This window comes from Phallusia mammillata, chromosome 2, assembly GCF_965637545.1.
Source record: "Phallusia mammillata chromosome 2, kaPhaMamm4.hap1.1, whole genome shotgun sequence".
NCBI lineage: Eukaryota > Metazoa > Chordata > Ascidiacea > Phlebobranchia > Ascidiidae > Phallusia > Phallusia mammillata.
This window is the reverse complement of record NC_137253.1, coordinates 5,804,496-5,876,584: the sequence shown is the minus strand read 5'-3', so window position 1 is coordinate 5,876,584 and position 72,089 is coordinate 5,804,496. Positions and strand designations below refer to the sequence as shown.

Here is a 72,089-nt window from a genome sequence, read left to right as displayed (position 1 = left end):
CGTTTGAGCTGATGGTTGGTAGGTTAAGACATGGGGTGTCTGGAAAAAAAAATCATGATTGACTACTTAAATTTCCCCCCTAAATTTTGTCTTATGATATTTGTAAAAAAATTTCGTCATATGAAATTTAGGCACAGTATTACATGTATGTAAAAAAGTTTTAGGCGCATGGAGAAGATCTACTGAATAAGATTTGATATTGCTGTTTCGTGCAACAATTAATACACTCAAAAGAAGACGGACACAGCATATTTAGCACAATTGATTTGCATCATAATTTGTTGAAGGGTATTATAGACCACTTTTAAAATTATTTTCATTTTTTTGGATTGTTCAAATGCCGTTTGTGATAGAATGATTCTAACAAGGTATCTTAAAAAGCTGCAGACAGTTTAAACCTATAAGATCTAATCTGGTGACAAGAGATTGGTCGTATATGTGCTAATTAAGCCATATTATAGCTCGATATTTTTGTATCTTAATAATTATAAAAGAATAAGGACAACAATCATTCAAAACAACTTATTTAAATGTAAATTTGAACTTAGTTTTTACCGTCACATTCTACAGGGTTGCAGGTCTTATAGCATAAGTTTTCAACGCCTTCGTAAGTACAATATCCCAGTGATTTGTATGCGTTACATGAAGCATCGCCAATCACGTTCTCGCAACCTGTAAAAGAAGCATTAGTAAATTACTGCTTAATGAAATGGTCGAACGAACGCCCCCAAAACACAGGTTTTTAATTTTAATTTAAGTTATAAAAAGGATTTTAAAAACAAACCAAGAAAATACCAGCAAAGAGTTCTAAACGGACCCGAAACTAGAGCCCAAAACCGGTGCAAATCCGAATTGTTTTTGAAAGCCCGTTTAGGCATGAAAGTTTAATTGACAGGCCTCGAAATTAAACCCCGCAAAAGACCAACACAACAAACACAATGGACAATTGCTCTTGAACAAGGCGTTTTATGGTTGTTTGAAATTAGGTCAGGTCCAGCAACTAGCTACTTAGTTAGTAAAATTTATTAAAAAATGCTGATATTGAGTGAAAAGTCAAGCCCAAATCAGGCCCGAAACCTAAGCCGAATTTGGCCCGAACTCGACACTAAAAGCCCGGCCAGCTCTACAACTTTGTGCTAGGGAACTTGTTTGCTATACAAAAGATTTTGCAAATGAAACCCCAAAAATGTCAGCGAATTATTTTTCAGAGAATGTATCTAAAACGTTTCAACGATCACTGTGTAAAAATTACAAAACCGAAAATTACAAAATCGATTTTGACAGCATATGCAAAAACAAACAAACCAGTATTCGGAAATGCGAAGGCCTGTTATTAAAATAGTTTTTTTTCCAACAGGCGTTGAGGTTAAGTGATTAAATATTGCAATATTACTTAATCAGACGTTTACCTTGACCTTGGCACAAACTCGCGCCACACAGCGTGAGAAAGATAAAGACAATTTGGGACTTCATGTTAACAACCGTATTTTCTATCTGCAACAATAAATACAATGAAAGGTTAGCAATTCAAACGCCTTTTCAAAAACCTGCTTTTAACTTCTATACACAAAACTATAAGAGCAAAGCGCAAATAGCCTATAGGCAGTAATGGGGTTTGAAACCACGAGCTCAGAACTAAATGCTCTGCCGCCAAGAAAATAATACCGGTATAGTAACTGAATTTCTGCGTTTTTTATTTGTAACTTGAGTTAATAGAAAATACTAGGTAACAGTTTAGATACGAATGTTTAAAATTGAAATCAGTGCGAAAAAAAACTACTAGCAATTGCGTACGGTTCTGATCATGGGCGAAAAATTTTAGCAAAAAAAAAATTCGTCTATTTTCTTCATGACAATAGCAACTCCAATACAACAGACCATTTTTCACTAAATAGCGCACAGAGCACAACTCCGATGATCTAAAGTTCTCATGCGTAACAGTTTTCCGCACACAAATGACAAGCCTTAATCTGCCGTTTATGCAGACATGTTACATGCTGCTTCAAGGCGCAAAACTTCATTTATAATACTGTGACAGAGATACCGTTATATATACACCGAATCGCACTGCTCTGTGATTGGTTAAAATGTTTTGAAATAACGATTAGGTGTACGTGTTTCCTCTTAGAGTAAGATGACAATTAAACGACACACTAACATAGATAAGATTTCCGTTTCGTTATATCGTGTATATAGAGCGCTATTGTGTGTCCGTGAGGTGTGTATAAAGTACTAGCGCGTACAAGGAACAGTAATGCCAGGTGTTTTCATCACACAAAAGCACTGATTTTAAACTGAAGGTTTGTTAAAATCTAAACAATGAATACCAACTACTTTTAAAAGCACTACTGTAGAGCAATTTATATATATTTGGGTACGCTATTCACGGTTTAAAATGCCTTTTTGATGACCTGATGATGACAATAGCACTTGTCGAAACGTAGTCATGTTTTACACCTAAATACTGGCTATAATTTTTTTGCTTAATTCAGATATAGATTTTCTCATTGTAAACTAATGCTGCCCCCCGTAAAGATTTGCTTATATGGTAAACAGAATGCGTTTTCAAGCGACCTGATTTTGTTTTTCTTAAGAAATACTTAATTCCAATGGTATTAAAGTTTTAAAATTTAAACGAAAGAATTTTTTTTCGTGTTACTCACGAGGTTTGAACCCTGGACGCGTCTGTGGGGACGAACCCCGATGAAGGTTTATGTCGGCATATGGGTCAAGTGCCCGGTTAAATTACGGCGCACAACAAAATATTTGAATATCTTGCTCCACCCAGCGGCGAATGTATAAGCGTTTCGATCGCGATGTCAGACTAAGTCAGTGAGGCCAACTATTATTGTTCAGTTTGTCAAGCTAAAGGAAAATGCCACGGCGTTTACTGCATCAGCTTTTATGCTTTATAATTCAATTCAAAAATGTTAAATAAACATGCACAGAATGCGGAATTCATAAAATGTACTAGCGCCTATACAGGGCCTGGAACTCATATTTCAACGAGTTTAATTCATGATGCCTCCTGACAAAGGGATTAGAGTTGTTTTGACTGTGTTGGAGTGTTGCAATTCAAAAGAAAAAGCCTTCAGCAAAGGCTTAGTAAAGATGTTGCAACTTTTTGTCACTATTTTTCCCATCAAGAGATTGCCATTAAGGAGAAAATTGTTGGTTTCTTTGACACATTAATCATGTATAAATGACAATTTGATGTCGGTATTTGCCACAAATAATTCCAATTAAACCTTTATGCGTGAAACATAGTTCCCCAATGCCAATCTACGGGTGGAAATATGATTTGGCATGTCAACATAAAACAACGTCCTAGCTTCGACCCTGTTTCCGTTCTTATTACGAAATAATCCATTTTAGTGATGTCATCATTTATTCTTTAAATCGCCGAGTGCGTTTCCGGCCTTTGTTCAGTACCAATCACGTGACATACTGTGACATTATAGCTTCCTACCGCATTTATAGACTATACCTATGATTCATGATTTGGTAAACACCTGATTCGTTATATAACGACGTATGTTTTAGGAATTTCGTGCCACGTTTAACAGGCTGAAAACCTTTTAGATGTATAAAATATCTGGGTGGTCGGCAATAGGCGAGCTTACAAAAAAGATAATGAAAACTGCAACGTATTTAATGCTATCACAAGCGTCAACTCTTGTTTGAGCCAATATGGGTTTTAATATCAAAAAGTCATGCCAGTTGAAAAACATAAGTTGTGAGCAAGATCAAGTCACACTTGATTGCCCCTCAATCCCTCTTAAACATTAAATTGTCTCATGAGAAGTGTATGCTTTAGGTTTCAAACCACTGGTTTCACAAATCGCCCCTTTTCCCTAAAACAGGATTTACATAACACACATTAAAAGTACTAATTACACAAACTTGAAAATCAAGTGTACCCTGCTAAAAACACATTAAACTGTAGCAAGGAAAGGTGAAACAGCACATACAAAAATAATGCTTACCTTAAGAGATGGTTGTCAAGCTTCACATGATATTTTGATTGTTTGCCATGATCACACAATTGAAATAAGTAAGTTTGCAAGGAGTGTAAATGCATGATTTGTTGAAATATTCATCTTGTGGTCCCAAGGTTGTCATGTTTAACTTTGTACAGGCATATTTTGGTTACTTGTGAAAACATCATAAACACTGTTGCTCTAACCCAGTGAAACCTGATGGATTAAAATCGCAAACTTGAATACATAAACACAATAAACTAAATTAAAATCACAATATTTTAAAACAAAAAAACTTATACAAATTACAAAGTAGAAAGTTTTAAGAAAAATGATTCAAAACATTCAACAACATACTCACAAAAAGGTTGCGGATTAATATTTCCTTTGCTGCAACCCATTTCCATCAAAAACCTAAGCAAATGAAGTTTAGAAGATACAAATTGCCACAACATTGTTAGTGTGATATTCAGGGTACATGCCGAATTCCTAAACAAATTAAGATAAAGTAGCTATTTACACTTTGGCACATTTTACATTTATTGCCATTTCATTTGTCAAACAAGTTCTTAACTCTTGAACAGAGTAAGCAGATAATATACCTTGTTCGGCAATATAATCAGTTTCAGCATGTTTGAGGCAACATTATAGAGGCCGCTGAAATTGAGTTAACGTTGATTAAAAATGTCCTAAGATCAAGTTACTATAAAAGGAATTGTGACAAAAAGCAAAATAGGAGAAACAGAACACAGGTTTTTTGATCAGGCAATTTTTCAAGGTTCTGGAAAACTAATTTCAACACAACAATTTCTTCAACTTAATGAAATTATGTTGAAGAACAAGCCTGTCAGCAATATACCCAGAATATTTCGATAAATAACAAAAATGTACATGACATGAACCAAATTACATACCACAAGTCAGAAAGTAAGTAATGCAGCTGAAGAAAAAAGAAAGTCACTTATCCTCTGGTATTTAAATTTGACCCATAGGCTGTTGAAGAAAAAAAGTAAGCCTGATTATTGTCATCCCTGTAAAGTCCTACATTTCATTTTTTATTAAAAGTGCCTGTGCATTGTCTATGGTTAATTATGTAAACAAGGTTAAAAGTTGAATTCCACACACTAATTTATTTTATATTTGCATTTTATTATTTGTTTACATGGAATAAATGATCATCAACAAAACAGTATACGAAATCAAGCTAAATTACTTGTGCTACGCTAGGGTTCAGAAAAACACATAAAATGCATGTTACATTTTATATTAATCAAACAAAATATCATACCTATTAAATCTGGTACTACTTCTTAAGTCATGGTGTAAAATAGAACAATCAATACCAGACTTCATGACCTAAATTGTTGCCTTTGTTGATTAATTATGATACTTCTGGTTTTAAAAGGATTTAATAAATTGTTTTGCTTATTAACGTTAGATACTGCAAAACAAAGATGGTGAAAAAAGTTTAGTTTTTGCAGTGTTTTTAAATTTGCCATTTACAATGTACAAATACACTGCTACCAGGCATAATGCATAAACGAGTACTGCATACCTAACGACGATTATTTGTTACAAAAACTGCTAGACGAGCGTTACTTGTTTTGATTATGGTTGTTTAAAATTGAAAATTAGCAAGTCCAAGTAATGTCAATAAACTTAACCTCAACTTCGTTCGTAGAGCTACTAACGTAAGAACTCACAGTAGCCAGATTTGGGAATTTCCGATAGGTGACGCAACAGAGCATAGGCATTTATGGTGAAACTAATTGCTCAGTCTACAAGTTGCAAAAAATGTCATGTACATGCACCGATCTCTATAAACAGAGATCAGTGTATACATGTTGTATGGCGGTTACCCTCGCATTATTTTTTTCTTTAGGGAAAAATATTACAAAACAAATGTACACACTGCTGTGGTCAAGTAGGCTACAGGTCAGGCGAATATTTCTACAGGTTAAAACGAAATTTTTTAGTGATAGTCAGTGCAATACTTCGGATCCTGGTAAGCTTTTTCAAAAACAAGCTTAAAATAATTTGGGTCGATCGACAACTGTCCGATTTCAAGCAATGTTACCTCGATAAATTAAAAAAATGTTTCGGTTTTAGAAATTAAATTTAGTTTCTTTCTTAGACCTAATATTTAGCTGTATGCCCCAAATTACAAAAGACTCTGTCGGCGAATATTCGCACTATAAGTTAAGTTCTAGAACAGCTCTTCCCAACCGGTGGGCTGCATGGCTCGTCCTAAGGGGCAGAAAAGCATTTGAAAATATTCTCATATTTATGGGACTACAAACCGGGTGTTCACGTCGAGTGTAGACGTGCCGTTTAAGTATATAGGTTACTTAACGGTCAAAGCCATAAGCTGAAGATAAAATGTTGTGTGGTCCTTATAAACAAAAAAGTTACTGAATGTAGACAAAAGAGGGTAAGGCGAGTTTTACAAAGTCATACTGTATTATATTATAAGTCTCTCACTTTTCGTATGAAATACCTTCATATCTTCAAAAATAAATAATCTAAATTTGCTTAAATTCTTTTTTAATTCATTTGAACAAACGTACTTGCATGACTTAGGCTACATTGAAAATAACAGGTGTTTTCCCTGGTTTTTGTCGCTTTACCGACCGATCAAACAGCTGAAGTAAATCACATGACGCTAATACCTATGACCTTTCAAAACCGGATCAAACTGGTTTTTAGTTTACCTCGCAACAGTAAAAAAAATTCTCTTCAAAAAAAAAACGGGTATCCCCCAACCGGTACACTTGGGTTAATAATTAAACCTAACTTATTTTGACACATGTGGCAATCAGGCAAACTTTTGTGTCCAGCACACATGCAGGCAGTATTCTAAGTTCCCTATCGATTACTACGAAAAGTCACAATCTTTACAAACTGCAAAACTTTTTGATCATAAAAAGTGAGGCTTAAAAAATGTACTGCAAAACAAAGATTCGGTTGTTGTTGTTTTTAGTATGTATTTGGTATACAAACAAGTCCTAATAACACAGAAAGTCGTTTAACTGGCAGCAATCCATGTAGAGCTCAGCGGCGTACGATTCCACTCGAAACAAAATTTTGATGGCGTAATTTCCGAAAAACAGAACAATAACAAAAAGTGATAATGTGGAGCATTGTACCTAGGTCACAGTAATGGTAATACTTTTTAAAATAATAATACTTTTTAAGTGGATGGAAGGATAAAGTGCTCTATACGGGTCTGTAAACTACACTTAAACTTCAAGCATGCGTACAGTGATAATACACTGAATCTTCATGCATACCGTAATAATTTACCAATACAAAATTTAAAAATGTAAACAAATACAACATAAGCAAATTACAAAGTAGTTTGTGACGAGCACAAATTACAAAGTAGTTTGTGACGAAGTGAAAAAAGTTGGACTGCAGACTAGATCAAAAGCAACAGATGCGCATCACGTACTGTTCTCTATCATCTGCGTATCTGAGCAGTCTGCCAAAACAAACATTCGACTTGGTTGGTTTTAATACAACCTGTTTCTAATAAGGTATACCGTGCAATAGCGTCAAGCTTATACACATCATGCTTAAATAAAATGAACTGCAACTCAATATCAAAACCAGTCATTACTAAAAGTTGTGTTTGGCCGCCTAGGTAAGGCCCGACTATTAACAAATAATTTGACGCGTTGAACAAATTTAGAACCTCTCACTCGGGTTTTGTTTGGGGTTAAAAAGACAATTTGGCAATTCCACTTAAAACAAGAAAAGGCTGCCAATAATAAATTGAACGACCCAGTTTAACCCCTATCATCGATGATAACATGAAAGAACTATACGTAGCATATAAAATATGTACTACACGTTTATATAAAAAACAACAACATTAAACATAATCTTACTTGTTTCAGATAGAGGACTTTCTTGTTCGTTTATCTCGTGTCGCCCGTTTTCTGCATGAAAAACATCACTATGTAAGATCATTTACCAAATGTCTTCATACAAAACAAACGAAACTATATGGTGACAAGTGCGCGTAAAACTCACTTTCTGCAAGTATTATTACTACTATTACAAAATAGTAGTATACCTGCCATTTGCTTTCAAAAGACCCAAAAGCCACCATAAAGTCGCATCGACTAAGCGCGCTCTTAGGAGCGCTTGATGACCAACGAACGTGCGATAGGTGCATTAAGGAGTATTTACCGGTACATTTTACACGTTATTCAAAAATAATTTTATACTTACTTTGAAAACGTTTTTTGATTTCTTTAGATGCAAGTAAGATCAGCAGTCCTACAGCGAGAGTTGATGTAGCAACGATTCCAGCAACATAACCCATGGAAACACTACAGGAACCTACAGTGAAAAGTAGAATTGTAGTGATGTAAAAACAATTCAGATTTCTCAAAAAAAAACTAGGAAAGTGAGTTTTTCTTATCCCTATAGAGTTTGTTAATTTGTTCTTGTCTATAAACTTTGTGTAGCATAATAATATGAATTGGAAAGAATTTTGCCAAGTCACTAAACGGTCATGGATTAACCGTTAAGATTTTAATACACATGTCAACATTTCGACGGCATAAAACCAGTCATTTAGGCCCAAGCAGTTTTTAAAAATAACGACAAGTCAACGTCTACTTGACCCAAAGGATGTGCACTTAAACGTATGATAGTTATAAGTTACATTTGCATATTCTAATAGTCTGCACATCGAAGCTAGATAAAGGTGAATGACTAACTAGAGGACAGGAGTTTGCCACAAGGCTTGTAATAATTCTTACAGAGAAGACACAAAAACCTAAATGGCCTGGAAAACGTTTCTTTCGTGTATCGGCGTCGTTGCTTTGCATACACTTCAAACAGGTAAGCAATTTGCACACTTGAAAATACTAGCATAATGATGTGACTTGTAGCTGAGATTTTTTTTTCTTATATTCGGGTCATTAGTCAATAAGTTTAATTCAGTTCATTTTGTTTTTTTCCCAGAAAAGAGCTTCAATTTAACTACAGAGCTGATGTTTTGTGACTAAACGAACCATTTGGTTAGAGAAAACAAATAGTTGAAATATCCAAACCATACCAATGTAAAATCGACCAAGCATTCACTAAATAAATGCAAAATAAAGTTGTAGGAGACTTGTACCCTAAATGAACACCGTTTACGCCAATAAGAATCAAATTTGGCACGTTCAGTTAATGGTAATGTCACGTTTATATTACAAAAGTTAGTTGAATCTAACCTAATGAAAAGACGGCCAATTTTGTTCTCCCAATTATGTCCACGTTTGTTGTTTTTATCTGTGTAATGGTCGCAAATGTTTTATTCCTTTAAGCTGCAGGCTAATATAAAGTGAAAGTGTGGCTGTGTTTGTGAAGTTTCTTCAGTTGGCTTTTGAAAAATGCATGCCACTCAAAAGTGTTTTTATTTAGGAACAAACACAATTGAAATCTTGGATGGACTCAAAAATGGTGGAAATGTGTCCATTAACTATTGTCCCGTGATAAAGTTCTCAACCGCCAATTACATCATCAATTGCTGGTGGAGTGTTAACAGTAAACAGATCCCCTTCTTCAAGAACTATCGTTGTGAAAAAACAAAACAAAAACATTCCTTCTCAATTCCTCCCCAAGCCATTATTCTCGTAAAATTGAGTGTAGTGACGAAAGTAAATTCTTAAATAAAGCTTTCTATTTGGTTGGTCTGTGGCCCAATCAAAATGCTTCCATGGCCCACCAGTGGGAACCACTGTTCTAATAAGTGTTCTTCTTATAAAAATGATTGAATATGCCTCATTTAAGACACATCTAGCATTAATTTTTGGGACATTGATTCAAACAACAAAAATTGTACCATCACATAATCTTAATTGGGAATAAAACTATTATTTATGATTAATGGGGCAGTATCTCCGTTTAGATCGTGAAAGGTGTTTCGTACTGTTATGGGTTTGTGCGCAGTTAAAATTATTTAAACTCCAATCCTTGCTTGTAGTGTGTCAAAACCATGATCGTTTCAACATAATTCCAATAGAAAATGATGGAAAATTTGGTACGTATAATTCCAAAGGATGGTTTCAATGTCCAAACAATGGTACTCCCGAGTATGAATCTGATATAAAAGGAACACAATCAACAGTTTGTTTGCCAAATGCTACATGGGAAGGAGAAAATGGTCTTCAATGTGTCAAAGGTAGATTCCTGTGAAAAATGCTTTCATTAACATGCTTTGATTTATCATTTAATAACGAAACAGTTACAACGTAGTATAGCCTGTAAACTCTTACCCAAGCAAAAATTTATGACCGGGCCGTGTCCAAATACGTATGGCTTACTGGTGCAACCAAGTCTGGGTCGGACATAACAACCGTGTCTCAACCTTATATGAATGTATGGCTAAGGGTTGACATTGAAACACCCCCATGCATGGGGCGTACGTCAGGATTATGTTTGGTCAATGTACGTCCCGTGCCAACGGCCATACAACGGTACCCTCGCCTGGTCCATGGCTGATAGTCCCTGGCTTATTGCGTCGTCACGCCACACTTTGCCTAACATGCCCCGGACACCCACCTTGCTAGTTTTTCTATCGGCTTTCCGGATGAGTACGGACTATGACTCACATATCGCTTTTATCTTAATTTTATTACCACAAATACGAACGGACAAGGGAAAATCATCAACATTAAACGTACGAAATACTGTTACTCAAAGTCGACGCACAATATTCGATTTTGCAGCGCTGCAGTCGTCAAATTGTCTAAAGACGAGCGGTTGCACCTTGTTGTTAATGAAGGTTTTAGGAAAATGTCAATCGTTCACATCTTTACTTTCCCCGCTGAACTGAGTTTGACGTGCGCCCCATGAAGATATCTAAACAAAAAATAAAATAGATATAATCGATTTTACAAAACATGAAATGCGCAGTAGTTTTTCAAAACTGTTTACGGTTTGAATACTTTTCGCCTTAAAAAAATGATGGCTATTGGCTAACATGCAAACATAGAAAATTTTATGGTACAAATAAAGATACAACGAAATCTATAGGACAACAAGTGCTTACCTTTTCATGCATAAATAAGTTGACGTCCAGCAACATGTTGCAGTTCGATTAGGCAAAATAAAGTATATTCCTGAAGTGCATTCCGAAAAATAGACTTAACTGAAAAGCTGCATGCTGCCTTAACAACTTAACTTTCACTTAAACACAATGTGTTCACAGAGCTAAGTCATTCCACTGAACTAAGTCCTTTTTTCGTCGATTGGCCAATAGCACTGCTTGAGCTTAAACGCGCCTTTGTTCGAAAGTTGCACTGTGGCACGAAAAGGGAGAGCAAAACTTCAAAGGCGTGATTGATCGACGTCTCAAAACTGTGCGATGGTCGGCCTTTGTAGCTACCAGCGGGGTGCGTCACTTACGGCCAAAACATAACGCCATTAGCTGAACAATTGGTTGATAAATAAATCTTTAAAAATTACATTAACAGTTCGGCACTGTTCACGCGATTTCGTAATAAGTGTCGACGGAACGTCAAAACAAAAACTTTTTTACGTTTATGCAACCCATCCATTCAATTCAACACCTAGCTTTATGTAATATGAAATTCATTCTTTAAGCAATTATTTAATTACAAACTAGCCTATATGTTATGTTATTCCAATAGAGATTAGTACTTTTTTTTCCTAATAGTCAAACTTCTGTCTTTATGTGACGTGCATCGAATCAATGAAAACTGTAGTGTTTACAAGCAACATCTACGACGCCGTACAAAATTGTGACATGGCCATGCTTGTCTTTTCGTACCATAATCCTTTGCACCAAACCGCCATTAATAATCAGACGAGGGCAGTGTATGATTATGCCAAGTCAGGACCAGGTATGGAAATGCCATCGAAAAACTTGACTTATATGAATGGGAAAAGTTTGGGGCTGCCGTTCATTGGCCGTTTGGTACATACGCAACAGATAATCGTGCGCAAGAGGCCAACGGCCGAGCGTAAAGGGTAGATAATTTTTGCCTGGGTAGCAGCTATGGCTAAACATTCGTATTTTAATGCCGATTCGCAGTAAAATTTCTGTATCAAAGCGGTTCGCAGTGCAAAATTTATTGCCTACAACTGATGTTTAAAACTAGTGATGTACCGAATATTCGGTTTGCCAAATTTATTCGGCCGAATCGGCCATTTTTACCGAATCTTTTATGAACACAAATATAAAGCGTAAAACGTGTCTTTTCTGCTCAATGAGGTGTCACACCATTCCAACTACGCCATAACTAAAATCACGACAACTGTTATGATTTTTGTGTATTATCGTTTAACCACCTTGGACAAGAAGTCAGAAATTCATTGGCAGGCTGGCAACCATGGCTGAGGCAACCTTAAACCCCAACAACAACTATAGTGTTGTGTAGCTCCACTGTTTGCCTGGTAGAAAAACTTTCGGTTGATTTGGCCGAATTTATTCGGCAAAACTGCCGAATATTCGGTTTCGGCCGAACCCAAATTTTGCCGATTCGGTACATCTCTATTTAAAACCAAAATAATCACCAACCGAAGTTAATTATGATAATTTTTGGAAAAACAGCTTGGGTAAATGTGAAAATATTTTTTTTGAAATGCAGCTCTGCTTTTTGGGAGCTCTGTGTTCATCTTAACCACCAAATCCACCAAGCAGGCTAACTTTACATGCCAGCTGAAGGGAAATAAGAGTTCTATTTCTGGCAGTCACCATAACTTGCAGCTTGGTTCAAATGTAAGCATTCATCATGTCTGCGTTGTTAGTTTAATAGGTGCAGTAGTTTTTCCCATTTTGACATAAAAAACTTTATGAAAAATAACACAAACACTAATTGTTTATTATCAACGCTTTGCCTAGTGGTTTGCAAAACCATTTTAGAGTATGTATTAGAACTTTAGGTACTGAACTGAGAGTATTTCAACTGAACAGTATCTGACCCTTCAACAGGCAACATGGTCATCGACGATCACCGTTTATTTATTTGTATAACTAAGAATGGAAAGCATTTTCCATGTAACGAAATCAGTCGATAAAATCTTAAAACGTTGCTTGACAAACCAATTCGAAAGCGGCAGTGTCAGCTATGTCTGTGGTGCTCTGTTTTCAGTTTAGTGCTTTTGTCTCACTTTGTTTTGTTGTGTTTTTACTTTTTTTCCCCTTTTATTGATGTATTATCTTGTGGTTTTTATAGGAACTGAAGATGCCATGAGGCAAAATTTATATATTCTAAGATTTGATCGACTGATTTCGTTACATGGAAAATGCTTTCCATTCTTAGTTAACTTTAGGTACTGTGACGAATTTATTTGCAACCCCGCTAAGAGACCGTTTCAATCTCAGCCGTAACCTTTTGATCCCGTTACTGGTATTGTTGCAAGTTCACTTATTTGCATCAATCTACATGACGTATAAACTCTTTTTGGAACTTGCAAAGATGTTTATGCAATGCTTAGTTGTAGTGTTCATTACAGGTCATCCAAGGCAACTTCACGGTAAAACCTCATCACAATGGAGAAACAATAAAGTGCGTAATAATTTAAAAAGATGAAACTGTTTTGGTATCTGTGAAAAAAATCAAAGTTTATTGTAAGTATAATTACGTATGACTTAATGTTATCTCGTTTGTTTGCAACCAAATTAGCTTTGAAGGAAACGTGAACGTGTTTTTTTGCCTTTTTTCAATCCTATGAACTGTCGCTAAGCTTTTTTGTATTTGTGAAGAAATACAGACGTAAAAATAACAGTTAACCTACCGGTTGTCTTTTAGATCCATAATATTTAACTAATAGTTTTTTAAATTATAGAGAAAAAATATTCTTATTGTCAATTGTATTTAGATGGACCAACAATCCTTAACCTTGCTGTAGTTGGTTTGTTCCACAAAATTGGGAACAGTTACACCATTACATCACTAAAAAGAAATGTTACCATTTATTGCATCGTTGATTCAAACCCACCATCCAAATGCACTTGGTACAATTCAGACACCAAATTGTGTAAGTATGTAAAAACAAACCAATGCTATTCGCCTGTCTAATAGTTACAAACATGTACAGTTTTATTTTATATTATTCACTATGTCACCAAAACTATTTTGGAAACTCTGAAGTTTTAAAAAACGGCTTTTTGCTGCACGGTTTATTTTTAGCTTATTTTGAATTTTTTTGAATGCAGATTTGCCGTTTTCAACAGTTCCCGTCCAATACAACTCAACAAATCAGCAAAATAAAATGTTAATACAATTACAAATCCCTACGACAAAAACTACAGGTAGAACTGTCGTAACAAAACAAAAATCAGCGTTTACGAAACTCTCCCAAAATCATTTTCAGGTTTTGTGTAACAATCACTTCTTGTAAAAATTGATTTTAAAAGCAACGAACGATAGCATGGACCAGATGTGCAACCTGTGGACCATTGAAAATAATTTTGCAGCTCGCAGAGACGATTGGATTTAATACCCTGATAAACGATCATCGTTCGATTTATTTATTTTTTAGGTTTCTAAACAGTTCGACAAAGTAATTGGCTGGAATCACCTGTGAATTTTACTGATAACTCCTAACGTTTATAAGCGTATTTATCACAGTCAATTTAACCTCTACCTGTTATAGGTGTGGCCATGTATTTATGGTTCATTAATATCAGAGGTAAATTTACACCCTGGAATAGACCAATCAAAAATCCGTATCACCACTCAGCCACATGTGTAACAAACCATATAAACCTAATTGTATATTTCTATAGAAACACAAGAGGAAAAAGGCGACACTTCGAACGGCCTGATGAACGCATTGCTTATTGTCTTTATTGTCCTAATATCGATAGTCATTGTAGTGTTAGTGGTGTGTTGTATAATTAAATAATTAATATTGCTTTAGCTCATGTAGTACACATCATGTACAAAATATATTTTTCGTCGTTTTTTAGCAGAAAATTAGTGTGTGTTTTCGTAGCTTATTTTCTGCCACAAACACACAACTCCTTCACTCACAACACCCTTGCAATAACTGACCTCTGAGTGCTCAGCTAATAGCAACTCTATGAAATAACCCACTTCATTCCACATCAGTATACCGGTTCATGCACAGAAAGATAATACGCTACAATAACAAATATGTTGTAAGACATGTGTACGCTTGTCTTAAAACAAAAACGTGCTTAATTCACAAAGAAAATTTACCTAAATATGCTTAAAGAAGGATTTACCATGTGTTGGCAAATATACGTTTGGCTTTTGTTTAAACATACAGGCTACAGACTACATATAGCATAATCAGGTATGCCCACACAAAAATAAAATAAAAACTGTATGAAGGAATTGTTTTCAGGGCAGCACATGATTATAACCAAAGACGAACTGCGAGAGTAAGAATATAACATAACTGTTCTTTACGAAGCTATGGAGATTTGTAAAATACATTGCCTCGCTAGAGGTCGACAAAGAACAAAAAATATTGAAAATGTTGCTAATACGCAACTAATCCCAAAAAAAGAAAGTAACGTCTCATAAACTTTTATAAATTTGTTGGGCTAAAACACAAAGCCATGTTTTACTCGAGAATTTAATCTTGAAGAAAGATTTGCCAGATTGTAAGGGAATTACATGGCGTTTGTTAACATTAAACAGGTGTTGTTGTATTTTGTTTTGTTTCAATACAAGTTTCATGTATATGTCTACAAGTTGCAACAGTGCACACGTTGGTATTGCTTCACAAAAACGATAAACGGATATTCCTTTAGCAAATGCCGCGTATCCTTTTCCACCAGCTAAATGGCCTTCTACTAAAGCATCCATTTACAGACTTGGCGAATCTGCAAATATTTGTTCAACACACAAAGAAAGTCACGTATACCATGGGGGCGTAACGGGAGCGGAACAAACTACTAAACCCAGTTACTCATTGCCTATGCTCTTCAGTTTGATATCAGCCCAAATTGCAAAACAACTGGTACATAATAATCTTGTATTAGAAACGACAAGTTATCGTGAAGCAACGACAATGCTAGAACCGACAGACACTAAGATGTCACACAAAAACTATTTAAGCGCCACAACGCATAAAAACACTTATTTTTTAACCAGTTGGGATTTGGCGCTATCAAACACAAAACTCGATCTGTTCGTCGTTTACATTATAGTTTGAATTTAGTTAATGTTAAAAAAAACTTAATTTGTCTTGTCAATGATTTTTTGTTTTACAATTGTGGATGTAAATTGATTTGTTTAAAATTTCAACCCCGAGACTCAAAATATTTTGTTAGCCAACTTTTAAAATGTTAAAAAAGGCAAATGGTTTGAAAACATTGGGGTGAACGCAATAAGAGTAATCCTTGCAGTTGATGTAAATCGCTTTTAAAGTTTGTTGTAAACAAAACAACGAACGTAACGTAATAATAAAAATTAAACAAAAACACAAGATATTATTATAACTCTGGAAGTGATTAATCGCACTAAATACAGTTTAAAAACCTTCGTAAAAATGGAATAACTAGCAGTAGTGTCCCGGAAAGAGCTTCACATGACTCTAATATGTAATATAACCTCTGCAAATGTTGGTTTGACAAAGCCACGCCACATTTGTTTCACAAAGCCTCGTTCTGTTTTACGGCCAGGAGGTAAATTGGAAGTAGATCGTTAACTTTTAATCCAATGTGCTGAATCATCGAGATCCGTATACCAGTATACAAAAACACAAAAACGATTGTAAATAAATTGGGATATATACGTTACCCAATGCCAACGAAAGTCAAAACAAAACGCGGACTAAATTCGTCTTTACCTTTAATGGGAAACAAACATTTGCAAAAGAAAAAAAATTAAACGAGTAAGGGTAGGTTCAATGTGAAGCCACGATACAAACACTTCATACTGTCACACTAAAAACATGGGTGTGATAAACAGCAAAATAAAATATACTCCAATTAAAAATGATGGAAAATTTGGTACGTATAATTCCAAGGGACGGTTTAATTGTCCAAACAATGGCACTCCTGTGTATGAATCTGGTATAATGAGAATACAAGCAACAGTTTGTTTGCCAAATGCCACGTGGAAAGGATAAAATGGTCTTCAATGTGTCACAGGTATTATATTTGAAAACCAATGCTTTCATTAATATGCTTCGATTTATTTTTTGATAACGAAACAGTTTACAACGTAGTATAGCCTGTAAACTAACAACCCTTAGCAGCTATGGCTTGTATTTTTAATACCGGTTGGCGGTAAAATTTCTTTAGCAAACGGTTCGCAGTGCAAAATGTATTGCCGACAACTATTGTTTAAAACCAAAATAATCATCAACCAAAGTCAGTTATGATAATTTTGGAAAAAATAGCTTGGGTAAATTGTGGAAGTATTTTTTTTTTAATTGCAGCTCTGATTTTTGGGAGCTCTGTGTTCATCTTAACCACCAAATCCACCAAGCAGGCTGACTTTACATGCAGCTTCAGGGAAATAGGAGTTCTATTTCTGGCAGTCACCATAACTTGCAGCTTGGTTCAAATGTGAGCATTCATCATATCTGCGTTGTTAGTTTAATAGGTGCAGTAGTTTTTCCCATTTTTGACATAAAAAACTTTGTGAAAAATAACATAAACACGTGACATACAACTACTTTTATTTTATTTGTCATTTCGATGTTTATGTAACGATAAAATGTTTTATGTGTACGTTTTCCTTTACGTTGGCGCTACCTTCAAGTGTGCAGCCACTCGTGACGGTGGTGGATTTTCTGGTCATTCTATTGTTGGTGTTGGCGAGTGGTGTACGTTAATTGTGATGGAATAAAATGCAGAAACAACTCTACATTTATTAACTGTATTTCAGTTATTCATTCAGTATCAATAATTGTTTATTATCAACGCTTTGCCTAGTGGTTTGCAAAACCATTTCAGAATATGTATTAGAACTTTAGGTACTGTGACGAATTTATTTGCAACCCCCCTAAGAGACCGTTTCAATCTCAGTCGTAACCTTTTAAACCCGTTACTGGTATTGTTGCAAGTTCACTTATTTGCATAAATCTACGTGACGTATAAAATCTTTTTGGAACTCCCTTGCAAAGATATTTATGCCATGCTTAGTTGTGGTGTTAATTACAGGTCATCCAAGGCAACTTTACGGTAAAACCTCATCACAATGGAGAAACAATAAAGTGTGTAATAATTTTAAAAGATGAAACTGTTTTGGTATATGTGAAAAAAATCGAAGTTTATTGTAAGTATAAAAAAGCATGACTTAAGAATTTCTCACGTTTGTTTACAGCCAAATTAGCTTGTAGGAAAAAAGTGAAGGTGTTTTTCGCTTTTTTTGATCTTATGAACAAAAATCCTGCGACTGTCGCTAAGCTTTTGTTTCTAAACTTATTTGTGAAAAAACAGATGTAAAAAAGTAATGGTTAACTAATCGGTTGTGTTTTAAATACAAAATTGTTTATCTGACAGGTTTCCAAATTATAGAGAAAAATTTTTCTTATCGTCAATTGTATTTAGATGGACCAACAATTCTTAACCTTGCTGTTGTGAGTTTGTTCCTCAAAATTGGAAACAGTTGCATCATTACATCACTAAAAAGAAATGTTACTATTTATTGCATCGTTGGTTCAAATCCACCACCCAAATGCACATGGTACAATTCGGAGACCAAATTGGTTCAGGCTTCACCGAAATGTGTTGTAATGACAAACTTGAATTTAACATCCAACATAAGCTTTCATGCTTTTAATGGATTTGGATCTACAGCAGTTGAAACAATCAAATCCCGATTTAAGTGTGTAAAAGCAAACCAAACTATTTTGTAACCTTAAACCTTGGAACAAACATATACAGTCTTTTTTGTTTTATTTAATATGTCACCAAAAGATGCACGGTTTATTTCACCACAAACCATAGCGTCGATCAAATATCGGTTTACCACTAACCGGTTGTTGTCCACTTGTTTTCAAATTTTCCCTGCAACATGCAATAAACGTTTTTATTTGAAACAACGTAACACAGGTTAAGGCCATTAGTTCATTTTAAATTTGTTTCAATCCAGGTGTGCCGATTTCAATAGTTCCCGCCCAATACAACTCAACAAATAAGCAAAACAAAATGTCAACCCAATTACAAATCCCTACCACAAAACCTACAGGTAATATTGTCGTAACAAAACAAAAATTAACGTTTACGAAACTCTCCTGTTTTCGGTAGTAAAATCATTTTTGGGTTTAGTAACACAATCACTTCTTATAAAACTAGATCATAAAAACACCCAACGATAGTGTGCACCCGGTTTGCAACCTGTGGGCTTAAACATAATTGCGCAGCTCGCGGAGACGATTTGATTAAAAACTAATAGTGCCCTGCTAAACGATCTTTGTCCAATTCAACTCTTTTGGTTTCTGAACAGATAACACTAGGCGACATTTTCAACTTTTTTTATTTTTATTTTTTTAACAGTTAATTGAGTTTACCTAATTGGACTATGCTGATTCCGAATTGGCAGTCAGAATTCACCTATCACGTCACACGTTTGTGCAAAAATTAAATAAAAAGTTTACTCAAAAACGGTTGTATTAAGGGGACTTGTGCCCTATTACAGGTCACGAGCTCCGTACATGAAACGAAACACAGCCTACACTGTAAAAATACTTGGGTACTGGCAACCCAAATTGATTGGGTAGAACGACCTTTTGAGATTGGGCACATTCGTTGAGACACCCAAGAAAGGATATTGGGTACATATTACCCAAAATATTTTGGGTAGTGCACTTTTGGGTAATCACTTATTTTTTTTCTTATTTGGGACAGTACCTGAATTTTTTATTTTGGGTAACAATAGCTATTTACCCAAAATTTTATTTGGGTATCAAAAACCTATTTGCCCAATGTTTTGCATTGGGTATTTTATAAATTTTTGGGTGCTTTGCGACACATAAAATTTCACTCACATTGAGCTCTTTTTTGAATGCCTTTCCAATTCAACAAAAGCATAAACAACGAAGTACAACAAAAGCATAAACAACGAAGTTTAATGACAATACCATTTTCAAGTGCATAGTTGCATTTGCATTGCAAGTTCATGCACTGACTGCTTTACATCCGGTTTTTCTATTTTAAGCCACTGTTTTTGCAAAAATGCCAATGCCAAATGCACATGAGGGCAATATTCATAATTGAATACAAAATAATAGGCAAACATTGCAGTTACAGCATCAACCATGCTTAAAACTTCCATGACTGGCGTTTTCTCACAAAAAACAACAATCTTTTTTATGCTGGTAATGGATCCAAACACAGCTACAAAAGGTTGATGACGGTCAACCACTGCCTCTTTGATGTCGTCCATTGTTGTGTTTTCCTGGATAAAAACCCATATTTACCAAGTGAATATTTATTGTGTATGCCATTCAGGCACCAAAATTATTTTATGAGCTATAAACCCAAAATAGGGCATGCTTTCGACCAGCAGCATCAGTATAATACAACAACTGGGCAAAAAGCATGACATGTTGATTGTTCAGTCAGGTCCAGTACCAGCCATATATTTAACATTTAACAAGAAATCAATCACTTACAGGACAAATATCCACCAAGTAGCGTTCACTGATATGCACTTTCTTTGTGTTTGTTCTCAGCATGTTGCACAACAACCAGCAAGCAATGATAACAGATATATCTAAAGAAAAACATGGTTTAAATATTTCGCGATCACAAAATGACAAAACAGTCTTTCATTGAAGATTAAAGCTTTAAAACAATACAACTGTTGTGTTTTGTCTAGTTTTCATTCAACACATATAGTACACTGAATTTCCAGCAGTATGTGCACACTCTCACCTAATGATAGTGATTCCTCATCAGAATTTTGAATCGGCAAGTGCTGCAGTGTCCTTCTTATCAAAGGAGAATGTGTCTGCAATTGTGCATGTGTGATGATTTTGTGAAAGATAGTGTCACAACTACATATATTTACAATTCTTTTCAATTCTTGAACCAGCTGAAAGAAATAGAAGCATAATTAACAGTTTTGTATCAAACTTAAAGACATGCATTTTTTGCATTTACCTCACTATACATAGAAAGAGCAGGCCACTCCTTCACAACAACAGTAACAGTTGGGTTTGTTGCCATAAAGTTTCGTCGTAGTGGAAATGTTTTTTCCATTAATTCACAAATTAGTCTCTTGTTTCTTTGAGCGCTTGGTTTTTGAAATTCATCGCCCAACAACTAAAAGCAACCGAAATGTAATAATGACATACATACATCTTTTATTGTTACAAATACATGCTTTCCTCAGCTTGCATAATAAGTTACTCCAATCAAACCAATTTGCAAAAGCCTTTAGGGTCTTAACACAAAACACAAGTAAAATAATTGGGCAGTCACTAAACAAAACTTACTTCTTTGCAATGATTCATTTCAACCAGGTCATTGCCTTCCATGTAAGTAGATTTCCTCCGTTTTGCCAATACTGTTGAGGCCGTTCCACTAGAGTTGTTTTTTGCACGTTTTGATTGTGATTTGATGTTGTTTAGGCGACGATGTTGTTTTAATTGAGTATTCAGTTTTTGTGTAACTTTTTGTAACCAAAAAGTCTGAAAAACAGTATTCTTACTTTTTTCAAACAACAGTCAGTGTAAAAACTGCTTACCTTTGCTTGTTCTTCGGACAAACTAAGTGATGCTTTTCCCAATTTGACAAAGGCATTTATTGCTGACCTTCGGGTTGATCTGGTTGGATGACTATTCACAGTAGACATACATAAAAACAAATTAATACATCTATTTCAATTTGGTCAACAGTAAGCAGACTGCACCTAGGATACATTTTTATACCTTTAGTTATTGCAGATGTTACTTCTACATACATATAGACATATAAAGTTTAATACATCTATTTTAACTTGTCAAATGAAAAGCAGACTGTATACCTTTCATACAGTTTCATGACTCTAATTATTTCAGATGTAATTTCTTTTTTTCCTCTAGTGGTTATCTCTCCGGTGCGAATCAAATTCTTTGCATAAAATCCAAATTCACATTTGTCGATGGGAAACTGTTTCGGCAATGGCCTTGTTATGTTAGGAAGATCAACACTACTGTTGAGTGATGAACTTGATAAGCTCTCGCTATCCTCAGAGCTTGACAAAGGTTCGGTATCAGAACCTGAATTTTCTGTCAAAAATGCTGTTGGAACAACTTGGATAGCTTTAAGTGCTTCAAAAACCTTTAAAATGTGTCCTCTCGGGATTCCTGGCAATATTTTGAACATAATGTCCAATTCTAGCACAGAAGAGAGGGCTTTTCCATCAAGTTTGTTTTCTGAACATAAAGCCAAAATTATAACAGGCTTTAAAAAACTGTAATATGGAACTTAAAAATGCAATAAATATGTTGTGATGAAAAATCTCACCAAAAAAGGCCTCACACACTTTCTCCTGGTCTTCACTGTCCTCATTTTTTAGTGCAGACCTAACAATTTCAACCACTTCATTTACTGACAAATCCATAATTCAAACCTATACTGAATAGCTTTATCACGCAACTTCAAAGTTAAAAACAACAAACAAAACATTTATAAAAACAACAAACAAAACATTAATATAAAAATAGAGTTCAAAGTACAAAGATTTATAACGAGAAACTACTTGTTTAAAACCTGCCACTGCAACATCGCTGTCTCGTGTTATCCACAAAGCGCGCCTTTTTGCGGCGATAGGAGGACGACCAGTGTGGTCGCGCGCCAAATTTAAATTCAAAATTTCAAAGCAAATTTTCTCTGAATTTACAAACATCTGTGGAAAATCAGCAGTGTTAGTTTTGCTTCGCATAATTGTACTAAGTGAGAGTTTGTAGCTAAAAAGTATCGTGTGCATAAATAGCCAAAAAATAATTATTAAGTCTTCCCTCTCATCCGATGCGCATGCAAATAGTTGTTGAGCAATAGTTTCAGGCGCGCATGCTCACTCATGTCATGTGTCGCTTGTAAGCGGTTTTCCGAAAGTGGAAAGGTGGGTAAGATTCGAGACAAGTGTTTTGGAGTGTAGGCACTCATTTAGGTTTAAACATTTTACACTTTTCGATTTCAGAGTGAGGTCTGTAGGTGACCAAGGTAATATTGTCACATAATCTGTGTTGAGTTTGTCACATAATCTGTGTCGAGTTTATGCTAGTTTGAAGGATATGGAACTAGAAGTCAAGATTTTGTACATGTGCACTTTCTGCAGAAGGAAATTTCACAGTGAAATGGCAGTAAAAAGGCATATTTTTGGTGCTCATTGTTACGACAGAGGATTTAATCTTGAATGCAATGTTGATGGGTGTTCTGCTCGCTTGAATGACAAAGTTTCTCTGCGTAAGCACATGTATAGAAGACACTATGGAAAGCTCTGGCGAATGCCCAATACATGGTTTGAAATTATATCTACAAATTATGCATTTGGGAATGAATACGAACAGCAAGTTGTGGCCTTGCACGATGACATACTGGAACAAATTGATGATACAATTTGCAATGATCTGACAACACCACAAACCAGCAGTGAGTCTGTTGTAGATATGGATATGGATTCCCATGATGACAGTGAACATGATGATATAAGTAACATGGACTTGGACATTGGTACCTTCAACATGACATTAAAACATGTTCACACCAGAAAACAAGAAATGGCTGTTTCACTGTGCAAACTTAAAAGTGATTGTAATTTAACTGAGTCCTCCTTGCATACTATACAAGTTTGGGTGGAGGCTCTTCTTGAGGAATGTGTTAGAACTGTTATAGGAGGAATTAAACGTTCTTCTAATGCTACCAGTTTTTCAAACTTTGAAGATGTTTTTCAGTTGGGATTGGGTTTGGCAAATCCTTTTCGTGACATACAGATGGAATACCAAAGAAAGGCTCTCCTTCCAAGCTTGGTCGTAAGTGCTATTTGGTATACCACCTTATGTTGGAGCATGTGTGTTTCAAATAGGTATAAAAATTATTAAATTTAGGCTCCAACAAGGCACATACTTTTTGAATGTCCCCGAAATGGATCACAACTGGGCATGAAGCACCATTCACTTGAATACATTTCTTTGATTGATCTTCTGAGAAGTTTGATTGAAAATTCCAGCATTTACCAACAGGTAATTTTGTGTCCAGCTTCAATAAATTGCAACGGTACATGTGACAAATATATAAAATCTTGATGACAGGTGAAACAGTGGGAAAATGAAGACCATTATTTGTATGAAAGCTTTACCAATGCAGACTATGCGAAAAAACATGATCTCTTTTCATCTAACTCTGTAACTCCGGTTTTGCAGCTTTTGTTTTACTACGACGGATTTGAGGTTGTAAATCCGCTAGGATCAAAAACTGGCACCCATCACATAGGTATGATCAAATATGTGCCCCAATTACCTTGTATTTGGTACATACATATTAAAATGTTGTTTCAGGCGGGATATATTTTTCAATCTTAAATGTCCATCCAAAACTGACTTCATCTGTGCATAGAATTTTTTTGAATACATTGTTCCACACAACTGATTTGAAACACCCACAAATTGGTTGGAAGAAGATACTGGAGCCACTCAACAAGGAATTGAAATTGTTGGAAAAGGTAAGATTCCTTTTTGCTTGTGTTGGCACCTTGAAATGCAAATATGTAGCACACCAAAAATTTTTTGCAGGAGGGTATGGAATTAACTATTTCTGGCAAAACTACAAGAGTAAAAGCCACAATAGCACAAATGTCTTTGGATAATTTAGCAGCCCATTCCATTTTTGGATTCACTGAACGGTTTTCAGGTTCAAATACATTTGTCTCCAGATACTGCTTATGTACTGGCAGTGATATACAAACTAAGGTATGCATAAACTAGTTTATTAAGAATTTCAGGCATTTATATTTTAGCAGTAAACATGTTTATCGGAATTGTTTGCTTTCAGAACTCCTACAAACAATGCACATTAAGAACAAAAGAAAATTATGAAAGTTCAGTTCAAGTTGTTGAAGCCAGAGGAAAAAATCATAATGGAATTAAAATGCGCTGTCCAATAAATTCTATTTACTTTCATCCAACTGAGAATTATGCTGCAGACATACATCATGATTTGTTTGAGGGTTCCATCCCATACATTTTGAAGCTGACCTTACAGGTATATATTTTTTTTTAGTTGCATATACTTTGCCTTCTCCACCAATATATATGTTTAACAAATGAGGTTTATTTTGTTAAGAGTTTAATATTTCAAAAAAAATTCTTCACACTTCAAAGTTTGAATGCAAAGATAGACTGTTTTCAATATGGTGTTGATAAAAAAAACAAACCAACAATAATTTCTCACAGTAAATTGTTGGATGATAAAAGCAAACATTTACGACAAAATGGTAAGTTTTGCTATTTTGAGAAATAGCCAATTTCATTTGTGATAGCCAGTATTTTTGCCTTGCAGCCTCCCAATACTGGTGCTTGTTTAGAACTTTGCCTATGCTGGTTGGAAACTATATTCCAGATGGAGATGAAGTTTGGGAATTGTATTTATTGTTTTTGGACATTGTTGACATGTGCTGTTCTCCCAGAATTGCAGATGAAACAGTTCTTGAACTTGAGGTTGATTTAAAATGTTTCATTCAACATTTTCACTACATTTATCCCGAGGCTGTAATAATCCCCAAAATGCATTATCTTTTACACTATCCCAGGCTAATTAAAATGGTCGGACCTTTAACTCAATTTTCATGCATGCGATTTGAATCTAAACACAAAGAGATGAAACAAATAATATCTAGAAGCAACTGCTATAAAAATGTGCCCTACACCATTGCAGTTCAACACCAGCTACAATTGGCATCAACCATGTTGAAAAGGGACATATTTTCTTTTGATTGTGATATCAAGAATTTTACGTTAGTAAGTCCAAGTATAGCATTTCAATTGTTCGATACCACTCCCACTAATGAGCCATACTTGCAAAAAACTGAACATCTAATTTATGAAGGAATTACATATTTTAAATCCTGTATCTTGTGCACCAGTGTCAGTGAAGATGGTGTGCCGAATTTTATGCAAGTTGACAGTATTTATCTGAGTAAGTTGTGTGGTGCTATATTTGTTGGTAACCAACTTGGCATAATGTCATACTCCCAACATTTCCATGGTTGGTCAATTCACAATACATTTGTCAATGAATATGTTGTGCAAAAGAAAATCACTTATCCCCATCCGATGCCATTGCACTCACCATTTGGTTGCTTTAAAAAGTTTGTTTGTCCCAAATTCAGACTAGAGACTTGCTGTTGAAATTGTTAATGTTTGTCAATGTGCATGTTTCATAAAACCACAGTGTTCTTTTGTCACTTGCTGTAAAAAGGGCAATAAATGCTTTCATAGTGTTCATTACAATGCCTTTGTATTTGTCAGCTTCATTTATTGCATTTTGATGTTACCCCAAAAAAGTAATGATTTTACATTTTGGTATGATACCAATGTACACAATTTCTATCAATCACATTTTTGGGTAAAATTTACCCAATGCACCTTGTGATTTGGCAGTTGGTATCATGTCATTTTACCCAATAAATTTTTGGGGAGAACAATGAAGAACCCAAACAGTATTTCATTTTACATTTGGGTACCTCATTATTTACCCCAAAGTAAATTCACATGCATTTTCAGCAACCCTTTTACCAAAATTCGGTTTGGGTCAAATAACAACTTACCCAAAAATTGATAATTATTTAGTTGGGTACAATAACATTTTACCCAATTTCTAAAAATTAAAAAAAATGGGAATTGCTTTACCCAAGTTTATTTTGGGTTAAACAATCCTGTACCCACAAAACAATTATTTTTTAGTTGGGTACCACGAGATTTTACCCAATTTTGATCATCAAAAGTGTTGGGTACTTGCTCTACCCAAGTTCATTTTGGGTAAAACTATCTGGTACCCTAGTATCTACCCAAAAGTATTGGGTAAATGTGGTACAATACCCAAAAGTGCCAAAAATATTACCCAATATTTTTTTCAGTGTACAAGGCGCTTAACTTACTCAATTGGGTTTGAGATTTTGTTAGCTTAAACCTTAACCCTCTAAACCAAAACCGTAGACCCCAAAAGCACATACTTATGTTCATTTCCTCAATAAGCTTTTGATACAAACAAATTTTCTTTCCTATTGGTGTTTGGCATGAATTTTCTTCTTTTAGCTTTTCTTGCAGCCTCACTATTCTCGCAGTCGCGTTTCAGGCGTCCTGGTGAAAACGTTCACCATGCTCCTAACTCATGTCAAAAACGTTTTTGGGAAAATTGGCCAAATGTGCGTGTAGAAAATGAACCGTCGAACTCATTATACATCCAAGTGCTTTAGGGTTTTGAATTTTATGCTTATTTTTGACCATGAATCCAAAAACAACACATGAGCAAAAGTAACATTCTTTTCCATGTCCATTCGGGTCTCTCCAAACCATTGGCACACCAAATGCTAAAGATTTTTGTTTTCCAATGCTCCACTGCCTCAATGATGACACACAAGTACGACACACTTTGTGCGGGGGCCCATGGTTTGTCTTGATCCTAATTTCGCACCGAAATAGGCATAATAGACATTTTTGACAAAAGGTGTTTTATTCTGCCGTATGTATACGCACAAGCTGGCATAATGTACTGTACATTTGCTGGTATTTTGCCAACTTGTGCTTGTATGTAGCCTGGTTTACTCACATTACAATTATTATGATGTCACAATGATGTATAATGGCTATGACAAAAACATACTATGGCCCAATAGCAAGGAATACTTCATGAACAGGATGTTATTAGTAGTGAAATGAAAAATTTTAAATCACAAAAAATAAAAAATCTTGACGTGATAGAAAAAATGCGACTTCATATTCGTAATCAGCGTAAGAAAATTATCTTAGAAGTAACCATTTCCGCCAGAAAATAAAAATCATGTCGGCCAGTGTAATGCATCCATTTTTTTCGAAAAAGAAATACGCTGGAATTGTAAAAATAATACGCAGATTTATGAATCCTGTGAATTTTATTAATAACTCCTAACGAAATATGAGCGTATTTATCAAAGTCAAGTTAACTTCTACCTGTTATAGGTGTGGCCAAGTGTGTTTGGTCCATCAGCATAAGAGGTTAATTTATTACATCCCTTGTATAGATCACTTTTTAATTAGATTATCACCACTCAGTGGCATGCGTAATAAACCATATGAACCTGATATTATATTTCCACAGAAACACAGAACGAAAAAAGCGACATATCGAACGGCCTCATGAACACATTGCTTATTGTCTTTATTGTCTTAATATCAATAGTCATTGTAGTGTTAGTGGTGTGTTGTATAATCAAATAAATACTATTCTTTTAACTTATGTAGTGCACATCTTGGCAAATTGTATTTTTTGTCGGATTTTGGCATAAATGCTAAATCGTCAGCTAAAATGGCATTATTATGATGCGTTTTCGTATATTTTCTGCCACAAACACACAACTTCTTATCTCACAACACCCTTGCATTGAATGACCTCTGATTGATCGGCTAAAATAACTCACTTCACGCCACATCCGTACACCGGTTCATGCACAGAAAGATGATACGCTACAATACAAAAGTAGGGCATTTGTACGGTTTTCTTTGAGCTTATACACGCTTAATTCACAACAAAGCAAATTTACATAAATAGGCTTTGAGGAGAATTTCCCATGTGTTGGCAAAATTGCGTTTGGTTTTTGTTCAAACATTCAGACTATAGATTACATAGAGCATAATCAATTTGCCCATACAGAAATAAAAAACAAACTTTATAAAGAAAATGTTATCCTGTCAGCACTATAAAAAAAGTTGAACTGCAAGAGTAAGATTATAACTTAACTGTTTTTTACCATGCTATGTTTTTACCAAGCTTTTGTAAAATACTTTACCTCGCTAGAGGTCGACAAAGAACAAAAATATTAAAAATTTTGCAGACACGGCACTAATTCTAAAAACAAAAAGTAATGCTCATAGACGTTTCAAAAAAGTGTTGGGCTAAAACACAAATCTATTTTTTGCTCAAAAGTTAAGCCGGTAATCTTGAACAACGGTTTGTCACATTGTAAGAAGGGAATTGCATGGTATTGGTTAACGTTAAACAGGTGTTGTTGTATTTTGCTTTGTTTCAATACAAGTTTCATGTATATGTCCACAAGTTGCAACATTGCACAAATTGGTATTGCTTCACAAAAACAATAAACGGCGATTTCAAAATTTACGTTTAGCATATGCCACATAGCCTCTTTCCACCAGCTAAATGGCCTTTAACTTAAGCATCTATTTATAGACTACGAAACTGCAAATATTTATTAAGCACTTAACGAAAGTCACGTATACCACGCGGGTGTAACAGGGGCGGTGCAAACCACAAAACCCGGTTAATCATTACCTATGCTCTTCAGTTTGAAACCAGCTTTAATTGCGACACAACTGGTAGAAAATAATGTTGTAATAAAAACGGCAAGTAACAATGGCTAGAACCAACGGACGCTAAGGTCACAGCACAACGACGTTTTAAGCGCCACAACGCATCAAAACAATTTTATTTTTAAAACGGCAATAAAGGGTTTAAGCACATAAACAATCGCATAATGGTTTGCCCAGTTGGGACTTGTTCTGCTCATCATATATAGACTTGAGCAGTTCACCGTTTACAATAATTTGAATTGTTTACGTTAATCCTATAAAAAATAACAGTTTAAATTTGGCGCAAATATTTCAATTTTTGTAACTTTATTTATAATTGTCGAAGTAAAGTAATTTGTTAAAATTTCAGTTTCCAGACTATAGTTTCTAGGCTTTTTTGTCTCATGTTTATGAGTTGAAAAGCAAAGAACTTCATGTCTATTGTTGTCTTGTTTTGACCGAACAAACTTACAAACACAGTTGAATACCTAACCTATCCTGCTTGTGTTTTACAACACCACAGGATGCATAGAGTTTCTTAAATGCAATGCAGGTTAGGTTTATTTTTTTTCAAAATTTAAAACCAAACTATTCAACTGTTTTTGGATCGATACGAAATCTGGTGGCGTTAGCAATTATTTTTCACAAGTTTGAAGACTTATCTTCCAGTATACACGACGTTAAGTGAAGCAACCTACCATAAGGTCCACTTGCAGTAAACCAATACTATTCAATTCGAGCCAACTCGAACAACAGCAATTACAGTTTGCAATGTTTACTAAAACAAATTTTGCGCCACAGACACGAACAAAATTTAACGGCATCACAATATGTGACTTTTTGATACTCATGTGCTGAAACGCGTACTAGAATTTAGGTTTGTTTGGTTCAGTCTAAACCAATAAAGGTTTGTACCTCAGTTTGTATGCAAATAAGTTGGCCAAAAACACGTTTTAGCACTTCCTAACACATACAAGGTTGAATGTAATTTGCCACGTGAACCATTGCCTGGCAATAAATGGGCTGAAAGAAAACAAAAATTGCTGTGTTTTTCACAAAATGTAATTTCTGGGGAACATTCTATAATAGAAATTTTTGTTACGTAACAGCATTGTGAATGTTTGGTAATGCGCAAGCATAGTGCGTGTTTTATGTACATGGTGCTATGTAACAGCGCATTTTTTTTAAATCATGGTAAAGTACACTCAAATCACAGTACGCCAGGCCCATTGAAGGCGCTATACCGAATCAGCCGGTCACCAAGCATTCACCACCATATGGCAAGGCGTAGGCTAGAAAAATCTAGCCTGCGGTGGGATTCGAACCCACGACAGGAGTCTTTCCGGGACTCGCGCTCTACCAACTGAGCTACACAGGCTCAGTGGAGAATCCGCCGAAAGTCGAACCACAAGCACCGTTGCCTGCCTCGTATGCTGCACATGTCAGCTTCGTAGTAGGGGATCGCCAGATTGACCAGTATCAGTTAAGATGAACATAAATGCATAACTGGGATCAGCCCTGAAGCGTCTATGCAGACCAGCGATCACGGCACACTCATATGTAAATCACAGTACGCCAGGCCCATTGAAGGCGCTATACCGAATCAGCCGGTCACCAAGCATTCACCACCATATGGCAAGGCGTAGGCTAGAAAAATCTAGCCTGCGGTGGGATTCGAACCCACGACAGGAGTCTTTCCGGGACTCGCGCTCTACCAACTGAGCTACACAGGCTCAGTGGAGAATCCGCCGAAAGTCGAACCACAAGCACCGTTGCCTGCCTCGTATGCTGCACATGTCAGCTTCGTAGTAGGGGTGCAGCATACGAGGCAGGCAACGGTGCTTGTGGTTCGACTTTCGGCGGATTCTCCACTGAGCCTGTGTAGCTCAGTTGGTAGAGCGCGAGTCCCGGAAAGACTCCTGTCGTGGGTTCGAATCCCACCGCAGGCTAGATTTTTCTAAAGTACACTCAATAACTAGAATAACATTTATATTTTCTGAGTGCTGCGTCCTGCTAGATAAGCGATTTGATCGCTAACCCTTTCGATTTATGCATATTTACACATTTAGCAAACGACAGATGTTTTTTTTTTTCAGTACACAACAAAATGTCACGTATAATGGGGCGCAACAGAGTGTAAAGAAACGTTAAGGTCGTCTACTTAAATAAAGGTAAATCAATCAATAAATACGTTTTGCTGCATTTATGAATGATGATATTTCGCCTTATATACGAAGCAAGCACTTAGCACGCACACGCTGGCAACTAATTTTTAAGATTCCAAACGCATTATCGCGAAACCATCTTGTGTAACGTTGAAAAAAGTAAAGGACACAACGCATTTTCATGAAGAATTTTCACAACTAGTCTGTGAACTTTTGTCGAGGGATGAACCTAATTCGTCAGTACGAGGCGCAGGTATTAACTTTAATTTTATCGCATATAACACTAGCAGCACATTATGATTGGAGCAAGTTGTACGTACACACAAAATAACGTCGCAAACAAAGATGAATTAAATTTTAATTCCAAAATAATACTTAAGTTAAAACAGAACAAATTTGTTATTTAGATACATTGGAATCCATTTACATCAATAAACGTATTTTTCAGTTGTAACTAAACAAGAAGTCATGATGTTATTCAATACAGAGATAAGCCAAATTTAAAACACAGGGCTGCAACCCCATGATTTACTCAACAGTTAAGCCTTAAATCTTAAAAAGTGATTTGTCAGATTGTAGGAAAACTGCAGGATATCTGTTAATGTTAACCAGCTATTGTTGTAATTTATGTACACGATGCTTTGTTTTAATACAGTTTCATGTATATGTCCACAAGTTGCAACAGTGCACAAATTGGTATTGTTTCATAAAAACATTCACGTTTAGCCAATGTTGCACCAGCTAAATGTCCTGCTACAGAAGCATATATTAACAGACCCAGCGAAACTGCAAATATTTGTTCAGGACACAACGAAAGTTATACAATGGGGGCGGAACGGGGGCGGAACAAACTACTAAACCCAGTTAATCATTACCTACGCTGTTCAGTTTGAAATTAGCTGAAATTGCGAAACAACTGCGTACAAAATAATATTGTAATAAAAACGACAAGTTACCACGAAGCAACGACAATGCTAGACCTGACAGACACTAAGATGTAACACAAAGACTATTTAAGCGCCACGGCGAATAAAAAACTATTTTTGCGCTATCCAACATACAGACTTGAGCAGTTCATCGTTTACAATAATTTAAATTGTTCACATAAAAAAATCGCTTTGATTTGGCGCAAATATGCCATTTCAATTTTATTTTTAGTTACAATTGTCGATGTAAATTGATTTATTTCAATCTTAATTCCCAGATTTGAAATGCAGAATTTGTTTTGTGAGTGAGGTCTGCTTTATAGTTGTATTTGGTCAGAGTTGTTGATGTTTCGCGATGTGCAGTCCGTAATTACACATATTCAACTGACGCAATACAAATAATTGACAAGTAACAACAGTGAAACCTTTTTACAGGACATGTTTGCCGACCACAACTTGGTTTTAATATCATACACGATAACCACTACTCCTGATCAAAATCGCGGTTTACTGACTTTGTAGGTGACTTTCAAACCCATTCAGAACTGTAACTCGGGCTGGGTTATAGGGTTTGCGTTCGAGTTTCAGGTTAAAGGTTAAAAAATCAGTTTAAAATTTGCTTCCCTTTAGTTTTAAACGAACAAACTTACAAACAAGGTGGTTTGCAAAAAGCACGTGTTTTATAATTGCAAAATGGGCTTTTTTCTAAAATGTCAAACCATAGCACATAGACATAAACTGTTTCTCTAATGCAAAATCAGAATATTTGCACTTATCGCAAATTAATTTACATGCAGAAATCCAAGCAGCTCGCTTGAACTACGAGTATGGTTACAAAACGCACACCTAATAACAATTGCGTTTAACAACACAGTTGCAAGTAAAATATTTTGTTAGTAAACTGTAAAAGGTTAAAAGGCAAATGTATTGAAAACATTGGGGTGAACGTAATAAGAGTAATCCTTGCAGTTGATGTAAATCGCTAACAAACTTTGTTGTAATAAAACAACGACCGTAACGAAATAATAAATATTAACAACAACACAAGATATTGATACATTATTATAAATTTGGAAGTGATTAATCGCACAAAATACAGTTTGAAAACCATGAAAAAATTTGAATAACCAGCAGTAGAGTCCCGGAAAGAGCTTCAGTGAGTGTCGCATGACTCTAATATGTGTCAACAATCGTTACGTAGTAACTGATATTACCTCTGCAAATGTTGATTTAACATTGCCACGTCACGTTTGTTTCACAAAGCCTAGTTAGGTTTTATGTCCATGAGGTAAATTGAAATTAGATCAGTAACTTTTGATCCAATGTGCTGAATCTGCGAGGTCCGTATCCCAATATACAACAAAACACAAGAACGATTGGAAATAACTTGGGAAACATTGCCCAATGGCAACAAAAGTCAAACAAAATCCAGAGTTGATTCATCTTTACCTTCAATGGAAAACAAACTTTACTAAAGAAAAAAAAATTGAACGAGTAAGGGTAGGTTCAATGTGAAGCCACGATACAAACACTTTATACTGTCACACTAAAAACATGGGTGTGATAAACACCAAAACAAATAATATACATTTTGCATTCACAGAATAGATCGAACTACTCATTAAGATCATGTATATTCGCCTATTGCGCTTTAACAAAATGATGATATTTTGCCTTGCATCTGAAAAAAATCTGTTGGTGGTACGGTTAAACGGGTGTTGTCACAGTTCTACACAGGCAGATACGTTTTTGAAAGCAGTTAGCACATTTATATCGTGTTTTTTTTCACAAAGCAGAGCTACACAAGCCAATATCCTTTTTTTCAAAAACGTGCCTATTACGGTAAAACCGTGAACCGTCACTAAAACCAATTATTAAAATTAAAGGCTGGTGTAGCATAAAAGCATTAAAGGCATAAAAACTTGATAGCAAGTAGTTATCAGCTGACTTGGTCGAGAAAGCGAGCAGTTGTCTAACAATATCAAACTTTGTTTTCCATTTCGGCGTGTGGCTTCTAAAATAAATGGCATCAGGGATTTGACCGATGAGGTGCGCGTTGATTAAAATATTGACTTGAACAGCTTCTCATTTCCGATTATTTGAACTGCTTTAGTTAATCTCATACCAAAAAAAGCGTTTTAGTTTTGTCAAAAATTGGTCATGGTAGGTTTTAGTTTTTTTTACTTATAATTCATAATGGTAATTTATTCAGCATTAAGTTGATTTGTAAAAGTTCAAACCCAGGTTTAAAAATGACCTTGCAGTTGTTATTTGTAAACTTTGACGAACTAAGGTAGCATTAAGGGTGGGTTGATGACGTGATCAGCACGAAGGGTGAAATTTGCTAGCTTTTGAAACCAAATAAAAGTAAATCGGGCTGGGATTGTTTTAATGTTTCGGGTTCGGGCTTTGGTTTAAACAAAACAGGCTGGTTATATTTTTATTCTCGAGGATACCTCCCTAATTCCTAAAACGGTCCAAGACCCTGCACTAACAGCTTATCGCTAAAATCATTTACACCGTTGTATTCACTAAGCCAAACAATACGTGTTATAGGCTGATTTTAACAGCTGATGATTTTACATTAATATGAATTCCAGGTATTTATTCGTCACGACACGACAGCACGACAAACAATGCGTCAACACTACGCCCAAGCTAAGAGAGAACACACGAGAATAAACCAACACGTTTTTGGAAAAATAGCGGATCACAGCGAGACACATACAGAGAATTGCCGAGATACGTTTAAATCTCCGGTGTACAAATACAACAATATATCAAGTGAAAAAGGTGGAAGTTATCTTCAGCAAAACAAAAGCTGGAAAATATGAAAGCGTGATAATAAATGTAAATGAAAAGTGCATAGGGTTTCCCAAAACAGCGAACCTTAAACGTCAAAATGTGCATGATGTTAACCGAGTTTAAAAGAATTTGCTGTTTCAAAAATAAAAGCACGTTAAAAACAAAAAAAAAACTTTTTTTCCCGATTTTAATTGGCCGTAATATGCAACATAATAAAACATTTTAGGGCAAAACAGTACAGGCCTGGCATGTTAATTCGCAAACGTTTTTGGTGATTAAACAGAATGTGGCACAATTCAGGTATTTTTTCATAATGTAGGGAAACTTCTTTAATTTTTGTTCTTTTATTTTGTCACCGTCACACCATAGTTTCGTTTGTTTTAGTTCGCTGCTTACCCGTAAGGGTGACCGATTGTTTAGCGTTGATTGCACCTAAACGTGCCTTCAAATTGCCTTAAATAAGGTGTTGCGTGACTTTTTTCTCTGGGCGCCATGGAACAGAAATGTGGTAATGTTGGTGCTGGTGGGCACATTACGTCTAACCAAGCGTTTTCCAAACTTTTTTAAAAAAATTGCCTATAGTGGACCCTTTGCAATTATTTTGATATTTCGCGGCCCTATAAAAATCCAAAAATGCTCCAGGAAAATGCAAAAACCACACCAACGAAAGAAAAAGCAAAAACTATAAAATTCGGTAAGCGTTTGATGGGATAGGTGCACTTGTTTTGCTGCAATTAACTCATCAATGTTTGGTTTTGGTTTAAGATAGCGCAACTCTCATGTCGTGTACTACATCCAGTCGGTTTCGGTATTTCGCTAAAGCCTATTGTTTGAAACCTTTTTTTTTAGTATAGCATAACAGTACAGATATAATGCTGAAAACATTCGCTAACTAAAGACCAATATAAAGCATTACATCCGAGGAAGCTTTATTATTGAATCACAATCATTGCCGTACATTTCATACCCTCTGAAACTAAAGCACAGGTTTGTAGCACGCAGCCTGCGGGTTACAATCCGGCCCGGCAAGCTATTTAGTGTGGTCCTCACCAACGCACTGATTCAGAGAAAAAATCCATTGTTCCGAGTTACCAGCAATTCTTTTTACTAGTTTTTGGCAAATCTCCAAAGTTGCTATACTATTCGTAACTAGTATGAGCTAAACCAGCGTTTTCCAACCAGTTTGCAAGCACTTCGCCGAACGTGACGTAATAATTCCCTTTGTATAGTAAAAGGCATGTAAGGATGCTTTGGAAGAATTTCAAATTTATTGTGCACATGAATAAACTGTATAGCCTTCGCTTGATGTCCAAAATTGGTTATATGGCCCACCGACGAACAACGCTGCACACCCCTGCTTAAAGACTAATTCTCTAACTGTGGTACGGACACCAGTGTGGAAACAGCTGGTCTAACCAGACACGAGGTAACGTCTCCACAACGGGGTGCGGTGAAGTAAACCATAATGGTGTGGTGCAAAGTGGCGATTGGTCGATCACATGTAAGATCTTGGGCAACTCGATAAATACAACTTACATTAAAAATTTTGTGAAAACGCAGAATATGAAATAAAAGTTAAGATATAAAAGGTCTACTGTTAGACTGCACTACCCTTAAAAGGCACAAAGAGATGTGCTAAGCAGGTTAAAATATGAAATGGGAGTCAATATAGGGAAAAAACAAAAACAAAAAGAACACGGGCCTGACCGTATTTATCCATTACTAACATCCACCAATAATGATGACACTGGTAGTGATGACTCAGATGGCAACTTTAATCCTGTATCAAAATATCATATTAAAATCTTTGAAAGAAGAAAACAATTGCGTAAAATTAATCGGTCGGCATTATTACAAATAACTGTGAGATTAATAGGCGTTGTTTCCGTTTCATATTAAAAATGTCTTACTCGAATTTTCTCTTGAGACGACATCACATTCGATCTGCTTACCTGCAAAAAAATGTCGGCATGTAAAATCATTGAATTTGTTCGAGTTAAATAAAAACGACATGTACAATACACCGTTAGAATTAACAACGTCGCTATATATATTGTGACGCTAAAGATGACTGTTTTTGCATTGTTTATCTATAATAAGCCTACAAAGTCTGAAGCATATGGCTTCTGGACTGTTAATAGTTTTTCAAGCCGAACAAAAACTGTTTAAACCAGGTTTGCAATCCAAATATCTAACAAAAAAGGAATTTCCGCCATGACCGCCAGTACATGCTGTAAGTTTAGATCTGTGGTTCCCAACCTTTTTGTAATCACGGACCCTTTTTATAAATTTAACAAGTCTACGGACCCCCAAAGTATTAATTACCGTAAGTCGTTTTGTGTTTCACCGTTTCTTGCGTTATACCAGGTTACGCTTTTGGAGTATTTTAATCCACCTTCACAGTCTATTAATCTCAATAAAGTATCTGTACTGTAACAGTGAATTCGACAAAGAAGATTCATTTCATGATGTACAAAGCTTGACACAATGCCATATCCAGCGGTGGGATTCAACCGGACCGGTTTTATAGAACCGTCTCACGAAATTTTATGACATCAGCGAACCGGTTTAGCACTACTGGTTAATGTCAATGGACAAACGGTTTTAAACCTTGACAATAATTTACTGCTGGTTAATGATACTTAAAATGTTTCTAACGGAGGTTGGGAACCACTGGTTTAGATGTTCACGGTCGCAAGCAAGTAACTATCGCCTGACTATTTTAGTTTCTGTATAAAAATCAAAACATGCCGTGTGTGGCGTATACAAAGTTACTGAAAAATTGTGAAAGGTGTACAGCGCACTGACTAGGTGATAAAATGAGTGTATATTTTGTTACTAATCAGTATAACGATTTACAAAAATCAGAATTAAACAGGAACTTGCCTGCAAAAACCGGCAGCATGTGAGATCGTTTAATTGATTGTTAAAATGATAACGTTAAAATGAATTAAAATGATTGAGATACAAACATACCTAGTAAGAATAACCTATAAGAATAACCTAGTAAAGGGATTCAAGCAGAGAGCTTCTTTGTTACGTGTCTGTGATATGTAGTAAAACGGTCTAGTTCAGTGTGCAGTGTAACCGCGTATACGGTATACCCAAGTGTTTACCTCATCGAAACTATAGTATACGACTGAAAAGGATATACGAAGGGAATACAGCTAAGGTCAGTGTCGCTGAAGTCACTATTGTGTGTTTTATCAAATGCATAACATGTGACCTATGTCACGCTAACCTGCTTGTTTTGAATATATTGTGTCAGTTTAGCATTGTTGCGTCAGTAATGCAAATTGTGAAGCAATAAGCACATTCCATGACTAACTGTTAGAAGTTGGATATTTATTGTTTTGAGATAGGCCTAGTACCGTATAACAGCAATATAATCACTTGACCCAGCAAGTAACTATTAGTTGATTTTTTACTTCCTGCATACAAATAAAAAAACTGCTTTGTGTGGGATATACAAAGTTACACAACGGGAAAAATTGTGAAACATGTTTGAAGAGCACTGACTAGGTGATAAATCATTGTGTATTTTATGAATAAAAAGTTTAACGATTTACCCAAATAAGAATAAACAGACTGATGTGACGTAACAAATCAATAACAACTGAAAATGTCTTACTTGATAATTTCCTTGATACGTCATCACATTCGTCGTGCATCCCTGCAAAAAAATGTCAGCATGTAAGATGGTTCCATTAATTCGAGTTGAAATAAAAACGACAAGTTGCTGTGAAGCATACACCTTTGTTATTAGAGACCATTGTTACGGAAATACGAAGCAACGGCAGAAATTATTATGTCCACAAAAATGCAAGAGTGCAAAAAGTATGCAAACACTTTAAAATGATACAAACAGAACCAACAATGAGTGACAAATATTACTATAAAATAGTAATACTTTTACGCAAAGACGAGTTAGAATAACCTAGTAAAGTTATTATATAGCATGGAGCTTCTGTGTAACGTGTCTGTGATATGTGTATGTATTTTATACGCAGTGCCACGAATGTTAGATGAATGTAATCATGCAATGTTTGTACAGATAATGTGAGTGAGATAAGGGTAAAATAAGGTTTGATGATTAACTTTTGATCCAATGTGCGTTATCTGAGTTGCCATTGATGGTACGTATGCCAGCATTGTATATGAGGGGAAGTAAATTGTGTGAATTTGTTTCATGGCGACCATGGCAAAAACTGTAACAAATAATTAAGTGATTATGCAATACATCTAACCTACATGGTTAGTTCGGAAAAACAGCAGCTTGTTGTTTTAAATAGATTAAAGAATACATTATGCCGAGCAGGAACCGAAAGTGACCGAGTGTGAACAAAAAGTGTTTCACATTTGGCATCGTAACACAAGTACTATATGCGCCATTAAAACCACAACGTTGTAATTATCGATTAAAATAAACATTATAACGATTCACATAAATCAGAAGTAACTAGGGACTGATGTGACGTAACAAATTCATAAGCAATTGAAAACGTCTTACTTGGTACCTCCGTTGTGAAGGATACATATTCGCACTGCTCGTCTGCATAAATATGTCAGCATGTAAGATCGTACACACCTTAGTTCAGGGGTGTCCAACCTTTTTGGCCAAAAGGTGACATGCGGTTTACGAATTATTGCGCGGGCCACTTGAGTGTTACTGGCGAACTGCTAGTTTGGAATCTTAGAAATAGCTGTCTTATAATTTCTAATTAAAATCCTCACACCGAAATTCTAATCTTAGAAATGGGTATCATCCTCGTTTACAAGAATAATAAACACACCAATATATGGTTAAGTCAACAAAGTTTTTCCCACACGTCGACATTTTAATGTGAAGTTTGCCACTGTTTTTCTCTAACAAGTTTGGCAATATTCGGTGACAGGGGCGATGGAGCAATGCGAAGTGATTTTTTTCCTTGTGACAGTCAGAAATTACTGATCTCGCGGGGATTTAAAGTCACATGTCAACCATTCTTGGAAAGTTCTGTTAGCGTTACTTGCTTTTTGTTTCCTGTTTGGCATAATCTATATCACTGCAGAGTGCGAAAGATGTTTTACTGCTAAATGCGTTTTGCGCGAGTCTCTGATACCAGATGTATCGCATTGAACCAAGAAACATTACTGACTGACTCTTTTTGAAGCATGAGTCAGATTGTGACGTAACAATATGAAAGTTGTGATGTGTAATAATGCGCATTGTGACGCAATAAAAGTAACTTGAACAGTTGTGTATTACTACTCTATTAACAACGAAATAAAGCAAACAGTAAATGACAATTATTCACAATGAAAGTTCGCCATAAATTACGTAGGCGATTAAGTTGGCAATATGAGTCATTTCAAAAAATACTACGCGGGCCACTCAGAACCTTCCGGCGGGCCACGGGTTGGACACCCCTGCCTTAGTTATTAAGGAACATTTATACGGAAATGCGTAGCAACGGAACACGTTAATATGTCCATAAAAATGAAAAGGCCGAAAAGGTTTGCAAACCCTTCAAAAAATGAAATGCAAAAAAGAATTAACGTATCAAAGTTCCCCAACAACTAAGGTGTATTAAAATTGAAATGACGTGATAGAATGAACAAGTATAGTGATTCAAGCAGGGAGCTTCTGTGTAACGTGTCTGTGATACGTAGTGCAACGGTCTAGGTTAGTTCTCTTCAACCGGGTATACTGTATATCCCAGTGTATACCGCATCAAAAGTAGAGTTTACGACTAGTATGAGGAAAGGTACACTAAGACTAAGAACCCTACCAGATTAGGTCAGTTTGACTGAAAGTCACTTATGTGTTTTATGAAATGAAGAAAAGCATCGCATCTATGGGTCAGACTAACTTGCTATTAAGAACGATTCAACACCACATTAGGTCTAAATTGCGGAAAAAAGGCAACAACAATCTAGCTATTATATCAACTTCTTACGTATACACACGTTTTTATGCTAAATTTCATGGACCTAGAACAGGGGTGCACAACGTTTTCGCTGTGACGGCAGCGTTATAAATCCTTTCTAATGGCGGCCCTTAACCCAGGTCAATTTCCAACTTGTTCTGCAGATTAAGTTGAACAGTTAACAGTCTACCACAGTCTTTACTGTTTATAACGTCACTATATATGTTGCGACGCTAAAAGTGCCTGTTTTTGCATTTCTTGCCCACAAAAGGCCTACAAAGTCTAAAGAATATGCTTTCTGGGATATTAATATTTTTTCCAGCCCCGCAAAAGAACATGTTTTAAGTTTGCATGTTCATGGCGGCAGGTTGTGCAACCCTGACCTAGTATCGTATAACAACAATATAATCACGTTGAAGAGCACTGATAAGGTGATAAAATAATTGTCTATTTTATGATTAAACATTATAACGATTCACATAAATCCGAAGTAAACATGAACTGATGTGACGTAACAAAATCATAAGCAATTGAAAACGTCTTACTTGATAATTCCACTGAGACGTCATCATATTCGAGCAGCGTTTCTGCATAAAAATGTCAGCATGTAAGATCGTTTAAATGATTCGAGTTAAATGAAAACGACAAGTTGCCATGAAGCATACACCTTTGTTATTAGGAAGAGACCATTTATACGGCATTCCGTGGAAATGGCAGATGTTATTATGTCCACAAAAAAGCAGAAGTGTAAAGGTATGCAAACACTTTGAAGTAATGCAAACAAAACTACCTTTGTGTGAATTTTTTTATGGCCACCATAGCAAAATTGTAACAAATACGGGATTATGCAATACTTCTAACCTACATGGTTAGTTCGGAAAAACAACAGCTAGCAGTTTTGAATAGATAAAGAATGTAGTATCCCGAGCAGGAACGAAAAGTTACCGATTGTAAACATATCTAAACGTATTTGACATTTGGCATCATAACACAAGTGCCATGTGCACTATTATAACCACAACGTTGCAAATATCGAGCAGTTACAAAATGCACATCTCTTTATCAACTTTATCAATAGTGTACAGCGAAAAAAACAGGTGAAAAGCACTGAGTAGCTAGAGCTACTAACACCATAAGGAGAATCACACCCCAAATTTGATTGGTTATATCTCCAAAAAATGCTCACGGTTAGGGCTATTGGGGTCAGGGTAAGGTATTAGCACTTAAAATTCAATAAAACTAACCAAAAAAAGTAGTCACTAATGTAAAAAATTTATGTAAATATTTCCCAACCCAACCCATTTATAGCCGCTAAATAAAAATTCAGCTCTTTCCGCCCCCTTGTGAAAGCGAAGTTGTGATTCTCGTAATGGTGTTAGAAGCTCTACCAACTAAGTAGGTAATAAAATCATCGTTTATTTTATGAATTAGCAGTATAACGATTCACATAAATCAGAAGTAAACAGAAACTGATTTGCCGTAAAAAATTCATAAGCAACGGAAAATGTCTTACTTGAATTTATCCTTGAGATGCTATCAAATTCGCGCTGCTTGCCTGCATAAAACAGTCACCATATAAGATTGTTTAATTAATTCGAGTTAAAATGAAAACGACAAGTTGCCATGAAGCATACACTTTTGTTATTAAAGATCAATTAGTTATTATGTCCACAAAAAAGTGGGGGGGTAAAAGGCAAATGAATGCAAACGGAACTACCTATGGGTGGTAATACTTTTTACCTAAAATTGAGATGCAAAGACGAGCTAAAAGTAAAGTAATTTCAAATAAACAATATTTTATTTTTATTTTTTCAATAAACGGGTAAAGTAATTGAAGCAGGGAGCTTCTGTGATACGTGTCTGTGATATGTAGTAAAACGGTCTAGTTCAGTGTGTAATGTAACAGCGTATACGGTATACCCAAGTGTATACCTCATCGAATCTGCAGTGTACGACTGAAATGGGTATACGAATGAAATACAGCTAACGTCAGTGTCACTTAAGTCACTATCGTGTTCTATGAAATGCAATAGCATGTGAGCTATGTCAGGCTAACCTGCTTGTTGTGAATATATTGCGTCAGTAATGCAAATTGTGAAGCAACAAGCACTTAACAGGATTAACTGTTAGAAGTTGGATATCTCATTTTTTGAGATAGGCCTAGTACCGTATAACAACAATATAATCACTTGACCCAGCAAGTAACTATTAGTTGACTTTTTACTTCCTGCATACAAATAAAAAAACTGCTTTGTGTGGGATATACAAAGTTATACAACTGGAAAAATTGTGAAAGGTGTACAGCGAAAAAAATGTTTAAAGAGCACTGACTAGGTGATAAAATCATTGTGTACTTTATGAATAAAAAGTATAACGATATACATAAACAAAAATAAACAGAAACTGATGTGACGTAACAAATCAATAACAATTGAAAATGTCTTACTTGACAATTTCCATGAGACGTCATCACATTCAAGCTGCATGCCTGCATAAAAATATCACCATATAAGATCGTTCCATTAATTCGAGATGAAAACAACAAGTTGCTGTGAAGCATACACCTTTGTCATTAGAAACCATTGTTACGGAAATGCGTAGCAACTGCAGAAGTTATTATGCAATACTTCTAACCTACATGGTTAGTTCGGAAAAACAACAGCTAGTAGTTTTGAATAGATTAAGAATATGTTGTTTTGAACAGGAACGAAAAGTGACCGATTGTAAACATATCTAAACGTGTTTGACATTTGACATCGTAACACAAGTACTATGTGCGCTATTAAAACCATAACATTGCAAAGATCGACAAGTTAGAAAATGCACATCTCTTTTTTAACGACCTTGCCAGCAGCAATGGCGAATAAGGATATTTATACACAAAAAATGTTTCCTGTAGTTGCTGATGGTTTCTAGGTATCGTTAGACTGAATAGGCTGTTTCGATACAGCGGACATATTTTAAACCTAGTTTACGATCTTTCAATGAGCAGTCAAACACTTATTTGGTCATCACTGCATAAAAATCATGAATTAAACAAAAAAAAATGTGCCAAATATTTGGTTACGACAAGCTTGTGCGTGTATACACCCACCCACAATACATGACATTGCACTTTTGAAACTCGATGTGGGCTTTGACTAAATAAGATATTGCATTAAGGGCGGGTTGATGACGTGTGCCAGCGCAAGAAGGGTGGTTTTGGTCGCTATTGAAACTAAATAAAGAATGTGAATTTGGCAAGGCGTTTTGAAGCGGACCGGGTTCTGGCTTTAGTTTAAGTTTTTTTGGCTCCGACTTAACGCTGTGTCACGTTTGTGTTGTAATTTCAGTTTGATAAATTTAACTTTCAGGTCGGCTCGAATTCACCATCGAGTCTCATTTGGTAAAACGCCTGCTAGAATTTATCATCGTGGTTTAGAGTATTTCTAGGTTTATTTTTGGATCAAACGACCACCAATGATAATTGTACTGTTGACTTAGGTGGGATCTCAGAATCTGAATCGCGTAAAGTATTATTTGTTTACATTCGTGTTTATCGAAGCGTGCATTTTGCTTTTTTCTCGCTCTGTCGTTTTCGCCTTATAATGTAAACGCATTTTTGTTGTTGAGCTTCTATTTTGAACTGCTGTCAAATAAAGCATCGGCTTTAATAGGAATAAATTGTGTCAAATGAATCGGCCAAATGACAAAAATCGCAGTTTCCTTTGCGGCTAGTGCGCATTTTTTACTTGCAGATTTAGAATCAGAGATTTAATAATCGACATTTGCTGCAGCGCAGGTCCCACTGTATGGCTGTTTACCGTTCATATCCCTATGTACTGGAGCGTTAAAACAATTCAAAGGAAAATACGAAATTACAAACAGTAGTGCAACGGACTTGGCGATCAAATCATTGTATATTTTATGAATAAACGGTGTAACAACTCACACAAATCAGAAGTAAATATAATCTGTTGGGACGTAACAAATGCATAAGCAATTTTTAAATGTCTTACTTGAATTTTTCCCTGAGACGTCATAATATTCGAGCGGCGCGCCTGCATAAAAATATCAGCATGTAAGATCGTTTGATTGATTCGAGTTGAAATAAAAACGACAATTAAGTTGCCATGAAGAATACAACTTTGTCATAGGGACCATGTATACGGCAATGCGTAGCAACAGCAGACTTTAATATGTCTACAAAAAAGCGAAAAAAACTACCCATGAGTGATAATATTTTTTACCCAAAACTTGAGATGCAAAGACACTGCTTGCCTGCATAAAAATCCATTAACTATTAAAGTGATTCAGGCAGGGAGCACAACGAGTAACGTTTGTAGCGTACTTTCAGTTTAATAAATCTACATGTCAGGTTTGCTCGAATTTATCTTTGAGTCTCATTTGACGGAACGCCTGCTAGAATTTACCATCGTAGTGTAAAGCATTGCCGAATTCACCTTTGGATTAAACATCCACCAATAGGAATTGTACTGTTGACTTTGGTGGGACCTCAGAACGGATCGCGCAAAACATCATTTAACACAAAATACAGTAATATAAAAGAATTGTGTGTAATAAATTGTCAAAATAGCAAAATCACAGTTATCTGTGCGGCTAGTTCGCATTTCTTACCAACAGATTTAGAATCAGATATTTATTCATCGACATTTGCTGCATAACAGATCCAATTTTAGGATAGTTTTCACCAAAATAATTCCCAAATCCCCAATGTACTAGCGATAAAGCAAATCAAAGCAAAATACGAAATTACAAACAGTACTGCAACGGACTAAGTGATAAATTCATTGCATGCTTTATAAATAAACAATATAGCGATATACATCAGTGGTTCTCAAACTGGGATCCACGGTCCCTTTGGGGTCCGCCACGCGATTTTAGAGGGACCGCGAGGAGCCTCAACTATTTTTACAACCATACGTAATATCAGATCTTGCGAGTGTATAAGTAAAACTTCGACAGTAAGTGGATCTTCGTTTTATTTTCAATTAACAAACAGTAGCGATTGTTAGCGCACTGTGTTTATATTGTTTTATTCTTGCTTGTGACGTAATAAAATGCCCTTTAAAACAATCCCAGGCAAAGTGATTTTACAACATTAAACCAAATTCATTCTACATGTTAATGTGGGAATACGTTCGAAAGCAATAACCCAAATTTTAGTTGGTAACTCGACAGTTTTATTTTGCCTGGATTTCAGTTTCAAAAATATATTTAGATTGGACCGAAAAATTGCGAAGGGGCCGTTATGACAAAAAAATCAAAAAGTTTGAGAACCGCTGATATACATCTATCAGTGAACGGGAACTGATTTGACGTAACAAGTTCATAAGCAATAAAAAACTTCTTACTTGAAACTTCCGTTGTGACGACATCACATTCGAGCTGCTTGCCTGCATAAAAATGTCAGCATATAAGATCGTTCAATTGATTCGAGTTGAAATAAAAACAACAAGTTGCCATAAAGCATACACCTTTGTTATTAGGGACCATATGCCCAGCAACGGCAGATGGTTTTATGTCCACAAAAAAGCAGAAGGCTATAAGTATCCAACAATTTAAATTAATAAAACAGAACTACCAGCAATGAGTGATATTACTTTTTAACCCAAAATTGAGATGCAAAGACGAGTTAGAATAAACAAGTAAAGTGACTCGATCAGGGATCTGCTGTGTAATGTACCTGTGATATGTAAAAGATATTTTAGTCGTGGGGCCACAAATTTTGGTTGAATGTAATCATGCGATATTTGTGCACATAATGTGAGTTGGACAAGGGTAAAAAGAAGGTTGATCATTAACTTCGTTATTTGATTTGTCATAATCACACAAGTAGTTTATGATCTTAGACTGAGCAGTCAAACACTTTTTAGCCATCATTGCATAAAAATCAAGAATTAAACAAAGAAAAAATGTGCTAAATATTTGGGTTAACACAAGCTTATGCGTGTACATGACCTTGCCCTTATAAAACTCGATAAGGGCTTTGACCACATAAGGTAAGGCATTAAGGGCGGGTTGATGACGTGTGCCAGCGCAAGAAGGGTGGTTTTGGTCGCTATTAAAACCAAATGAAGGTTGTAAATTGGGCAGGCCGGGCATTTTGAAACGTGTCGGGTTCGGGCTTTAGTTTAAATAAACCGTGATTGATTGGCTCCGATTTCACACTGTGTCGCATTTGTGTTGTAATTTCAGTTTGATAAATCTAACTTCTAGGTCTGCTCGAATTCACCATCGAGTCTCATTTGCTGTAACGCCTGCTATAATATATTATCGTGGTGTAAGGTATTCTTAATTCACCGTTGGATTAAACCAGGGGTTCGCAAATAGTGGGTCGCGACCCAAATTTGGGTCAAAAGTTAAGCGTTAAGCTCACCTATGCAAGCATGCGTTTCCTGATTAGCTGTGTTTTCTCAACACAGAGCCCACAGTTCTCCGCATTTGTTAGAATAAATACGTTCGTTTACCTACTGTTTTATGTGAAAATATCAACTGACAATAGCATAATAGCAGTCTTAATATTGATATTTAGTTGATCAGTATTTTCCACAGAGTTGATGCTTGGGTCGCGAGAATTTAGAGCAATTTTGCAAAATGCTTGGGTCGCGAGAATTTAGAGCAATTTTGCAAAATGCTTGGGTCGCGAGAATTTAGAGCAATTTTTTTAGGGTCGCGCCAAAAAGTATTTGCAGACCCCTGGATTAAACAACCACCATACTGTTATCTTCAGTGGGATCTCGAAATATGAATCGCGTAAAGTATTGGTTTTTCAAAAATACAGAAATATTGTTGCGATCTCTTGCATGTTTACATTCGTGTTTATCGAAGCGTGCGTTTTGCTTTTTTCTCGCTGTGTCGTTGTCGCCTTGTGATGTAAACGCATTTTTGTTGTTGCGCTGTCTTATTATACTGCTGTTAAATAAAGCATCGGCTTTAATTGGAATAAATTGTTTCAAATGAATCGGCCAAATGACAAAATCACAGTTTCCGGTGCGGCCAATTCGCATTTTTACTTGCAGATTTATAATCAGAGATTTAATCATCGACATTTGCTGCAGTGCAGATCCCACTGTATGGCTGTTTACTGTCAGCATGTAAGATCGTCCAATTAATTCGAGTTAAAATAAAAACGACAAGTAGCCATGAAGCATACACCTTTGTTAATAAAAACCATTCATACAGGATTGCGCACACCTCATGGCTCTACAATCTTACTTGAGTAACAAAGTAAACCATTGGTTGCGCATAATTAAATGTCTAAGACTTGTCTGTGATGTCACAAGCTGACCTGAGATCATTGATATGCGTAAACAAGCGCATCTACAAGTGAAATAAATACTGAATGTTGCAGTGAAGGTGGAAATGTAGTTGGAAGTTTATTTACTTTTATTCAGCTTGGACCGTAATTCCCACAACTCTACAAGAGAACATTACACAACGACCATTCAGTAAATCAAAAAGTTCAAACACCACTGTCCTAGGCCTGGGAAATAGTCGGCCTACACGGGTGTCGATAAAATGTTGAGTGGCCCTTATGAACAAAAAGGTTCCCCACCCCTGCCCAAGTGTGTACAGCATTATTACTGGGGTATGCGACTGAAAAAAGGTATATGAAGAGAATACAGCTTAGGTCAGTTTTATTGAAGGCCACTGGTGTTTTTTTTTATGAAATGCAGGAAGGCATCGAATCGTGACATATGTGAGACTGACCTATGTTGTGAATTTTATTGCGTCAGTTTGGGATTATTGCGTCATACTGCGAATTTGGAAAGATATGCACTTAACGTATGGCTTCTGGGCTGTTAATGTTGTAACGGACAGTAACGCTCCCCAATAGCAAACACTTTTCCCGCCGTTGTAACCCGTGACCTATACGTTCATTGTGACGACATAACTGCCAACTTTATGTGCGTCCTGCTTTCTCGGTTTCTTGTCTCTGCACGTGTAGCCCAGTCATTGTTTCAGCAGTATCTAAGTCTGTGGTGTTGTATTAAACTTTGCTGAGGTGGATAATTTTATGTTATATAAGGTAAATTGTTTGGTCTGTTTGTAATTGTGACGTTTTGATTCTATTTAAATAAGGTGGTCAAAAATCCGTTTTAAATCACTGAAAATAAAGTGCATCTGAAACCGGCTATCTTATTCTGCCAGTCATGAGACTGTAAGGTAGAATTAGCATGAGGCTTGAATTCTACATCATTTAAAACGGCTTCTTTGGTTTCTCAAATGTCTTGAGAAAGATGTCAAGCGAGGAAGAACATATCCCCAGCACATCACAAGAGCTATTTGACGTGATTGATCATGTCAGGCATGAACAAACTAACGGCGGTGAACCGTCCGTTAAAGGTTCTGTGCTAAGTGTCAAAAGTACTGCCAGTTTGCGTGCTCGTCATGAGGCCGAAGCTGCAACGTTAAGGCTGGAACAACTAAAACGTCGGTGCGCCATTAGGTCTAAAGTGTTGGACATGGAACTGAAAGCCAGAAAACAAAACTTGGAATTGGAAATGGAACTCGAGCTTGATAAAGCCCGACAAGAAATGGAATTGGCGGAATTCGCTGCTAAAACTGTATGCGAGTTTGACTCGTGTGAGCTTTCGCATGGGGACGATAAACAGAAGACGAATGTGAACCCGACAGACAAACCACTTGCACCAGCCAAGTCACAGGTTCCTGTCGGGCCTTCTCGAGTCCTCCAAACTAAGGCAGAAGGTCCAGTGGTTGCCACCCGCGCAGAAGCCACTGGGGCCGGCACATTTGAAAAGGATAATCAAGATGCAACAATAAAACCTCACCCTCGTGGTCCACCAGCGACTACCGAGAATTGGTATGTAATTGCAGAAACTATAAAACAAGGTTTCAATTTACCGAAACTGCCTTTAATGAAATACGACGGCGATCCTCTTAACTATCACAAGTTTATGAACGACTTCGATCGTCAGATAAATAAGGCGTATTTGTCTGATGCCGAGAAGCTGGGATATCTCTGTGAATTTTGCACTGAAGATGCTCTGACCAACATTTTGGAATGCAAAAGCATGCCTCCCGAAATAGGATACAGGGAGGCATTGGATATACTCCACAGGAGACATGGAAGATTAGACCTTGTTGTGAGAGCACACATGGACCGATTGACACAACGCCCGCAATTGAAGGATAGCGACTTCAAGGGCTTGCGACAATTTCGTGCACAAGCTGCAGAAAGTTACAAGCTGTTTAGTCAGTGGGATTGTAAATACACGCTCGATCTGCCTCAAAATGTTGTGGCTGTTGTACAGCGCTTGCCACATAGTGCAATTAGACGATTCATCACGAAATTGTCTAAACTTCGTTTGCGAAATCAACCAGTGACCTTTCAAGCGTTGTTGGATCTTTTGGAATTGTTGGTAGAGGAAACTCTATCGCCAATGATGAGGTTTATTTCCCACGAGGAATGCAAGTCGCAAGGACAAGTTACCAACAATGGCAAGTTCACGGATCGAGTCACAACTACATACTCGGTAGTGTCAGATGAAGAGTCTTTTGTGAATTACGACTCACCGGGACGGACGCCTACATGCCCCGAATGCGGGTCGTCACATTTTTTGTGGAAATGTGAGGCCTTTAGGAGCCTACCAGTAAAAGAACGTTTTGAGCTAGTGCGTCGTAACAAACTGTGCTTCAATTGTTTTCGTCCCGAGCATTGTGCGGACAAATGTTTGTCCAAATATGTATGCCGTGTAGACTCCTGCGGGAAAAGGCATCACACGCTATTGCATTGGGCGCACCCTTCGCGCTTATCTGTACAATCTTCTAGCGATCCAACGGAAGTTGACGGGGCCGGTTTGCCAGGAATATCCGCTGCGACACTGCAGACTCATTCTGTGCGACTTAAGGTCGTGCCAGTTACTGTTTTGGATAGGAATTGTAAACCCCATTTCACGCATGCCTTTCTTGACGACGGATCAGACACGTCATTGTGCTCTGCAGCATTGGCCAAGAAACTAGGGCTAAGCGGTGTGGAAGACAACTTGACAATTACTACCGTAAACGGAACACAAACATTGCGCAGTCGCAAAGTTTCGCTGTCCGTACAAGGCCTGAACGATGGCGCTTGTTTTATGTTGAAAAGTTTAAGGGTCGTCCCCAAGTTACCCAACCTACAAGGCAGCATTCCTACTGTTGATGATATTAAGCGGTATCCGCATATTCGAAATGTCAAATTCTCTGTAATAAACTGTCCAGATGTGGACTTGCTCATAGCAGCCGATGTTTACGAGGCTCATGAGCAACACGAGGCTGTACGTGGCTCTCGTGGCGACCCTGTTGCTATTCGCACTGGTTTGGGCTGGTGTTTGTTCGGCCCCGAAAGAAAACATGACATCAGTCATACGAGTGTAAATTACATACACGCTAACACAAAACTACCTGATCAGTTGGATCAGTTATACAGTATTGACTTTCAAGATAGAGGTTCAAGTGACCTTGGACTTTCACTTAAACACAAACGAGTTCTTTCAAATACAGAAAACAGTGTCACTAGAGTGAACGGACATTACCAGATTTTGCCTTGGAAATTGCCCGTCCCGGTTCTGTCCTATGACAGTAGCTTGGCAAAACGACGCCTGTCACACTTAAGGCGTCGCTTCCACAAGTATACCGAACCGCTTGGAAAGTATTGGGAAAAGATACAGGATTACTTAAGACAGGGATTTGCTCCAGGAATCCTTTCAGGTAGTTTGAAATGTACAAAACAAACACGGAATATACCACACCACGCGACGGGTGGCAAATTTCGAATTCTTTTCGATTGTTCCGCTTCCTACGCTGGAACGTTATCAAACGACAAGTTGCTACAAGGGTCTTACCGTACCAAAGGCCTTGTCGTAGTGTTTTCGATGATTAGTAAGGTCTCCGACCCGCTTGGATTTATCCAGCCATTTCTGCTTTCTATAAAACAGCTAATGCATAGTCTGCGCAACCAGCAACTGGATTGGGACAACCCACTTTCCAAAAGTGAGATCGAGCATTGGAATCTTTTGACACTGCGTTGTTACAAACCTCCCAACGTAGTCTTCGTTTCAACACAGCTGCTCTGTTTTTGCAGTGCTTGCAAGACCGGGTTCGGTGCGGTGTGTTATCTTTGCTTTGTTGATTCAGTCAGGTATATTCACTATTCATTGATGTTTGGAAAATCTGGTGAGGCCCATGTAAGGCCTGCCGCATTGCCGCATCTGGAAGGCGCTGCGGTAACGGCTGTTAAGATAAGGAGAATGATTGTTCCAGAACTGGACCGTTTCCTTACCCCGGACAAGTTCGCCACTGCTGACGACTACCGGGGAACGCTGCGTACGGTTGGGTGGCTGCCAGATACGTTTTGGAAGAGGTGGCTTCGCGACTACCTGCCAATTTTATGGGTACGACCAACGAAGAGCTTTGGGGCCGGTGACCTGGTTTTGGTCGCGTACAAGATGAATCCCAGGTGCCTGACCAAAAGGCATTGTGGTGGTGGTGTGCCCTGATAGCGAAGGAGCTGTCAGAAGTGTTCGCGTTCGCACCGCGAGAGCTGTATATACGCGCGATATTCGCAAGCTGTGCTTACTTGAGGCAACGTACTTTGTTGTGTTTCGTTTCTGCCATCCTGTTGTTGTGTGTAAATAACTTTGTCTCCACGTTCGTTATTTAGGGGCCGGTATGTAACGGACAGTAACGCTCCCCAATAGCAAAACTTTTCCCGCCGTTGTAACCCGTGACCTATACGTTCATTGTGACGACATAACTGCCAACTTTATGTGCGTCCTGCTTTCTCGGTTTCTTGTCTCTGCACGTGTAGCCCAGTCATTGTTTCAGCAGTATCTAAGTCTGTGGTGTTGTATTAAACTTTGCTGAGGTGGATAATTTTATGTTATATAAGGTAAATTGTTTGGACTGTTTGTAATTGTGACGTTTTGATTCTATTTAAATAAGGTGGTCAAAAATCCGTTTTAAATCACTGAAAATAAAGTGCATCTGAAACCGGCTATCTTATTCTGCCAGTCATGAGACTGTAAGGTAGAATTAGCATGAGGCTTGAATTCTACAAATGTTCTTCCAGCCCAACAAAAACTATTCAACCCAGTTTTGCAATTCAAATATCTAGCAAAAACAGATTTATTGACGCCACGGCCGACAGAACCTGCATTTAAGTTTAGATGTTCACGGCCGCAGCTTGTGCACACCTGGCCTAGTAACGTATATCAACAATACAGTCACTTGACAAGCAAATCAGAAGTAAACAGGAACTGATCTGACGTAATAAATTCACAAGCAATTAAAAATAATTTAAAAATTTGGTAATGACATTGAGACGACACATTCAATATTTTCGCACGTCATCTCTGCAAAAAAATGTAAGCATGCCATGTAAGATCGTTCAATTGATTCGAGTTGAAATAGAAACGACAAGTTGCAATACAACATACACCTTTGTTTTTAGAGACCATTAATACGGAAGTGCGTAGCAACGGCAGACTTTAATATGTCTATAAAAAAGCGAAAAGTGAAAAGGTATGAAAACACTTAAAAAAATGCAAACACAACTAGCTATGGGTAATAATAGTTTTTACCCAAAATTTAAGATGCAATTGCAAATACGTGTTAGAATAACATAGTTAAGTGATTTAAGCAGGGAGCTTCTGTCATACGTGTCTGTGACATGTGTATGTATATTTTGTACGTGATGCAATGGTTGTGCACTTAATGTGAGTAAGACAAGGGTAAAAGAAGGACTTCTGATCCGATGTGCTTTATCTGAGATGCCATTGATGGTCTGCAACCCTTTGTTCGTAAAACAAAATGTGTTGCACAACAACATATTCCTTCATTGTATCTAAATAAGACGTGTAGCACCCGTCCCAAAATACATGACCTTGCACTTGTAAAACTCGATGTGGTCAAAATATGGAATTTCATTGATGACGTGTGCCAGCGCGTGAACGTTATTATGCAATACTTTTAACGTACGTGGTTAGTTAGGGAAAATAACAGCTAGTAGTTTATAATACAATAAGAATACGGGTGTATGATCGCTAAAAACGCTAAAAAAAACTAAGCCATTTTTCCACAGTGGAAAACCCAATTCTTTCGTAATGTACAGGATGAAGGGGATATTGCAAACATTTTTTTGCATTTGTCACGCTTGGAAATGCATTCTTATTTTTGGTTTATTCGACTATTTTCCACACGATATTTGCGTCGACATTGAGGCCACTGTTCTTCCATGGAATGGCAGTCGAATTTATTAGCAAACTATGCTACTTACAAACTTCAACAATTCTGGATCTAAAGCCTATTCGACATTCCACTGAATTCCCAGGCCATAAAGTATCGTTACCTTGAGCGATGTCTGTGTTGAGGTACCCAGGGCGTATTCAATGTCATAAAATGTATAGCGTTTGGCTGTTTTTATTTTTTTTAGATCAATGCATCCAGATAGATCCTGGATTTCTAGTTTGGTTGGTTTTTCCTCAGCATTTGTTAATGGGCAGGAGGCTACGAGTCGAAAAGGGTTACTTGAAGGGGGGCATGATATATGAGAGATTGTGAACAACTGGTTTATAGGTATCTGTACACTGATTAAGATATTTCGACGCATTGGACACTTTCTTGTCCTAGTTTTTGATCTATCACTGAGCGATTAAAACATTTCTGGTGTTTACTGCATTCAGTGAGTTTAACCACCGACCTTTTGTGTTAAAACGCACACCATTTTTCGCAGTTGCTTTCTTTCGTATCTACATGTACTAACGCAATGTATGAAATCGGAAAAAGGTAAAAGTTATATGCTTTGGCGACCAATGCAAAAAACAAAATAATTGTAATCTATAGCATCAAACAAGGTTAGTTGTTATAATTAATATGTTGGTAGTTATAACCCTTACCTACTGTTAGTTTAAAATAGTGGTACTTTGTAGGTAATTGTTTTTAAAAAATATAGATATTTACGTGTAATCATATACAGCATACAAGTTAATATTCCTGCTTAGTTGTAACGTAAACCAGTGGCTTCGCGACCCCGCAAGTATCTATGTGGGTAATGTGCATTTTCCACTCACTACTAATAATTTTAGATTTAAGAAACTAAATTGACAACTTTTCTTGTAATAGAGAACCCCATTTGAATGTTGTCGCTGTGCAAGCGCCTAATATGTATTTTAAAATGAACGTTATAGAATCATGGTGATATAGGTGTAAATAGCATTCCACTTCATAATAACAGTATTACATGTATATGGATTGTTACGATTTTGCTGTGATTAAATAAATACTAATTTAAACCACTCCTTTCCAAGCTGTTTTTAAATATTGCATTATTAGAGTGCTAGACTTACTTTTCCGTATTATCCATATCCTTACAAATATCACACAGACCAGCAGACATAGAATAATAAATATCACAACACCAGCAACGATTCCAATAATGGCAGCCATTGACAGTTGGCTAGAACCTGGTGAATATTCGCAGGGTCAAAGATAAGAAATATTTTTTTCTTTAATAAAAACTTTTTTAAATTAAATTCTATCAAGCATTCCACAATGTCACTTTTCACTACGTCCAACCAGGGATAGTTGTACAAAGGACGATTAAAGTGTTTCAGAAACACTTTAAATATAGATACAAGGTACCAAGGCCCTGAAGACAATGAGTCCCACTGGTTATATTTTTAGATCTACAGGCAGATAAGTAAAAAATCGTTTTGTAGCTTTTCCAAAAAATAGATCCAAATTGTTAGTTTTGAAATTTGTTCTTTAAAAGTTTTCTGAATAATAAACTTGTCCAGGACTAGTTTATTAGCTGTAGATTATGTTCTAATGTTAATACTCTTGCTTATTTGAACTTGCAAAGCAATAAAAAAACAGTCAATATAAACAAAACAAAACATTGGTTTTCGATTTTTTAAACCTTAAAATGTTGACCAACTCAGCATCATACGTATGTATTATTGCGCAATTTATTTTATATATGGTCTTCCTATAAACGATCGCCCTAACGGTCATCCTACATTCTACAAAACTAAACTGTTAAACTTTTCGAAAGTCTTATGGACTTCTTAAAACTTTTTTTGTTATAGTTTGTTAGGTGGTCCCTGTTACCTTCAGGCTATAGGTACTTTACAACACAACTAAACTACTTATGTCGGTTGATCTTTGTCGGTTTATTTCAACTTTTACTTTGGAACAAACGGTTTTGATCGTAATGACCACAAACTAAATACTTTAACAAATATGCATTGGGCGGTTAAATGACCAATAATATATACATGTGCCTAATTACCGAGTTTTGTTTAAGTGGACTTGGGAGTGTAGGGTTCAGAATCAGTTGTATTCAATGTACTGGGAGATGAAAGCACTCCCAAGAATGAAGCATCTAAAATATGTTGTTTAAACTTTTGTTAGAAACGGTTTGACTTTCACTGTGCATCATGTGTTGTAAATTATTTTTAACTGTTTTATTGGACACTGCGGTTCAAAATACATTGAAACGAAGAAAACACCGTTAAAAGACTTTCTGCTTTGTAGATTATAAACAATTCTACCTGTAACGTTTAAGTTGATGAGGTATAATTCATTGTCACATTGCCAAATTATCTTGTGGTGCTCAAATTGAAATGCAGAGATAAAAACTTCAATAATGTACAGATTAATCCATTTTTTCTCTGAAGAACACCTGAAAATAACACATAACTTACAAAGCTTTTACCCTGGTATTATTTCACATACCACACAGATACAAAACCACGCCAAGCGAAGTAATTTGCTTAAGAGCGCATTTTCGACATCCACATTTACTTTTTATACTTATGGCCAGTGTTTTGTCAAAAACAGGAAGCAGTTTGTTTTCAGTCTTTGGCAAAACTAAGATAATTAGTTTTCGGTAAAAATATCTCGCGGGTTTTCTAAAATGATTAATGATGCCTTAACTTAAGTAACATAAAAAAGTTTGTAAATAATCACCCTGACATTAAGAAGTATTACGAAAAGGAGAATATCCTATTGTCCAGGCAATCAGTAATACTTAGAGAATCAGAAACAATTTTACAGCAAAAATATGTTGTGGCGAAATAAATAAACTGTTGTTTAACTAACCGTAAGTAGATATTTGGTACAGAACCATTAGAACACATCTCGGACTCAATCGGAAGCTCAGCCGACCCGATAGCCTAAAATGTCAATCTGGTTACTGCTAGATAGTTGAAGTAAAACGCCAAAGTTGATTATTGATGCATATTTGCAAAACGGGCACGCAATTAAAAAAAACACGTAACAGTTATATCTTTTAACAGCTATGAGACCAAATGATATCCACACAACGGGTACAAAGATCTACAAAGAATGTGACACACGGTAGGGATATGTTGCAGAAATGTAAATATTGACTGAGTAAATGCTGAATAAGCATACCCGCTACGTATGTATTTTTCTTACGTTGTCGTATGTAGGTTCGTTAAGATATGCTGCTGCAACATGAAAACCTTGTGAAACATTTGAAATTGTAGCGGTGATTGTTCCAGGCGATCCTCTGACTTGATTTGTTGCAGGGACAACCGTAAATCTTACATTAAATTCTAAAAGCACGTTAATAAATTAATATAATTTATTACCCAAGGACACAACAAAAATACAGACTTCAAAAGTTTTGTACGCAGATGGTCTTTATTGTGCTTAAACATTTGTTGTAGTCCTACATTTTCTATGTTTAAATTTTTAAACTGCGTCGACGGCATGATAAAAGGTGCGGAAAATTAAAAGCAATTATAACGACGGACCAAACCCCGATTTCAGAACTTTAATACAATACGACAAAACTTACTGTTGGGTGGTATCTTCTCCGAAACAACAACAGCATACACCAATGTCAGATAATGGCATGTTTTTAACATGAAAACCATAGTGTTTTTGTAATTCTTTAAGTTCGTTGAAAAATTAATATTGCCTTCAATATAAAAATAGCATATAAACATTTTGTTAAAACAATAGATTTTTTAGAACACTATACACGGACTTGAAGAGTAATTTAATCATAAACATGACTGCCAAGGAACTGATGTATAAAGAATACATCATACAGATGTTTCAACAATCTCTGTTGTTATCATCAGTACATTATCAGTTCTACAGCTCGCTTGACAACCTGCACTTACAGAGATTGTTGAAACGTCTACATGACGTATTCTTTACACCAGTTCCTTGGCAGTTATGTTTTTGATTAACATAGTTTTTTTTCATAATATAGTTTAGACTTTTTAATGAACACTTCCGGTTTTCGTGCTGTTTAACGTATAAACCAACTTTTCGTATGATTGCACAATTTGTCCTACCAATGCTACGCTTTGTGTTTATTAAAATCGAAAAAGGTTTTTGAACAAATACTTTTTGAAGCAAATAACAAAACCAAAAACCCGTTACTCTCTTACGACTAAGACTGAAATAAGTTCAATTTGTTACATTTTGTTATCTTTGAAGCCCGTAATTTATGTTAAACCTCCGAATCCACTTTTTCTGCAAAAACGTCGAAAGTTAGTACGTCGAAAATCACCCTAAAAAATTCTCGAAACTGAAGTTCAAGGCCAACGAACGGCCAACATTGTGACATCAACACAAAAGCAGTTACTGTTGAAGGACAAAAACGTTCTAGTTAATCTGTAACTTATCTGCCTTTGCCCCTCCTTGGAACAGTTATTTAGTCATGGCAAACAACATCTACCTCGCTAGATTAAGTCATCGTTATTCTTTGTCACCATCTAGTGACATTGTGATTTTCTTATTTTTACCGCATTCCATTTTATTCGCATGATGAAAAGTATTATACTTATTACTTTATCCATAATTTATGCGTTATAAGAAATTGATGTTGGCTCTTTCAATTAATTACATTACTATATATTTGTAATTTGCGGACATACATAAGTCACTAATAGGGTTTATTACGTGGTGGGATTTAAAACGGGATTTGCAACGTTTCCCAACATGCGAATTCGGCTTTGTTACTTACAGCGACAGAAAAACAGAGAGGCTCTGAAGAACGTTAACATTCGTTACTTACAGCAACAGTAAGGGCTTCACAGGGCCTTAGGCTAACCAGCGTTTAGTTGATATTGCGGGTTTAGTGTGCACAACAGTTGATTACAGAGAGGTCTACACAGCCAACCGCCAGATGTCGCCGCAAGGTGGCGCAACATATTTCATATTATTCTCAATGCCACATTTTAGCACCAAAAACAAAAATATATTTTTGCATACTGTATATTTTTGTATACAGTGTACTGTAAAAACTTTCGACAAGAGACAACAGAATTGTAGAAGCACTGTATTTAGTGGCATTAAAAAACAGAAGCATTTAACAGCCACACACTATTGAAGAAGCATTAATTAAGCCTTTCGTTCTGAAATGGCTAATGTGGTGCTGGAAAGAAATACAGAAAAGAAAATTGTAAAATTGATATCCAAAAACACGCACCAAAGCCGATTCAGGGTTATGTTGTGTTACATCAACAGTAAGGTAGTACAGTAAATCCTGCATTATATTTGGATGATATTACGCATGTATTTTTGTGCGCATGAGTTAATGGTGTTCGTACAGTGCCTAAAGGGTTTCTTCCTCTTGTGAAACATCTGCAAAGACAGCAGATTTGAAAGATAGTTTTATCATTATTTGCACCTGTCAATCATGAAAGAACCTTGCTGCATGGCTAATCTACTGATAGTTCACCACCAATGCTGGGATACGTTTCACGTTTTCAAGCTTGGGTAAAAAGGCAAGGTCCAAATATTAAAGGTCTGCAGGTTACATAGGCCAGGCATAGTGAAAACAAAAATTATCGTTGTCATTAAAACGTTGGACCTTCGCGAGAAAGAAACGTTGGAAATTATCTTCACAAGGACCACAATTGGCCCGCGTGGGCCTGCAGTTGAATCACGCTGGATTAGAAAATGCCGATGAAAATTTGTATTACAACTTTAAATTCCTGTTTTTTTGGGCAGACAAGGAATAAACCACCAGCTTCCCTATCATACTCGATGGGTTTCCAGTGGAATGTTACGTGAAGACTGTAAGTGCACCCGATCCGTCTACTTTTAAGCGCTTGAAACTGTCGAACTCTGGATAATTCTGAAAAAATAAGTCAACTCAGGCTTATTTTTAAAATAATAGTATTGATATGACGCTATTTCACAAGTTTTAGGGACAATTCGGGTTTGCATTTTATTAAGTCGGGTACGTGTCATATTTCGGGCCGGACCAGGTTCGGTTCCAAATAGTTTTTTTAACATTTATTATCCTGACACGTAAGTAGTGGATAGGTTATCCTCCAGACCTTAGGATTACTAAGGACCGTAGGAATAGAACTATTTCAGTTATGTTTCCGATTTCATCTAGGAGGGGGGAATTAAAAGATACAAAATAAGCAGACGAAGGAATGTACCATAGTTGGGAACCACTGCATTAAAAGTTACAGTATAAAATTGGCAAACTTGGAGGATGCCATCACAATAGGCTACACAACAAGTATAACAGTACCTACCGTTTTTTTTCAGTAAGACATGTTGCTTAAGTAAGACGTAACAAGTATAACAATACCTAACTGTGCTTTTTCAGTAAGACATGTTGCTTGAAAAACGAAAGCTTTATACTCAATCAGTAATAAAAAAAAACTAGTCTTTGTTTGGATAAGATAAAAAAGGCGTAAATTTGTTTAGACAAGATAAATTTAAAACGGAAAATCAACTGCTATATGACCCAAACCAAAGTCTACATAAAACACAAGATGTCCAACCTATTGTTACGCAATAAAGCCTATGTAGCCATTTTGTGTCCAAAATGATACTGTGGGTAGAGAAAATAGCACATAAATTGTCTGATTTTTACAAACTGGAGAGCGTAGACGCGAATTTGATTCGCCAAATTTAATGAAAATTTCGGGTTCTAACATTTCAACGCAATATTAAAAGCTAAATAGCAGTTTTTCATGTAAATTTGGCCGCTTAATTTTCATGTAAACTTTAAACATTTGCGTTCAGCGTGCATTATCACGCTCAAATGTTAGAACCCAAAAGTTTTATTCGATTTGGCCTATCAAACTCGCGTTAAATCCCACCAGTTTGTAAAAATCAGACAATTTATGTGTTTTTCCCTATACCTGCTGTATTAATTTGGACACAAAATAGCGTCCATGCGGCTCTATCGCGTAACAATGGGTTGGACTACTTGTGTTTTATATATACTTTGACCCAAACGAACGTTGTGTTTAAACTTAGTAAACTTGAGTCAAATATAGGCCACATTTGCATTTTCTAAATGCATTCACGGCGATGTCCTGCTAAAGAGTTTACGAGGATGAAACACAGGACGAAAATGCATTTGGCCACCATAACAACTCTAAAGTGTGTGTGAATTGATACACCTTCCCGAGTGCTGTAAAAAGAAGTCACCTTTAAATACAGTCGTGGATAGTGGGTAACTAGAAAGTCTGTTGTGCAGCGCAAATACGTAATAGGTTTTAATATCCAGGTAATTACGTAAATGGTTAAAATGAACAGGCGAGTTTTCATAGTATTGTTTGGAATTGTTGTTTCTGAAAGCTTGCAAGGTAAGTTAAAATGATTTAAGGTGGTTGGGTGATATACGCCAGGGCTTCCCAAACTGGGGGTCGCGTAACAAACTTAGGGGTCGCAGAGAGCTGCACCAGGCGATTTTACCATTATTAATTGTATAAATACATACAAGAACTGTCAGACTCAGCTAACTTTAACTATAACAACCAGCTTTTATTTGTCTTGCAAACAAACACCAGAGGCACATCAGCCTAAACATGCTGTTATTTTAATCAAGTAAATTTTCTGGCAATCGTTCTGTTTTTTGTGACCATTTAATTTGCTACAAGAGACACTTTATTAAGACTTTATATGATAACGGGCCATACTTTTTAAATACAACGGTAACGAGCTTCTCCCAAATTGGTTGTGCTTTCACACTTTGTACATTTAATACCAAAATATTTAATAATTTCACACTTTGTACATTTATAATATGTAACATTTAATTTGGTAAATGTAATTTTATGTTGAAAGTATTAGATCCTCCTATGCCAAGCAATGCCCCCATTGTTTTCAACAAAAGAAGAACGTCATTGTTTGCGTATAATTGTAATATTATCTTGTCTACTAATTTTCACCACCTGCGTTGGAATAGCGTGCAATGGACCCTATACGCATACGTGCTAGAGTACCAATTAAATTAGGTTTTACTTGTTAAGCGAAGCTTTTTTGTTGCTGGGTGAATCTAACTGCCTACATCTGCTTAAGAGGCAAGAACTTTTGTACAAAATAACAATCTCAATAACTTTCTCCGATAAAAAATAGGTAATAAATTTACGATACCCAAGCAGTGTTTAATATCCGTTTGCCACCTCTGCTTAGACGGCAATTCATGACTTGAAACAAGTATTGCTTTTGATTTTATTTTTCGCCCAATTTAAAATTAACGACGATTTAAAGAGATTAAAAGGGGTCGCGATTAAAAAAGTTTGTGAAGCCCTGATATACGGTAATATTGAGAGTCGGTGCGATTTAGGCCCAATTCGACAATCAACACGAGGAGGGGTCGAACGGTGGTAGAGCCAGCCAGAGCCGTAACTAGTTTACGAGTTTACCTTGTTGAAAGATATAAAAGGCTTTTACCAATATAAGACAACCAACAAAAAACACTTACAAATCGCGTTTTATACATTGTTCAGAAACACACAAGATTCAAGTCTTGGATGGTTTGACAAACGGTGGAAACGTGTCAATAAACTTTTCTCCAGTTCTGCAATTTGCAACCACTTCTAAAATAATCAAATGCTGGTGGAATGTCAATAATGAACAGATTCCCTTTTTTAAACAACCCAATTGCCAGCAAGGGCACAATGTAGCATGCGTTAAAAATACCAGCCATGTGACATCAACATTTTATGCTCAACCAATTACAAAAACATTTAATATATTTGTTGCTTGTATTCCCCCATTGGACGGTTCAACTGAAAAACTAACTCTGTTTCCTTATCGTAAGTATCTTTGTTGTTTTGCTGAATTTGTAAACAGCATTACAGCCCAAAATCGAATTCCCTTTTTTCAAAAAATTGATTGTATTTCTCCTATTCTTTGGAATATTGCTTTAGCACCTTCACATAATCTTACAACTACTGCTCACATGGTCGTTACAATGAACTAACTTTATTTTTTTACGGTCATGTTGGCAGTTTAACGATCAGGACTTAAAAAGTTTGTGGTACAGTTTTTAATTAGTGCACAGTTAAATTTGTTTCAACTCCAATCTTTGCTTGCAGTGTGTCAAAACCACAGCAGTTTTGAAATAATTCCGGTGAAAAATGATGGAAAATTTGGCCAGTACAATTCTACAGGATGGTTTCACTGTCCAAACAATGGCACTCCAGTGTATAAAGCTGGTATAAAGAGAACAAAACCAACATTTTGTTTGCCAAATGCCACATGGGAAGGACAAAGTGGTCTTGAATGTGTGAAAGGTATTTAATTCCTTGATCAAAATCTGTGTTTTGGTTCAGAATTCGGTTTCTAAATTGTCATCAACTATCTACATGCGTAAAATACTAAGAATACCTACAAAACGATTATATAAATCAGCGATCACGGAACACACATGAATACATATTTAGTGTTCAAGACAATTTATATGAGGTAAAAAAAAAACAGGCTAATAGACGCAAAAACAGGCTAATAGGCGAAAAGTTCAGCCCCTTTTAGGATTCACGACCAAGCCCATTGTACAGTATTTTATTGTATTTCGGCTCTGAACAGAACAATAAAGTTTGAAACAAAACATTCGCATCGAAGACACAGACAGCAAACAGCTGCAAAAACCTTGCGGTTAAAAATTCGCAATAATAATAACAAATATAAGGTACAAAAAAGAGCGCACCAATTACACCGTTAAGATTAAGTGTTTAACTGACACTTGACAGAGAAATCTGGGTTCTCGATAGTGGGGGCAACGCGACTGGGTGTGACAGCATGGGTGGATACAACAACGATGGTGCTAAAAAAAACAACGACAAGCTAAAAAAAAACTAGAAACATGTGATGAGATACGCTTGTCCAAGGTAAAGCGTTTTGTATGTTGTCGAAAACCATTGATCTAGCAAGCGTTGGTAGACTATTTATATGTTTGAATAATGATTTTTTAATTGCAGTTTTGCTGTTGGGAAGCCCTGTATTCAACTTAACCAAAAATACCACAATGCTTTCTAACTTTTCATGTCATGTAAAGGGAAATAGGAGTTTTCTTCCAGACAGCAACATAAAATTACAACTTGATTTAACGGTGGGTACATCAATTAAACCAGTGGTTCTTAACCACTAGTGGGAAATTTAATGTTTTCGGAGAGAAATATGTAAGCTTGAAAAGAGCAAACTCAGGCTCGATGGTCGAAACCGGCTTTAAATTAACCGTTGAAAGCTACATTACTAAAATTGTTCTGCAAAACATGTAAGATTTAAGGTTTGCAAGACACATACAAATCCAAAGGCCGTTTGTTACATCACAGACAAGACTGAAACCATCAATGACTTTGCTGTTGTGCGCGAATAAAAGCCTTTCCTTTCTTGATTGTGATGCAATAAATGACTAATGCAAGCATAGCAGACTCTTCAGTATTCCAAAACTTCTTACAGAAGCACTATTTAAACTAAATAAGATTGCGGTATACCTTTAGGGCCAGACCAAAGCGCTCCACAAAATTATTTCATTTGAAGAATATTTTTTTTATTAACGTAGGGCACAAAACATGTTTATACACATAACAGAGGGTGGAATTCGAAGTTGGTGATTGACTTTAGTGGGAAACCACACCAAAAAGGTTAAGAACCACTGAATTTAACAATAAACCTGGGTAGATTGGTAAAGGGTAATTTTTGGTATTACAGAGTTACTGTCATTACTTGATTCGTCTTTATACAGTAGTTTTGTGTATTGCGAACTAACTTTGTTACTGCCCAATATCATAATCATATAGGGAAGACCGAAGATGGTTCTGACGATTTGATAAATTCTTACCCATTTTGGTAATAAAGTTAAGCAACGTCGACAACAGAAACTATATGATTTTCAAATAAAATGTTCGACGAAACAAACCACTTGTTTATATATCCTATCTCTAATTACCTTGCGGAAACAGATAATTTAAAACAATATAATGGTTGCAAGTGTGTCCGAATTATCTCTGCTTTACTTCTGGCATAACATCTCATTAAAATACCACCAAAATATGCAATAAGTTGTAATATATTGACACCCTAGTCTAATAGGTTTGAGAATTTAGCCTACTATATAGCACAGCTCCAAAAAAATGTTTTCCTGTAGGCTGTCCAAGGAATGTTTACAATAGAGCCTAATCACGATGGACAAAATGTTACATGCATCCTAGAACTAAAGCGTGGAACTGTTTTGAAGTCTAAGAGTAAAACACTTAAAGTCTATTGTGAGTATATCAACGTGACGTTCTTAAAAAAACAAGCATATTTTAGTTTAAGAAACGGTCACACTGCCTACTACAGAAGTCAGCAACCTTTTAGGTCAGTGGTCGGCAACCACCCGGTACCGGTCCGCGAGGAGTTCGTTACCGGGCCGTATAACTTTTCTCGTTGAACGGGTTAAAACATTTTGCCGATGTATCCCGGGAATGATAAACTAATTTAAGTGTTTTTATTGCTGAATATTTGTAGTTTTTTTGAAGACCGGTCCGCGATAAAATTTCACTTTCAAAAACGGTCCGCGGTGCAAAAAAGGTTGCCGACCCCTTTAGGTGACACCTGCCAATTTACTTGTTATTTCCATGTGTTAATAACCTCGTGTGCCAGCGTTTTTCTAAATAACTGTAATTCGTGCCAGCAGATATCAAGAGTAAAAAGAAAGCAAAGTGTTTTGTGCAGATAAGGCTGAATTTTAAGACTATGGCATGATAAAAACTGAAACAAGTATTGTAACATGTTAAATTGCTACTTCAATATAAACACGCAAATCGGTAAATTGGCGTGCCATGAAAAACCACCTAGCGTGCCAACCTTTGGCACGCCTGCCAGGGGTTGCCGACCCCTGGCCTAGGACATACTTTTCGGTTCGGCCTTAGACGTCTTCAAATTTATTTTGTTTAGTTGTGTCATTTATTAATGTTAAGTTATCTTATGCTATATCATCTCTAGGCTATTTGCGATGCACCAACATTTCGGTTTGCCACAAGTTGTTCTCACGAATAAAGGCGGTTTACAACAAGTTCAGACTAACTCAAAACTTGGATAATTTTCCCCACTAATATAACGGTCACTATAACGTTGTTAAAAATGGTGACTATAAGTTAAAATCTAAATGTACTGTGGTCAGATATGTCGATCTATCGAGTAGTGTCACGTATTTGCATTCAAATGATTCGTTAGCAATGACCCCCACTGATGAAAAAAGAATGACACACATCAGCATAAAATTAAGCTAAGTAGAATAGCATGCACAGCAAAAAATTGTGCCCTCCTGAGGTACCTGGAGCTTCTGACGTTTCAACGTTGTGCAGCTATGGCCGACTTGGTTATGGTTCGGTTAATTGCGTCACAACGTTAAATGCGTAAATGTACCAGAGTTATGTACTTTGCATCTAGTTATGAAAACGCAATGTCACAGTTTTTATACTACACTTGATAGCAAATCTTTAACATACCAGGTTCAGTGATTGCTATGCTGACATTTATAGTCCATGGATACTGTTCTATGCATTTAACGGTCACCGTAACAAATCAACGGTTATAAAAATGCTTCTAGATGGACCAACAATTTTAAACCTCACTGTGGTTGGTTCTTTGGAAAAAAATAAAAACATCTCCGTCATCAAACAAAATAGCACTGTTACCATTCAGTGCATTGTTGAATCAAACCCACCATCCAACTGCACTTGGTACGGCTTGGACACAAAATTGGCTCAGAGTTCACCAAGCTGTAATTTGACGAAAAACTTTAATTCCACATCCAATATAAGCTGCCTCGCTTCTAATGGGTTTGGACCGACAGCTGTAAAAGCAATTCAAATTGTGACAGATTCCTCACGAAGTATGTAAACATGTGGCTAAAATTTTGTTAAGACACATACTTATATATATATACGTTTCGGATTGGTTTGGCTAGCTTATTTTTTAATTGTGTTGTTTAAGAAATAATCTTTGTTAAATTTTGCTTTGGTGTTGAAGTTTTTAAAGACAAAAAACTTTTTGAATACTAGGCTATATTGCCGACTTGATTAGCCTATTTGCTGTTATAAGTTTCTGAGATAATACCGGTTTACGGCAATTTCAACATAAACTGGTGTTGTCAAAAGTTGAAGTATTTTCGCAAATTGACCGGGCGTCACTAAAAAGTTTGGTAAAAACGGTGCAAGAAAAAAATTGGCTGTATAACTCTAATCATCTTTAAAGCGCTACAACTTTTTTTAGAAAACCGAATTAGTAAAAGTCTAAGTTGATTGGCAACGAAAGTGTAGTGTTCTTTGGACTGGTTCACCATGCGTAGCAGTGGGTATTGGCGCTGATAAAGTACTTCTGTACAAATCCCATTTGTTAATCGCGATGTATTTTAGCAATTTTTTATATAACATACAAGACAGAATTGGGAAAATTGTGCGCAAATAGTTACATCACAACGAACCTGCTCAGCAGTGACATTTATACACATATTTTTACTTACACAGTGACACAATCTGACATCACATAATTGCAATAAAACTCCAGCACTGATGGCTCTGTGTTTTTTTAGCGTATACACAACCGTTAGCGATTCCCTGCCACATTCACATTACCACAAAACACATTTTGCGCAAGCTAAAATTGCTGATATAGACTCCTCTCTCCCCTTGTCATTGTTCTAAGAATAAACGTTTAAAAAAATTCTTTCAGACAGCGCAACCATTTTAAACCTTACCGTAGTGGATTCGTTTGAAAAAGATGAAAACAGCTACATCATTCAACAAAATAGCAATGTTACCATTCGGTGCATCGTTGATTCAAACCCTCCATACAATTGCACATGGTACAAGAGGGATACAAATTTGGCTCAGGTCTCACCAAACTGTGATTTGACGACGAGTTTCAATGCAACATCCAACATAAGCTGTCATGCTTATAATGGATTTGGACCCACAGCTGTTAAAACAATTCAAGTCGTGTCAGCTTCCCTGGGTATGTAAATACGAGACTAAAAGAACATATTGTTAAGGAGCATACTTATATATAAGTTGTATACATATATACATGTAAATATGTTACACATTAATTTTGGTGTTGATGTTAGTGGAGATAAAAACTATTCGAATATGGGCAGTTTACATATTTTAAACTAAACTGCACAAAACGTTGTCCAAACTTGGCGATCATTCGCATTCGTAACCTTGTTACTGAAACGTTGGTGCATAACAGTAAAAATTCAAAATTGACATAAAAAGGTTTTGCAGGCTAAGCAAAAACTTAAATTAATATCTGATCCAACAAAGAAAACTACAAATGAGCCGTCCTTTACTCTAATTATTAGCATAATAATCATGTGTCCATGATACCGCCGGTTAGGTACAAGGAAATTTTATGAACCGACGTTAAAAATTAATTTAGGCAAAAAATGCTCCGAGGTTACGCATAAAGCAAAAGTAAACTTACAAAGCTAAAGGCGTCAAGTTCTCTCAGTTTTGTGGTTTATAAACCAAAACGCCGTTAGGGGGTATTTGACTGCGTTTGTAGCAAATTAACAGAACTTGTATTTTTTTTCTCCAGAGACCGAAGACGGCACATCGCACGAGACTTTAAACACGTTGTCCATTTGCTTTCTGGCCCTTTTAATATTGATCATCGTAGGTTTAATAATCACCTGTATATTAAAATGAATATTCTTTCTTGCTTTGTCTATATATAACTTATGACATCACTTGTAGCAATATTGCGATCACTGTTTGGTTTTATTTGTCTGAAACTAATCGCTTGTAACATTTCAAAAATATTTAACTGGCATTGCTCAGTGGTCTTTACATGCAATGCTTATTTGCTAGGACTAAATTTAAGCGTCTTTTGTTGTCCGACTTATTGCTATACATGTTGCAAATGTCATTTTGTACGTCAGTTTTTCTTGTGCATATGTTTGCAAAACATTTCAAAAAAATGTAATACTAGTCCTAGATGCAATACCAGACTGTTAACTGTTACTGGGGCTCAGATATTGTGTAATGGCATATCCTTATTCTACACATTTATCTAAAACCAGCACAACTGCGTTCTGCTGTTATTGTCTCCAAATTGGCAATTTTGCAATAATAAACAGTTAAAAAATATCAAACTCACATTAAAAGGTTTTCTTAAATTTAATTGCTTTAACTTTGTTTCTGTGATGCTGAGGCCTAAATAAAAACATGTCAATCAATAAATACATATTTAAGGTTTAGAAATGTGTCATCTTTTATTTAAAAAATCCTACTTCACTATAATAAAACAAAGAGGATGGCAATTAGTACAGTAGGACAATCAGTCTAAAATGAGTGTTTGTTTCAGAAAATGTTTTTTTTTAAACGAAATATCAAACTTTATCACAGTTTAAGATGCAGTTGATATTAATAAAAGCAAACTTCCTGGTCAAATAGATTTGATCCAATATCTTGTTTTGATATGTCTTCTGGCACCTGACAGACCATTTGTGTAACATGGGAGAACATGTGACAGCAAATAAGTAAGGGACATGTTCACTGAAGTATAAACAAACATTCATTGCAATGTAAGCCATTTGCCTAGCTTTTATAGTCAATGCTGATACAACTAAAGTTTAGATAAACACCATTTTAACCTAAATCATTAGATCCAAATGGAAATCAAGCAACAATTAAACTTGGCAACAGTTTAATATAGATAATTTAAGCTAAATTCAAACCAGAAATTCCAATTTTATTGTTACTTTTTTAAAAAACATTTACATACCTTAAGTAATGCTCTACAGATAAGTAATTAAAAACTTAATAATTTGGGAATTTTAGGTCAAATACCACAGAGACTTTGTTAACCAACGTAATATGTGAGAAAACCATGAATCAGTTTATTAAAAAAAATATCAGTTACAAAATTTAGCAACCCGTTTTATTGTATTACATCTCATTACATTGTCTGTACATAACATCAATAAGAGTTAGAAAAAGCGATGGCAACTAAACAGAGACAAACAATCAAACAACAGGTACAAAAACGGTAAATCTCACGATTAAAAAATCACTATTTACAAGGAAACGTGGAGCACAATGGTAAAACAGCACTTTTCATAGTTTTCACCAGTAACACTATAACACTATACAAGTAAATTATACCAATTTTAAATTTTATTGCTATAAATAATGCAAGGTATAAGGAAAGCCTTGTCAAATTACGAAATGTTATCAAATATGTGGTAAAACATGTGTACGGTTGAATCTTATCACAAGGCAACCGGTGCATTCAAAAACTGCAGGTGCGCTAGGTGCGTTTGGTCCGCTAGGTACTTCTCTTGGTAAACTACAGGTAACTCGGTTTAATTCAACAAAGCCCGTAAATAGTACAGGTAACCTTTTTTGAAACGAGTAAACTCGTAGTTACTGCGACGTAACGTAATAATACTGTATGTACTGTTTTCAAGGATCAGAGTTTAGGGTTTAGGGTTCAGAGTTTAGGGTTTTGGTTGTGTGTTGGGACTATCGTAACACTTTTCCAGCATTATTTGCGTGTTTTAACAGTAACTGCAGTATTTACGATTTGTCGCATAAAAACAGGACAGCTGTTGTATTTTCGAGTTACGTCGTACCTATTCTGAGTTTAATCGCACCAAAGAGAGTTACCTGCACTATTTTTAAGTTACCTTGCACGAAAATAGGTTACCAAGCGAGGTACCAAGCGCAACTAGCGCACCTGTAGTATTTGAAGGCATCCCAAGGCAACCGCACCTTGCTTGCACCAGACCAGTGCACGAGAAGTTGACTGAAAGGGGATTTACTCAAATATGCTTACAAGGGTATTTCCCATAAGTTAGAAAACTTGCTTTGTCATTTATGTAAATATGTATCTCTTGTTTAAAAACATATACAAATTTGGTAAACCTATTTCAAATCAGAAACTTCTTTTAACATGCGAAATAAATAAAAACCAGTTGGAAAGTTTTCTAAGCAGAAAGTATAAAACGAAGTTTATGAAGGTTATCGAGTCGGCACATGCTTTGAACAAAAATCATCTGCGACAGTAAGATTATACACTCAAGTTCTTTAAGTTAAGGAAATACAAAGACCTTTTTGTACTAAAATTGTCCATGGAAAGACAAGATTTGCCGGGGGTGGTATTTATTGATAAGTTATCCAGACAGACCCGAATTGGATAATATCGATATTATTTAGCATCAATGGGGGTGAGGAGCTCGGAGCACACATCTCGTTGCAGACAGACCGCGAAGAAAACCAAAAACGTCGGGACTGAAAATCCTGAGAACCTCGTTCGCTACATTAAAAAAGTATAAAATGTAAGGAACATGCTAAGAATGGTTAAACATCGGCATAAACAGAATTAGACTGACAAGATGTCAGAAATTCTGAAAACTTTTGCGCTACGGGCCATACTCTGAATCCGCCAACATGGCAACCCTTTTTTAAACAGCACGTAAATTGTCGTGGAAACACTACCCCGCTAGAGGTCGACAACGAACAGGTCAAAGAGCCGTTAATCTTGAACAAAAATTTACCGAAAAGCCTTGTATACTACGAGCCATTTATTATGTTCTTTGCATATGATTGCATGTAAAGTTCCGCAACATAA

General features: G+C 36.2%; 5 protein-coding genes and 3 non-coding genes across 13 annotated transcripts in view; 4 read left to right on the top strand and 4 right to left on the bottom strand.

Moving 5' to 3' along the window:
• LOC145214236 (C4b-binding protein alpha chain-like) overlaps window positions 1-4,005 on the bottom strand; it is a 14,500-nt gene extending 10,495 nt beyond the window's left edge. The window contains exons 1-4 of one of the 2 annotated variants that reach the window (XM_080082729.1): window positions 3,987-4,005; window positions 1,410-1,494; window positions 556-672; window positions 1-39 (exon numbers count right to left, since the gene is read on the bottom strand). The exon at window positions 1-39 is cut by the window's left edge and continues 147 nt beyond it. In XM_080082729.1, coding sequence (XP_079938855.1) covers window positions 1-39; window positions 556-672; window positions 1,410-1,473 — 220 coding nt within the window. In that variant the 5' untranslated portion in view covers window positions 1,474-1,494; window positions 3,987-4,005. Of the gene's footprint in view, window positions 40-555; window positions 673-1,409; window positions 1,495-3,986 lie in introns of those variants that run through there. The other variant, XM_080082728.1, reaches the window with a different exon arrangement.
• Window positions 4,006-17,647: 13,642 nt separating this feature from the next.
• On the top strand, window positions 17,648-28,334 carry LOC145212846 (uncharacterized). Its single transcript, XM_080081106.1, has 7 exons — window positions 17,648-17,737; window positions 18,094-18,174; window positions 18,235-18,244; window positions 18,484-18,787; window positions 18,853-18,881; window positions 19,028-19,123; window positions 28,216-28,334. Exons 1-7 carry the CDS (start codon window positions 17,648-17,650, stop codon window positions 28,332-28,334), a joined length of 729 nt encoding a protein of 242 aa, XP_079937232.1.
• Window positions 19,930-22,503, bottom strand: LOC145214154 (uncharacterized). 2 transcript variants are annotated; one of them, XM_080082626.1, is made up of 8 exons: window positions 22,387-22,503; window positions 21,905-22,295; window positions 21,626-21,716; window positions 21,375-21,569; window positions 21,040-21,201; window positions 20,812-20,971; window positions 20,550-20,650; window positions 19,930-20,332 (listed from the first exon to the last, which is right to left on the bottom strand). In XM_080082626.1, exons 1-8 carry the CDS (start codon window positions 22,481-22,483, stop codon window positions 20,021-20,023), a joined length of 1,509 nt encoding a protein of 502 aa, XP_079938752.1. In that variant the 5' UTR covers window positions 22,484-22,503; the 3' UTR covers window positions 19,930-20,020. The 2 variants fall into 2 exon arrangements, with proteins under 2 accessions (XP_079938752.1, XP_079938753.1); XM_080082627.1 differs by having other exon boundaries at window positions 20,812-20,887.
• Window positions 22,569-26,361, top strand: LOC145214152 (uncharacterized). 4 transcript variants are annotated; one of them, XM_080082623.1, is made up of 8 exons: window positions 22,569-23,894; window positions 23,970-24,104; window positions 24,285-24,354; window positions 24,420-24,583; window positions 24,654-24,830; window positions 24,913-25,122; window positions 25,204-25,354; window positions 25,420-26,361. In XM_080082623.1, the coding sequence occupies exons 1-8, from the start codon at window positions 23,157-23,159 to the stop codon at window positions 26,265-26,267; spliced, it is 2,493 nt and encodes an 830-aa protein (XP_079938749.1). In that variant the 5' UTR covers window positions 22,569-23,156; the 3' UTR covers window positions 26,268-26,361. The 4 variants fall into 4 exon arrangements, with proteins under 4 accessions (XP_079938749.1, XP_079938748.1, XP_079938750.1 ...); XM_080082622.1 differs by having other exon boundaries at window positions 22,745-23,894; window positions 24,174-24,354; XM_080082624.1 differs by lacking the exon at window positions 25,204-25,354 and having other exon boundaries at window positions 22,760-23,894; window positions 24,174-24,354; window positions 25,420-25,727.
• A 2,390-nt stretch (window positions 28,335-30,724) lies between the features above and the next one.
• On the bottom strand, window positions 30,725-30,798 carry Trnas-gga (transfer RNA serine (anticodon GGA)). Its single transcript has one exon. It is a non-coding gene; the product is annotated as a tRNA-Ser (tRNA).
• Window positions 30,799-31,079: 281 nt separating this feature from the next.
• Trnas-gga (transfer RNA serine (anticodon GGA)) lies at window positions 31,080-31,153 on the bottom strand. Its single transcript has one exon. It is a non-coding gene; the product is annotated as a tRNA-Ser (tRNA).
• A 142-nt stretch (window positions 31,154-31,295) lies between these two features.
• On the top strand, window positions 31,296-31,369 carry Trnas-gga (transfer RNA serine (anticodon GGA)). The gene has a single exon. It is a non-coding gene; the product is annotated as a tRNA-Ser (tRNA).
• A 30,401-nt stretch (window positions 31,370-61,770) lies between these two features.
• On the top strand, window positions 61,771-64,617 carry LOC145212845 (uncharacterized). The gene is made up of 4 exons (XM_080081105.1): window positions 61,771-61,828; window positions 62,975-63,283; window positions 63,566-63,763; window positions 64,448-64,617. Exons 1-4 carry the CDS (start codon window positions 61,771-61,773, stop codon window positions 64,615-64,617), a joined length of 735 nt encoding a protein of 244 aa, XP_079937231.1.
• Window positions 64,618-72,089: the final 7,472 nt, after the last annotated feature.

Coding starts and splice junctions, on each gene's coding strand:
- LOC145212846 (XM_080081106.1), top strand. CDS start 17,648: ATGTTTTATGTGTACGTTTTCCTTTACGTTGGCGCTACCTTCAAGTGT. Junction 18,788..18,852: donor AAAGCAAACCAAACTATTTT/GTAACCTTAAAC, acceptor TGTCACCAAAAG/ATGCACGGTTTATTTCACCA. Junction 18,882..19,027: donor TTATTTCACCACAAACCATA/GCGTCGATCAAA, acceptor GTTTCAATCCAG/GTGTGCCGATTTCAATAGTT.
- LOC145214154 (XM_080082626.1), bottom strand. CDS start 22,483: ATGGATTTGTCAGTAAATGAAGTGGTTGAAATTGTTAGGTCTGCACTA. Junction 22,296..22,386: donor AGTGTGTGAGGCCTTTTTTG/GTGAGATTTTTC, acceptor CTTTATGTTCAG/AAAACAAACTTGATGGAAAA. Junction 20,651..20,811: donor TGAGGAATCACTATCATTAG/GTGAGAGTGTGC, acceptor GTTTTTCTTTAG/ATATATCTGTTATCATTGCT.
- LOC145214152 (XM_080082622.1), top strand. CDS start 23,157: ATGGAACTAGAAGTCAAGATTTTGTACATGTGCACTTTCTGCAGAAGG. Junction 23,895..23,969: donor CTCTCCTTCCAAGCTTGGTC/GTAAGTGCTATT, acceptor TATTAAATTTAG/GCTCCAACAAGGCACATACT. Junction 24,355..24,419: donor AACTGGCACCCATCACATAG/GTATGATCAAAT, acceptor ATGTTGTTTCAG/GCGGGATATATTTTTCAATC.
- LOC145212845 (XM_080081105.1), top strand. CDS start 61,771: ATGAACAGGCGAGTTTTCATAGTATTGTTTGGAATTGTTGTTTCTGAA. Junction 63,284..63,565: donor ACTAACTCTGTTTCCTTATC/GTAAGTATCTTT, acceptor CTTTGCTTGCAG/TGTGTCAAAACCACAGCAGT. Junction 63,764..64,447: donor TGGTCTTGAATGTGTGAAAG/GTATTTAATTCC, acceptor TTTTAATTGCAG/TTTTGCTGTTGGGAAGCCCT.